Consider the following 60,948-nt stretch of genomic DNA (forward strand, 5'->3'; position numbering starts at 1 on the left):
GAGCAAGACTCTGTCTCCAAAAAAATTAAATAAATAAGTAAAACATGTTGCACACCAGGTGTGGTGGCTCATGCCTGTAATCCCAGTGCTTTGTGAGGCTGAGGTAGGAGGACTGGTTAGGCCCAGGAGGTTGAGGCTGCAGTAAACCATTATTGTGCCATTGCACTCCAGCCTTGGTGACAGAGTGAGACCCTGTTTCAAAAAAAAAAAAAGGAAGAAGAGAAGAAATAACCTGAGTAGCCATATATCTCAGGAATGAAACGGTGGTTTAACATTTTAAATCTATCTATGTTATTCACCTCATTAACCAACTAAAAAACAAAGCAAAACTTATGATCATCTCAATAAGTACAGAAAAAAGCATTTGAGAAAATTCAACATTGATTCATGGTAAAAATTCTCAGCAAAGTAGGAAGAGAAGGAAACTTCTTTAGCCTGATAAAAAGTATTTAGAATAATACAGATAACATCATACTTAATGATGAAAGATTGAATGCGTTCCTCCTAATATCAAGAAGGTAAGGATGTTTTGTTTAATGTTGTACTAGCAATTCTAGCTAGTGCAATAAGGCAAGAAAAAGAAATAAAAGGCATATAGATTTGAAAGGAATAGGTACAACTATATTTATTTGCAAAGAACAAGATTATCTTGGCCGGGTACAGTGGCTCATGCCTGTAATCCCAGCACTTTGGGAGGCCAAGGCGGGTGGATCACCTGAGGTCAGGAGTTCGAGACCAGCCTGATCAATATAGTGAAACCCCAAACCCCATCTGTACCAAAATTACAAAAATTAGGGGGCATGGTGGCACGTGCCTGTAGTCCCAGCTACTCTAGAGCTGAGGCAGGAGAATCGCTTGAACCCGGGAGGCGGCGGTTGCAGTGAGCCAAGATTGTGTCACTGCACTCCAGCCTGGGCGACAGAGCAAGACTCCATCTCAAAAAAGAAAAAAAAAGATTATCTCTGTAGAAAATGCTAAGGAATCTAAAAATAGCTATTAAAACTAAGTAAGTTGGCCAGACATGGTGGCTCATGCCTGTAATCCCAGCACTTTGAGAGGCCAAGGTAGGTGGATCACTGGAGGTCAGGAGTTCAAGACCAGCCTGGCCAACATGGTGAAAATCCTGTCTCTACTAAAAATACAAAAATTAGTCAGGTGTGGTGGCACACACCTGTAATCCCAGCTACTCAGGAGGCTGAGGCAGGAGAATCACTTGAACCCAGGAGGCAGAGGTTGTGGTGAGCTGAGATGGTGCCACTGTTCTCCAGACAGGAAGACTCCATCTCAAAAAAAAAAAAAAAAAAAAATCAATTATAATCCTATACACTAGCAACACAAAATTGGAAACTAAAATTTTTTAAAAAAATAATGCCATTGACAATATTATATTTAAAATATCAAATACTTCAGGACAAATTTAACAAAAGATATATAAATGCTGTACACTAAAGTCTATAAATTGCTGAGAAAAATTAAATAAAATCTAAATAGATATTTCATGAATTGGAAGATTCAATATTGTTAAGATGTAAATTCTCCTCAAGTTAAGCAATAGATCCTGTGCAATCCTATTAGGAAACTTTGCAGATCTTTAAAATTTCCAGGCTAGGCCGGGCATGGTGGCTCATGCCTGTAATCCCAGCACTTTGGGAGGCCAAGGCGGGTGGATCACAAGGTCAGGAGATCGAGACTGTCTTGGCTAACACAGTGAACCCCATCTTTCCTAAAAATACAAAAAATTAGCTGGGCATGGTGGCAGGTGCCTGTAGTCCCAGCTACTTGGGAGGCTGAGGCAGGAGAATGGCATGAACCCAGGAGGCGGAGCTTGCAGTGAGCCAAGATTGTGCCACTGCACTCCAGCCTGGGCTACAGAGCGAGACTCCCTCTAAAAAAAAAAAAAATTCCAGACTAACCATCACCTGGGTCTTAAATTACAGAGATGGTAAAGTAGTAAGGATTAGGAGCAGGAAGTTCCAGGTGAGTCTGACCTGGATTTAATCCCAGCTCTGTCTCTTACTACCTGTGTCCTTGAGTAAGTTATTTAACCTCTCCTCTTGTAGATTTCTCATCTTTTTTTTTTCTTTTCGAGACTCAGTCGCCCAGGCTGGAGTGCAGTGGCATGATCATAGTTCACTGTGGCCTCTACCTCCCAGGCCTAAGCAATCCTCTCATCTCAGCTTCCCAAGTAACTAGGACCACAGGCATGTGACACCATGCCCAGCTAACTAAAAAAGTTTTTCCTTGTAGCAACAAAGTCTCACTATGATGCCCAGGCTGGTCTCAAACTCCTGGGCTCGAGTGATCCTCCCATCTTGACCTCCCAAATTGCTGAGATTGCAGGCATGAACCACCATGTGCGGCCAACAACACAACTTTTTATTTTTATTTATTTATTGTATTCTTATTATTATTTGAGACAGAGTCTTGCTCTGTCACCCAGGCTGGGGTGCAGTAGCGTGATCTTGGCTCACTGCAACCTTCACCTCCCAGGTTCAAGCAATTCTTCTGTGTCAGCCTTTCAAGTAACTGGGATTGCAGGCACCTGTCACTACGCCTGGCTAATTTTTCTATTTTTAGTAGAGATGGGGTTTCACCATGTTGGCCAGGCTGGTCTCAAACTCCTGACCACAGGTAGTCCACCCTCCTCGGCCTCCCAAAGTGCTGGAATTACAGGTGTGAGCCACCATGCCCAGCCAACACAATTTTTTTGTTTTGTTTTGTTTTTTGAGATGGAGTTTCGCTCTTTTTGCCCAGGCTGGAGTGCAATGGCTCGATCTTGGCTCACTGCAACTGCCACCTCCCAGGTTCAAGTGATTCTCCTGCCTCAGCCTCCCAAATAGCTGGGATTACAGGTGTGTGCCACCACACCTGGCTAATTTTGTATTTTTTTTTTTTAGTAGAGACTGGGTTTCACCATGTTGGCCAGGCTGGTCTTGAACTCCTGACTGCAGGTGATCTGTCCGCCTTGGCCTCCCAAAGTGCTGGGATTACAGGCGTGAGCCACTGGGCCTGGCCCCAACACAATTTTTTAAATGGCTCAAAAGTTTTGAATAGATGAAAGCGTATACAGGAATAGTCAACAAGCACATCAAAAGATGCTTAATGTCATAGTCATTAGAGATATGCAAATGAATCCTCAAAGCTAAATCACTTCATACCCACTTGAATGACTAAAGTTAATATCACAGGGTGTGGCGGGGCGTGGTGGCTCACGCCTGTAATCCCAGCACTTTGGGAGGCCAAGGCGGGCAGATCACAAGGTCAGGAGTTTGAGACCAGCTTGGCTAATATGGTGAAACCCCATCTCTACTCAAAATACAAAAATTAGCTGGGCACGGTGGTGCATGCCTGTAATCCCAGCTGCTTGGGAGGCTGAGGCGGAAGAATCACTTGAACCTGGGAGGTGGAGGTTGCAGTGAGCCAAGATCGTGCCACTGCACTTCAGCCTGGGTGACAGAGCAAGACTCCATCTTAAAAAAAAAAAAAAATCACTGGCATGGTGGCTCACACCTGTAATCCCAGCACTTTGGGAGGCCGAGGCAGGTGGATCACCTGAGTTCAGGAGTTCAAGACCAGCCTGGCCAACATGGAGAAACCCTGTCTTTACTGAAAATACAAAACAATTGGCAGGGTGTGGTGGTGCACACCTGTAATCCCAGCTACTCAGGAGGCTGGGGCAGGAGATTTGCTTGACCCTGAGAGGCGGAGTTGCAGTGAGCCGAGATCACGCCACTGCACTGCAGCCTGAGCAACAAGATCAAAAGCTCTGTCTCAAAAAAAAAAAAAAAAAAAAAAAAGATTAATAATACCAAAGGCTGGCAAGGGTATGAAGCAACAGGAACTGTAATACAGTGTTCCTGTATTAAAATGGCACAACTGTTTTGGAAAACAATTTAGTAATTTTTTTTTTTTCTTTTTGAGACGGGTCTCACTCTGTCAGCCAGGCTGGAGTGCAGTGGTGTGATCATGGCTCACTGCAGTCTTGACCTGCTGGGCTCAAGCAATTCTCCCACCTCAGCCCCCTGAGTAGTAGGGACTAGAGAGGTTCGTCACCATGCCTGGCTAATTTTTTTTTTTTGATAGAAATGGGGTTTTACCATGTTGCCAAGGCTTGTCTCAACTCCTGAGCTCAAGCAATCCATCCACCTTGGCCTCCCAAAGTGCTGGGATTATAGGGGTGAGCCACCACACCCAGCCTAGTAACTTTTTATATAATTAAACATTCACCTATCCTGTGACACAGCAATACCACTTCTATTTACCCAAGAGAAATATAAACGTGTGTCCACACAAAGATTCGTACATAAATGTTTATATTAGCCAAAAACAAGGGGATAAAAAGAATGTCCATCAACAGATGAATGAATTAAACTATGGCATTTTCATTCAATAGAATACCACTTCAGCAACAACAGAGAATGAGCTACTGACATACAGCAAGATTGGTGAATCTTGACGGATGCTATGTTGAATGGGAAAAGTCAGACACAAAAAGTATACACTGGACGATTCAATTTTTATTGAGTTCTAGAACAGGCAAAACTAACTTATGGTGACAAAAATCAGAACAGTGATTGCCTCTGGCTCTGAAGGAATTGAGAGGGGACGCAGGGAATGCTCTGTGTAATGAAAACGTTCTATACCTTGAGAGTGGTGTGGGTTTCATAGGTGTATCAGTTTGTCCAAACTCATTCAATTGTACATTTAAAATCTATGCATTTTATTATTGTTATTATTTTTTATTTTTTAATTTACTTATTTATTATTATTATTTTTTCAGACAGAGTTTTGCTCTTGTTGCCCAGGCTGGAGTGCAATGGCACAATCTTGGCTCACCACAATGTCCACTTCCAGGTTCAAGCGATTCTCCTGCCTCAGCCTCCTAAGTAGCTGGGATTACAGGCATGTGCCACCACGCCTGGCTAATTTTGTATTTTCAGTAGAGATGGGGTTTCTGAGGCTGGTCTAGAACTCCCGACCTCAGGTGATCTGCCCACCTCGGCCTCCCAAAGTGCTGGGATTACAGGCTTAAGCCACCATGCCTGGCCTATCTATGCTTTTTATTGTATGTAAATTAAACCTCAGTATTGTTGATATAAATACACACGTGGAGCTCCCTCATGGTCTGTCAGCCTGCAGTCAGCAAGATAACCCCTTCTCCCTGAATCATGGGTGATTAACAACCCCAGTCAATCTACAGGCAGCTCATCAGCACCCCCAGGAGGTGAGCTGGTAGCTCACACTCATCTCCCTGGCAGAGGCCCTCATTGTGACCCCAACCAATGACCATTCCCAGGCCTTATAGAATGCTGATCTTGTTGGTCTCAGCCAACAGAAGGAACTTGACCCCTGAGCAGGCTCCTTTATCAAGACACAAAGTGGCCAACTTTGCAGTCAGAGACTTGGGGGTCCAATTCCAGCATCAGGCTTCCTTCAGCACTGTGTGACCTTGGCTAAATCGATTAACCTCTCTGAAATTCAATGCTCCAGAAAGTCAAGAAGCCAATTGCTCTCATTTTAGTATCTTCCGTGTCTGGAACATAAGTTTTTAATTTTTGTGTTTTTTAAATTAAATTAAAAAAAATTTTTTTAATGCCTAGTCTCTCTCTGTCACCCAGGCTGAAGTACAGTGGCACAATCACAGCTCACTGCAGCGTCAACTTCCCTGGCTCCAGGGATCCTCCCACCTCAGCTTTTCTCAGCTTTTCAAATAGCTAGGACCACAGTCACACCCCACCATGCCTGACTAATATGTTTGTATTTTTGGTATAGAGGGGGTTTCACCATGTTGCCCAGGCTGGTCTCAAACTCCTGGGCTCAAGCAATCCACCCGCCTCGGCCTTCCAAAGTGTTGGGGTTACAGGTGTGAGCCACCGTGCCCAGCCTGGAACGTTAAGTCTACTGAAAGAACTATCGCACAGTGCTGTGGCAGTACTGCTGTTCTACATGCTTGAAAAGTAAAAGTGTTAGTTATCTGCTCCCCTGGATAAAATGTTTCTTAACATCTAGGAGATCTTGAATTCCTTTGAGAATCTGATGACAAACCCTGTACCCTCTCCTCCCAGGAAGATATACAGGTCATTTTACATATATCCCCATGCCTGGGATGCCATGGGCCCTGAATTAAGATCCCTTGGTTCTGGAGCATCTCACTTAGGCCTGAAGGTTCTATCAAGCATTCTTGCAATTCAGCCATCATTTGTTCTGGATCGGATTCCTGCCAGAGCCTTTATTCTCATTGTTTCTTTTTATCTCCTCCATAACTCTCTGATGATGGTCTGCAGATGAGGGAAATAAGACTTAGGCCAAGTGACTTGCCCAAGATCACATAGTTAGTGATGGCTGCTGTTGAGATTTGACCTCATTTGTGTCTTCTGATTCCAACCCCCACTCACAGAAGCCCACAAAGGACCCAGTAGCTGAAAAGTTTCCTAACGTCTGCAGGAATGACTTTGCCCAAGTCCAGGTCTGGAAAGAAGATTCTGCAACGGATGAGTGACCCCAGGCCCATCCTAAGTGCAGGCCTCATGCCCAGCTCCAACATGTGTCATCACCCCTCGGTTTCTCAACTCAGCCCACAGCGGGCGGGGGTGGTGGGGAGCAGCAGAAGGGAAGAGAAACAGAGGAAATTATAAAAAGAAGTCTCAGACTGAGTCATAAACATGAGTTATAACTCAGAGAGAGGTTCTGGAAAGAGAGTAAAGGTCATAATGAAAGGGCTCCCTCTTTTCATGGGGCAAGGATGCTTAAATGAGCTGACCTGTCCAGGTTTTGGATATGATTCCTTCTACTTAAACCGGCGAGAAGGCCAGGCGTATTGGCTCAGACCTGTAATCGCAAGGTTTTGGGAGGCTGAGGCAGGAGGATCAGTTGAACCCAGGAGTTCAAGACCAGTCCAGGCAACATGGTGAGAACCCAGCTCTACAAAAAAATAAAATAATAAAATATAAAATAAAAATTAGCCAGGCATGTTGGTCCATGCCTGTGGTCTAAGCTACTGAGGAGGCTGAAGTGGGAGGATTGCTTGAACCTGGGAGGTCGAGGTTTCAGTGAGCCATGATCATACCACTGCACTCCAGCCTGGGTGACAAGGCAGAGTAAGACTCTGTCTCTAAAAAATAAATAAATGAATCATATGAGTAAATCAAGGTAGAGAGATTAAATGGCTTGCCCAAGATCCACAAGCAAGTGGTCAAAGTTGGATTGTAAGCCAGGGTTGTTTGTCCCTCAAGAAAAAAAGTTTAATAAAACCAGGACAGCTTAATCCCAGGTCTGCACTTAACCACACTACTCTAGCCTGCTTCCCACGTTCTCATGTTGTTTGCTTATAACTGAGCAGCTCCGTACACACTTCACACGCTCTCTCCTCTTTATTTTATTATTTATTTATTTATTTATTTTTTCTGAGACAGAGTTTCACTCTTGTTGCCCAGACTGGAGTGCAGTGGTGCAATCTTGGCTCACTGCAACCTCTGCCTCCCAGGTTCAAGCGATTCTCCCGCCTCAGCCTCCCAAGAAACTGGGATTACAGGCATGCGCCACCATGCCCAGCTAACTTTGTATTTTTAGTAGAGATGGGGTTTCGCCATGTTGGCCAGGCTGGTTTCGAACCCCTGACCACAGGTGATCCGCCCGCCTCAGCCTCCCAAAGTGCTGGGATTACAGGCGCGAGCCACCGTGCCCGGCTATTATTTTATTATTTTATTTTGAGACAGAGTCTCACTCTGTCACCCAGGCTAGAGTGCAGTGGCGCAATCTCGGCTCACTGCCGTCTCTGCCTCTCAGGTTCAAGTGATTCTCGTGTCTCAGCCTCCCAAGTAGGTGGAATACAGGCACTTGCCACCACGCCTGGCTAATTATTTATTTATTTTTTGTATTTTTAGAATAGATGGGGTTTCGCCATGTTGGCCAGGCTGGTCTCAAACTCCTGGCCTCAAATGATCCGCCAGCCTCAGCCTCCCAAAGTACTGGGAATACAGGTATGAGCCACCGTGCCCGGCCAACACTCTCTCCTTTAATGCTCACTATCACTCTGTTTGACAGTTGTAATGTCAGAATGGTGAAGCAACTTGCCCAAGATCACATGGCAGGTCAGCATTAGGGCTGGGATATGATCTCGGGTCTGTCTAGCTCTGCCTGTTCCCATTACCCACTGCTGCCTTCACAGATGAGTGGGGCAGGAGCTGAGGCGGGAGGGAAAAGGTGGGGACCACTGCAAAGGCCCTGGGGAATGATGGCCCACGAGGGCCTCCTGCTCACTTCTCTGGGTCTTTCCCTCTCCTTGGAGTAGCCTTAGTACCACTCCTTTGCCTGCCACCTGCAGCTACCTCCACTGGGGGTGGGGTGCTCATGTAGATCTCTCTCCTGCTTCTGTTGAATCATTTCTCCCTTGGGTCCCCAGGAGTTAGTGGGAACCCCCCACAAGAAGTGGAAGCTACTCAGAAGCCCTCAGTTCAAAGTGGAGGAACTTTCCAACTGTGTGGGGGATTGCCTTGTGATGTGGTGGATTCTCCATCACTGGTGGTATTCGAACAGAAATTGGAAACCATCTGTGGGAGATTCCTATAGTGGGTGGAGGTTGAGTCAAGGCCTTTAGAGCCCTTCTGACTGTGAGATTTTTTGAGTCACTGTGGGAAGATATTTAGCCTGTGCACCAGGGTTGGTTGAATAGTAGGACACACATGAGCTTGGAGCCAGATAGGCCTGGGTTCAAAACCTGGCTGAACCACTTCCTTGCTTGGAGATTGTGGGCAAGTGTCCTCCCTTAGCCTCAGTTTCCTTGTTATAAAATGGAAATTGTAGGCCAAGTGCAGTGGCTCACGCCTGTAATCCCAGCACTTTGGGAGGCTGAGGCGGGTGGATCACAAGGTCAGGAGTTCAAGACCAGCCTGGCCAACATAGTGAAACCCCATCTCTACTAAAAATACAAAAATTAGCCGGGCGTGGTGGTGTGCACCTGTAGTCCCAGCTACTCGGGAGGCTGAGGCAGGAGAATCATTTGAACCTGGGAGGTGGAGGTTGCAGTGACCCAAGACTGTCCCATTGCACTCCAGCCTGAGTGACCAAGCGAGACTCCATCTCAAAAAATAAATAAATAAATAAATAAATAAATAAATAAATAAATACATAATGGAAATTGTAATGCCTCCCTCCTTAGATTGCTTTTCATATTAGGGATGATGTGTATACTCTGCCTGGTTAAAGAAGGAACTCAAGACCTTGTGCCTACCACGGCCAATGAACAAATGACCAATCATGGGTCGGCGTGTTCTTTGTGGCCTTTCATTACGGGGTGAGTGAGTGAATTAAATCCATGTGTTAACCAAGGTGCTAACTGGTTGAATTATTTAACATATGTAGGAAACCAGTCTTTTCTCTGTGGGGGCCTGTCTCTGAAATAATCATGGAAACATGATACATAAGTGGGTAAAATGCAAAAAATGCTCAGGGATTTTGATGTCTGCATCAACAACTGAGAATCTGAGTCTCTGACCCAAAGGGGACATGTGAGATCATCTAAACTGTCCCCTATGGGAAGAGGAATCTCCTCTAAGACCTCAACACGTCATTAGTGCGCTGTGTATGCAGCACAGGGGATGGGAATGCTCTACCTTCTGAGAATGTCTGCAGGAAACTCCCCAAATTCCCCATCTTGTTTTTTACAGCTTGCCAGCTGGGAAATAGAACTTTCCTACTGTGTCCTCCAGTTGACACCAGATCCCAATGTTATGGGACCTTTATGATCACCTGGCTGGCTGAGGGGAAGGGTGGTCACCAGACAGATCTGTGGAACGTGTGACTAGGTCTTGGGCATTTTCAGAAGCAGAGAGGCTGGACAGCACACTGGTGAAGTGTGAGTTTCAGAAACATAGAGATCTCGATTTGAGTCCTGCTCTGCCTCTTAGCTGGGTCCTCGGGCAAGTCATTTAATTTCCAATCCTCAATTTTCTTGTGTGTGAAATTATCACATCTCCCTCATAATGAGGATCAAATGAAATAAAGTAAGGGAAGCACTTGGTGCCCAGCACTCCCGTCACGAGCATTTGATTGATAGATGGGAGCCACTATTTTATGGGAGGGGACATTCTGCAGGGTGAGTGCTCAGGGGTTGTTATCTGGGCATTAAAGGGAAGAGTGGCCAGCCTGGGCAACATAGCAAGAACCCGTTTCTACAAAATAAAATAAAATAAATTAGCCAGCTATGGTGGTGCACACCTGTAGTCCCAGCTTGTTAGGCTGAGGTGGGAGGATCACTTGAGCCTGTAAAGCAGAGGTTGCAGCAAGCTTGGGTGACAGAACAAGACTCTCAAAAAAAAGGAAGAGTGACTGTGGAACTTGGGGACATGAGGATTGATCATTTGTTGTCCCAAGCTGGGTTATTGCTATTCGTGTTTTTTTTTTTTTTTTACTTATTTAAAATATTTCCTGGGAGCATAGATTCAAGTTGCCTTGAATATACACTCTCATTAGTGGGTTTAAAAACATTTTTACTTTTTTTTTCTTTAAATAGAAACGGGTCTTGGGTCTCACTACATTGCCCAGGATGGTCACAAACTCCTGGCCTCAAACGACCCTCCTGCTTTGGCCTCCCAAAGTGCTGGGACTATAAGCGTGATCCACCATGCCCAGCCTATTAATGGGTTTTGTCCAGGCAGTCAGCACTCAGAGAGGAAAGTTCCTACTGGAGGTGCTGGTGGCTGGGAACTGCGTTTCTGGAGTCCAGTGAGTCCCTGGGGGGCTGTCCCGACCTGTGAAAACTATAATAAGCCTAATTGCAAAGCTTTTTACCTTCCTAAACACATTCATATTCACACACTCATTTGATCTTCAGGTGATGCTGTGAGGTGGGCAAGAATTATCCCCATTTAGCAAGTGCGGAAACTGAAGCCCACAGAGGTGAAGTATTAGGGTTTTGGGGTTTGGCTGCTGAGAAACCTATGGACTCCCACCCCACCCACCCATCCACCATTTCCTGGTTCTTGGATCTTCCTTCTGGTGCCTGGGGCAAGACACTAACAGCTCAATGCCTCAGAGCACCAGCTTCCCTTCCACCCCAGATGCCTTTCCAGGCTCCAGCTCTATGCTTCCCCCAGCACCATCAAGTCTGCTCTCTCGTTCACTCACCCATTCAACAAACACTAGCTGAGGACCAAAAAACTGTGTGCCAGGTGCACAGGATATGGAATGAACAAAGCACAGCCCACACCCTCAGGTTCACAGACTAGTGGGGAGAAAACACATCATCAGCTGTTTCCAAAAGTGTGGTATACACAGAAATGGGGCACAGAGCGGGGTCTGAGGACCCCAAAGGAAGGTCACCAAACAGTTTGAGGTGTCCTAGTTGGCTTCCTGGAGGTGTCATTTGAATTTTCCTAAAGGATGGGAAATTAGCAGGGCACATGTGGCAGCAGAATCCAGTGGAGGCAGAAGCACGGCAGGTTTGGGTCTTGTGAGCAGTTTGGGGACAAGTTACAGAGTTGACACTGGGATCTTGGTGGGGGCCAGATCACACAGGACACTGAATTCAAGCGAGGATGCCTCAGCAATATCTTGTAGACAGTGACGAGTCACTTCAGGGCAGATGCTGGGTCAGACTTGTGATTGTAAATGGAGGATGTTGGGGACACAAAAGTCTGGAGAGATTTAGTAGGCTACTGGAAGAACAAAAATATGAGAAGGGCAGGGAGGATGGAGAGGAGGGGATGGATCCTCCAAATATTTAGGAAACAGAATTGATGGTGGCAGGATGCAGAAGTGGGGGGAAGGAGGCAGGGTGATGCTCAGGATTCCAGCTGGGTGATGGGGTCCAGGGGACACAACCCTGGATGATGGGTGGGACAGGAAATGTTGGTTCCAAGATGGGGAAACCAAGTCTCCAAGAAGTGAAACACACAGGACATGCGTTGGGGCTAAGTACCACATAAGTGTCACTGGTTGCAAAGGAGGGCTTCCTAGCCCATGGGGCCCCAACAGCACCCTCCTTGCTCCTGTGGGGAGGCTGCCGGGCTTAGAATCTGTACACTTAGGCCAGCCCCAAAACTTAGCTGCTGTTATCAGAATCTCCTTCCATCATAACAGGACTTATTCACTTCTAAGGCCCTAGCTTTCTAAAATCTGTAAAGTGGGGAGGCCGAGACATAATGGAAACCAAGGCCTGGTTCATAAGGCTTGGAATCTTGCCAGACTGGGGGTGGGGGGGTCCTCTGGCTGTCATCCCTGAGTGTCCCTTGCTGGTGCTCCAGGGCTCAGCACAGGCATCCCCCCACCCCCTCATCTTTGCTCAGGCCCTAGAACAGCACTTCTCAAACTTTAATATGCACAGAAATCACATGTAGATCTTGTTATAAGATAGATTCCTATTAACCAGGTCTGGGGACAGGCCTGAGATTCAGCACTTCTACCCAGCTCCCAGATGATGCTGATGCTACTGGTATGTGGACCACACTCTCAGAAGCCCCGTCTCTTGGCTTTGCAAACTTTCTCCAAGCTAATGACTTCCAAATTTATCTTTCCAGTCCAGATCTCTCCCTAGAACTTCAACTTCTAATTACAACTCTTATTTGACATCTCCATTTGGATATTTTTATTTTTATTTATTTATTTATTTTTTGAGATGGAGTCTCGCTCTGTCACCCAGGCTGGAGTGCAGTGGCACGATCTCGGCTCACTGTGAGCTCCATCTTCTGGGTTCATGCCATTCTCCTGCCTCAGCCTCCTGAGTAGCTGGGACTACAGGTGCCCGCCACTAGGCCCGGCTAATTTTTTGTATTTTTAGTAGAGATGGGGTCTCACCATGTTAGCCAGGATTGTCTCGATCTCCTGACCTCCTGATCCGCCCGCCTCGGCCTCCCAAAGTGCTGGGATTACAGGCGTGAGCCACCATGCCCAGCCATTTGGATACTTAAAAGTTACCTCCCACAGAGCTCTAAAAATTTTCCTCAAACCTATTTCTCTCCAATGCTTCCCCCAAAACTCTTTCCCCAAAAATCTAGAAGATATCCTTGAATCTTCTGTTTCCCTTATCCTCTGCATGCAAACTGCCAGCAAGTGCTGTCTACTTTACCTCCAAAGCATATCCTGACCCCATCCACTCCATCCCACCACCCTAGTCCAAGCCACCTCATCTCTTGCCTGGGCTACTGCAGTAGCCACCAACCTGGTCACCTTGCTTCCCTCCTGCCTCCCCACCTCACTGCCCAAATTCTCTACAGAGCAGTCGGAGTGATCTTTTATTTTTTTGAGACAGTCTCGCTCTGTCGCCTGGGCTGGAGTGCAGTGGTGCGATCGCGGCTCACTGCAACCTCTGCCTCCCAGGTTCAAGCAATTCTCATGCCTCAGCCTTGCGAGCTGATGGGTGGGAGCATGCGCCATCACACCCAGCTAATTTTTGTATTTCTAATAGAGAGAGTTTCGCCATGTTGGCCAGGCTGGTCTTGAACTCCTGACCTCAAGTGATCTGCCTGCCTCGGCCTCCCAAAGTGGTGGGATAACAGGCGTGAACCACTGTACCTGGCCCAGAGTGATCTTTTAAAAATGTGAATCAAATCATGATCAAATCATGTCACTTTCCTGCTCAAATTATTTTAGGAGCTTGCGCCTCACTCAGAATTAAATGCACGCCTAATCCTGGCTTACAGTGCCTAGCATAACTGGCCTCTGCCTCCTTTCCAGCCTCATCTTGGGCAAACGCCTGGCTCTGGGGTCACAGCTACATCAGCCTCCTCTCATCCCTGAGCACACCAAGCTTGTTTCCCCCTCATGGCCTTTGTCCTGACTGCCCTCTGCCTACCAGTCTTGGCTGACCCCTTCTCACCATTCAGATCTCAGCTCCTGGGTTACCTCCCCAGAATGGCCTTCCCTGATTACCCAATATCTCACCCCAGTTTAATTCTGTATGTGTCTTATCAGTAGCTGACCATGGCTTGTTAAGTGTCCGTTTCCCCTACTGGGAAGTAAGACCCCTGGACACAATGACCTTGTTCTTTACCTGGTTCACCAGCATCCAGAACAGGGCCAGAATGAGTGCTCAGAAAATACTGCATGAGAAAATGTCATTCCCCAACTTGAGCCTGTTTCCCCATCTATAAAACAGGGATAATACAGAGCATCTACCTCACAGGGTTAAGATTAAATGAGATATTCATGTGAGGCCCAGGCATAGTGCCTGGCACTTGGTCACCATTGGCTAATAATACTGTTATCAACACCATAATGGAATCCCCTGGCAGGAACACGTGGGCCAGGCCAGCGGGATTCCCACACACTCCCCAGATGACCTGGTTCCAAGCAGCTGGGCTAACTGGTCCTGGCCCATTTTCTGTCACTGCCAATGTCTTCAACATCCGATAGCAGAGAGAGGGTAAATTCAGGGATGAAGAGTGGAGGAGAGCGTGCTTCAACTCAACAGTTTATTAGAAAGGCCATGGACAGATGAACCCTGAGTAACCAGCTGAGGAAGAAATGAAAAAAGACCCTGTCCCTCATGGCCCGCCCACTGGCCTCCTGTGAACTCTGTCCTGTTGCCAACCCCAAATGAAGTCAGCCAAAAAGTGCTTTCCACATCCTCTCTCTGGGGCTGCCCAGCCTGACCGCAGGGGATCCACTGGCAGAGCCAAGGTGGATGCTGGTGCCTGAAGCTGGAAGCCAGCAGGACTTGAGTCCCCTCCTGTAGCAGGAAGTGGTTCTAGAACTCCCAGCAGAACAGAACGGAAAAGGAGCTGATTGGGGATAGAATGAGTTCTGCTAAACAGCCAGATGCTCTGAGAGAGGTGACACTGGACTGTCTCGGAGGTGTGTGCAGATGGCTACAGATGGCCAATCGTGGGGGTCCCCAGGGTGGGATCCCAAAGCTGCTCTAAAGAGTCTCAGAGAGCCCCAGCGTGACTCAGTTCCCCTCCTGGGGCCGCAATGGCTGTTTCTGCTCCCAGAAAGGCAAATGGATCTTGTAAAAATCCATGGTGGTTGATGCCATTTTTTTCATAAAAAAAAGTTTATACAGTGAATCGCTTTCCACCAGCAGAGCCTGAGCTGAGAAGAGTCCATCCTGGGGAAGGAGAAGGCACTTCTCACACCCTCATTAGGGGTGTTCTGGGCTGGCAGCTTCCCCGGCCCCTCGGGTTCCAGCTCCCTCTGGCCCTGTGGTTCCGGCCTGCTCCCTCTGGGAAGCATGCTGACTCTGTCAAGCTAGCACCGCCCTGTGGCCTGAATGCCCTGGTGCCTCACAGGGTGGTGGATGGCAACTTCCTCACTCGCCGCTGGGCCAGGATGGATGACTCGATGGGCTTCAGCTGGGGGGTGGGCTTGGAGCTGTTGAGTGCAGAGTACGTGGCAGCCATGGCTCCCTGAAAGAGAAGTGGGGAAGTCAGGTCACAATGGTGGGAGATGTAGTGGGGAGGGGATCCATGCCCCAAGGGTAGGCCAGCCCCTCTCAGTGTTCCACAGACCACTTTTTTTGGTTTTGTTTTCGTTTTTTTTTTTTGTTTTTTTTTTGAGATACACTCTCACTCTGTCACCCAGGCTGGAACGCAATGGCACAATCTTGGCTTACTGCAACCTCCGCCCCCAGGGTTCAAGCGATTCTCCTGTCTCAGCCTCCCAAATGGCTGGGATTACAGGCGCTTGCCACCACGCCTGGCTAATTTTTGTATTTTTAGTAGAGATGGGGTTTCACCATCTTGGTCAGGCTGGTCTTGAACTCCTGACCTCGTGATCCACCCACCTCAGCCTCCCAAAGTGCTGGGATTACAGGTGTGAGCCACCGCGCCCAGCCTAGCCCACTGTTAATCCAGCCTCAGTGGTCCTTTATGGTCATGGGTCCTGCCTCCCCCATCAGACTGGAGGGTTCAGAGGTCAGCAGCTGTGTCTTCCAGAGGATTGGGGGCTGTGAGTGCACCATGACACTGTAGCATGTTAGGCTCCCTGACGGCAGGGCTGTGTCTTCTTCTCCTATGTTCCACCTCATGGTGCTTGGTACAGACATGGCATTGCCTGGCTCTTCCACAAGTCCCTGACCATGCCACCTTGGGCTGACCCCCCAGATGCCCAGCAGCCCAAGGGTGGCCATACCTTCACAAGCTGTAGGTCCTGGTGGGACAGCTGGCTTTGGGGAAGCTTGTCTTTCTGGGTGACCCATGGATGCTGCAGAACCTGCTTAGCTGTGAGGCGCTGGTGGGGATCCACGTGTAGCATCTTGGACACCAGGTCCTGGGGACACAGTGGGCAAGGGGGTTGTGGGAGGGCTGCAGGGGAGCAGGCCCCTGATGGGGCACAGGAGGGCAACCATCTCCTGCTAGCTCCCGCCTGAACCCTTGCAGCAGCCCCTGGGATCCATTCTCCACTCTGCTCCAGGGCTCCCCGCACACAGCCAAGGTTCCTGTCGCTGGGCCTTTGCTGCTCTAGGCCCTTCGTCCTGGAACACCCTTCCATTTCTCCTTTGCCTTCAAAAAGCCATGTGGGAAGGTGGGAAAAGCCTCAGGTTTGGGCTCAGACAGATTCAGGTTCAAAACCTGCCTTCTGCACTCATCAAATGAGTGCCCTGGGCAAGTTCCTTCAACTCTCTGAGCCTCAGTTTCCCTGCTGAGAAATAGGAATAACCACTCCCTGCCTCACAGGTTGATGTGAGGTGGCCGGCCGTACATAGAGGGTTCAACTCTGTCTGGCATACAGGTTCCCAGTGACCAAGAACTGTTGCTAATACTGAAAGCTCACATGCTACTTCCTCCGAGGAGGCTCTGCTTGGCATGGCCAGTTGCTCTGCTCTGTGTCTCCACGGTCCACACCCCTGGCCAAGAGCGTCCGCCTATCTGTGCCTCCAGGCATCTCTGCCCCTTGTGTGCAAACCTGTATCCCTCATTACACTACGTTTCCACAAAGCCGGGACTGTGATGATGCAGCCCTCAGTGCCCCACAGGGTCCAGAATGAGAAGGGTCAATGAATGATCACCAGGTTACCCCAACAAGGTGCGGAGGTGGTGGTGGTCTGCCTGGGAATCTTCCGCTTGGAGAAATACAGCAACAGGGATTTGTGGAACATCCGCTTGGAGAAATGAGGCTGTTCATGAACTGCTGAAAAGCCCTAGGATGGGACCCTGCCTCCCTCCTCCAAATAAGCCCACGCAGGCCGTACAGACTCACCTTGGCTGTCTCTGAAACTGTGTTCCAATTTCCCCCACTGAGGGTAAACTTCCCACTGCCGATCCGGGTTAGGATTTCCTCTGGTGTGTCACTGGGACCGTTGGCAAATGGAGTGTATCTGCAGAAAAGCCCGCACGGTCTGGGTACAGACTCTGGCCTCCATACTGGGGCTGGGGCTGCGGTGGGAGACTGTGTCTCCCCCTCAGATGGGGTACTCCCAAGGTAGAGCTCCTGGAGGCAGGAGCATGTCTCTGTTTCCAGACCATCCTGGGGCGGGGCTGGCTGAGCCATTCCTATCAGACAAGCACCACTCAGCCCAAGTGCTAGGGCTGCAGGAGTGGGGAAGGGTCCAGGCCAGGGGCACTCACCCTGCCAGCATGGTGTACAGCAGAATGCCCAGGCTCCAGATGTCGCAGCCTTCATCGTAGCCCTGGCGCTTCAGCACCTGGCAACAGGGCAGGGGAGGTGGTCAGTCTGGGGGGGCAGTAGAAAGTCGCCACAGATGTTTCCTGCTACTCCCCTCAAGGGCAGGACAAGGGTCCCAGGCTAGATCTTCCCTTGCCAGCTGGGCCAAGGTCACAGAGACTGGAGTCCCGGCTAATGTGGGGCCTCTGGGAGGGGGCACAAGGCCTCCAATTCCCCCTCACTCTTACAGCTGAGGAGGCTGGGCCACTCACCTCAGGCGCCACAAAGTTGGCTGTGTAGCAAGGTGTCATGAGGAGCCCATTCTCAGCCCGCAGCTGTTTGGCAAAACCAAAGTCACAGATGCGCAGGCACTCGGGATTCCCGGACTCGTCCACATACAGGATGTTGCTGGGCTTCAGGTCCCTGTGCACAACCTAGGGGCAGGGGGCTGGGGTCAGTTCTCAGTGTGGGGAGGCGGCTAGTGGCCCAGGTCAGCGGCCAGAGATTAGAAAGCTACACAGACAGGGTGCAGAGGGACGGGTGCATGGACCTGGCATCTGAGAGAAGGGGAAGGGGCTGAAATGATGGTCTTATTGCTGCTGCTACTGACTCTGTGTAGGTGTCTACAGGTAGCTCTAAGTTAACCTGTCAAAACTGAACTCTCAATTCTCCCCTAAAACCTACTCATCACATAATCTTACCTTGTGGCAACTCCATCCTTCTGTTACTTAGGTCAAAATCTTAAAAGTCTTTTTTTTTTTTTTTGAGATGGAGTCTTCCTCTGTCGCCCAGGCTGGAGTGCAGTGGCACGACCTCAGATCACTGCAGCCTCCGCCTCCCGGGTTCAAGCGATTCTCCTGCCTCAGCCTCCCAAGTAGCTGGGATTACAGGCACCCGCCGCCATGGCTGGCTGATTTTTGTATTTTTAGTAGAGATGGGGTTTCACCATGTTGGTCAGGCTGGTCTCAAACTCCTGACCTCAAGTGATCTGCCTGCCTCAGCCTCCCAAAGTGCTGGGATTACAGGCGTGAGCCACCACACCTGGCCCTATTTTCCTTATCTTTAAAATCAAAGAATACACTGCTTTACTTTTATCTGTAGCACTTCCCACTACTTAACATAATATTTAATTTGTTTTCTGAGTCTGCCCACCGGCATGTAAGCTCCCTGAGTGTTTTGCTCACTGCTGTATCCCAGCACTTAAACTAGCTCCTAGTACATGGCAGGTATTCAATAAATATCTGTTGAATGAATGGATGAATGACACTTACTGCTGAGGCCATAAGCAAACGGCTTTCCTCTGGGCCCTGTTTGCTCATCTGTAACTTGAGGGGGCTGAACCACCCCACATTTCATTCTTCTCCTCCCCACACTCTGTAAGGCTTTTTTGTTTTGTTTTGTTTTGAGACAGGGTCTGTGTTGCCCAGGCTGGAGTACAGCAGCATGATTCATGGCTCACTGCAGCCTCAATCTCTGAGCTCAAGTGATCCTCCCACCTCGACCTCGCAAGTAGCTGGGACTAGAGGCATGTGCCACCACACCCAGCTAATTTTTAAAACATTTTTTGCAGAGACAGGGTCTCGCTATGTTGCCCAGGCTGCTCTTGAACCGCTGGGCTCAAGTGATCCTCCTGCCTGGGCCTCTCAAAGTGCTGGGATTAAAGGTGTGAGTAACTGTGCCTGGCCTGTACAGTTCCATTCATAGTCAATCCTCTAACTATCAACTACCAATACCTCTCAGATCTCTAACCCTAGTCCAGAACTTTTCCTGAGTCTTGGCTCATAAATCCAACTGCCTACCACACGGCAACCACTGGATGTTCCACAGAGCCTCAAACTCAACACATCCCACACTAAACTCCTCATGTTCTCATCTTCCTGCTCCTCCTCCCCTAAGCTAATGGAACCTCCCTGGGCATTGTCAAAAAACCTTCAAAGGCTCCCTACCTGCAAGATAAAGCCCAAAGTCCCTACCCTAACATGGGAGGCACAGCCATCATCTGTTCCAGCCTCACTGTCCATTGCATCCCTCAGGTGCCCTGAGCTCAGGCCACCAGGGGCTCCTTCGGTAACGATCATAACCCTATGTCTGTGGAATGCCCGTTCACCTTCAGCACCCAGTGCAGGGCCTAGCACAGAGCAAATGCTAAGTGAACTTTGTGCAATGAATGAACAAATCACACCTCTGAAACACAGAGACAGATACCTTGCAGGTTAGATTAGTAGAGTTTTGCAGGTTAGTTGGTTTTATTCAGATAGTCTTTTCATAGTCTCAGTTGATCTCCAAGCCCTCCAGCAATGCCCGTGGAGCCCGTGGAGAAGGTAGACATGGCCCAGCACAGTCCACCTCCATAGGGAGAAGAGTGCCAGGTAGATGAGGGGGAAAGGGCCACACTGTTAGAGTGGCCCCAGCAACACACTGTATCCAAGCCTTGGAGAAAGTCCCGTGGGCTCTCTCCTTCAAACACAATCGTATGCCCACAGCACAAGGCCAGGCCCCCAGGAATGTGGACTCTACCTAGAGGTCAGGGATGCTCAGCTTGGCTGAGGACACCAACTACCCTGCACAAGTGAACTCCCAGTTTACAAAGAATGTTACCAGTCGTGATCTCACTGGAGCCACCCACTGCACCTCGGCGGGTGGACAGGAATTATTAGCTCCATTTTACAGAGGAGAAAACCAAAGCTCTGAGAGGACAATTTTCTTTTTTGTTTTGAGATGGAGTCTCGCCAGCAGCACAATCTTGGATCACTGCAACCTCTGTCTCCCAGGTTCAAGCAATTCTCATGTCTCAGCTTCCCAGTTAGCTGGAATTACAGGTGTGCACCACCATGCCTGGCTAATTTTTGTATTATAGAGACAGGGTTTCACCCTGTTGGCTAGGCTGGTTTTAAACTCTGGCCTCAAGTGATCTTCCCACCTTGGCCTCCCAAAAGTGCTGGGATTACAGGTGTGAGCCACTACGCCCAGCCTGAGAGGACAACTGACTTGCATGTAGGTTAGAGGCAGAGGCAAGACCAGAACCCAGTTCTGACCTGAATTCCATAGTCTTTCCAGTTTAGTGTGGCACACATGACACTACTGGGACACAGGGATATGGAAGTTGACCTTTTTTTTAAATTAATTTATTTTTTTGAGATGGAGTTTTGCTTTTGTTGCCCAGGCTGGAGTGCAATGGCGTGATCTCGGCTCAGTGCAACCTCTGCCTCCCAGGCTCAAGCAATTCTCCTGCCTCAGCCTCCCGAGGAGCTGGTATTACAGGCATCTGCTACCATGCCCAGCTAATTCTTTGTATTTTTAGTAGAGATGGGGTTTCATCATGTTGGCCAGGCTGGTCTCGAACTGCTGACCTCAGGCAATCCACCTGCCTCAGCCTCCCAAAGTGCTGGGATTACAGGCGTGAGCCACCACGCCCGGCTCAAGTTGTTGATCTTTTTTCCTACCCTAATACAACATAGAGAAACTACAAATTCCTATAGGAAACTGTCTCACCACTGCCAGTGGCAGAATAGTAGGGATGGTGAATGGGGGAGGGGAAGTACAGCTTTAAAAAGCCCCACAGGTGATTCTGATACCTGACCCTCAGGAGTGTATGTGGGGGGAGGAAAAGTATAGTCTCACATCTCACCGCATGGAAAATCACAACAGGCTGGGCAAGTAATGAGTGAAACCAGGCAGAGTGGGAACCTCCAAGCAGTCCACAGAGGACAGCAGCTACCTGGCTCCAGCTGACAGTCACTACATAGCAACTCGGACCCAGTGTTTTTAAAAGCAGCCAAATTACCAAACCTTACTAAACCATACCTCAAATCAAAAAACACCCCTTATCTTGCAGGCCAAACAAAATATATGTGTAGGCCAAATGCAGGCACTGGAGCAATAGGCCGTGACCTCCAGGAGAGTTGGGATTCCAGTCACAGGAAGGAGTCAGGCAGGCCAGGGTGTGAATCCTGGCTTTACTATCCACTCACAGCTGTGTGGTTTTGGGCACGACATTTAACATCTGTAGCCCTCAGTTTCCTCACTTGTAAAATGGGGCTGATAATAGTATTCAACCCCAGGCTTATAGAGAAGGACAGGAATATTTAGCAAAGGGCTTGGGAAATGATGGACATCACAGTAACCCCAGAACTGCCTTGGACTGAACCCCTCTATCATGCTGGATGTTAAGACACAGTGACTGCTTGGGAAGAAGCACTAGAGACCAGGCCAGGCATGGTGGCTCATGCCTGTAATCCCAGCACTTTGGGAGGCCAAGGCGGGCAGATCACAAGGTTGGGAGTTCAAGACCAGCCTGACCAACATGGAGAAACCCCATCTCTACTAAAAATACAAAAGTTAGCCGGGCGTGGTGGCGTGCATCTATAGTCCCAGCTACTCGGGAGGCTGAGGCAGGAGAATCTCCTAAACCTGGGAGGCGGAGGTTGCAGTGAGCCGAGACTGCGCCATTGTACTCCACCAGCCTGGGTGACAGAGCTAGACTCCGTCTCAAAAACAAACAAACAAACAACAACAACAAAAAACCCTAGAGACCAGATGCTGTCCAAAGCAGCACAGGCTCTGGGCTGGGTGCAGTGGCTCACACCTGTAAATCTCAGCAGTTTGGGAGGCTGAGGTGGGAGAATCGCTTGAGCCCAGGAGTTTGAGGCCAGCCTGGGCAACATGGTAAGACCCTGTCTCTACAAAAAAAAATTTTTAAACTAGCACGCCTGTAGTCCTAGCTATGTGGGGTGCAGGTTGCCGAGGAGGGAGGATCACTTGAGCCTGGGAGGTCAAGGCTGCAGTGAGCCATGATCATGCCACTGTACTCCAGCTGGGGTGACAGAGTGAGACCCTGTCTCAAAAAAAAAAAAAAAAAGAGTTAATATGTAAAGTGCACAGAACCCCGCCTGGCCTGTGGAAAGTGGCATATGGCATTAGCTGCCATTAGCAGCAGTGGCAGCAGCATCTTCAGGAGCAGCGTGAGAGGATGTGCATTTAGGCACCTGTGACCAGCCAAAAAAGAGGCGAAGTTGTTCTAAGTGAATCACCTGGTTAAAGGGAGAAGCCCTCTATTATAGAGTCCACAACTTTATAGAAACAACATAGAGGGAGCCTGGTGACTTAAGAAGACTCCACATATTAAATCATGAACTCCTGCCACATAGGATGCAAAGGAAAGGCAACCAATTTTTAAAAATGGACAAAAGACTTGAAGAGGCATTTCATAAAAGAGGCTGTCCAAATGGCAATAAACATATGAAGAGGTCCTCAACTTCATTAAACATCAGAAAAATGCAAATTAAAACTACAATGAGCCGGGCGCGGTGGTTCATGCCTGTAATCCCAGCACTTTGGAAGGCTGAGGTGGGCGGATCACCTGGGGTCAGGAGTTCGAGAACAGTTTGGCCAACATGGTGAAACCCTGTCTCTACTAAAAATACAAAAAAATTAGCTGGGTGTGGTGGGTGCACGCCTGTAATCCCAGCTCCTCAGGAGGCTGAGGTAGGAGAATCACTTGAACCCAGGAGGTAGAGGTTGCAGTGAGCCGAGATCGCACCACTGCACTCCAGCCTGGGCAACAGAGCGAGACTCTGTCTCAAAAAAAAAAAAAAAAAAAAAAGCTACAATGAGATACCACTCCACACCCACCAGAATGGCAATGATTGAAGAGATTAAAAATACCAACGTTGGCAAGTACCAGAACTCTCACACACTTCTGTTGGGAGTGTAAATTAGCAAAAGCACTCTGGAAAACTGTTTGGCAATATCTGCTAAAGACGAACACACAAACACTCTGACCCAGCAATTCCATTGCTAGGTGTACAATCAACAGATAGAATGTCACAACAGCATTATTTGTAACAGTCAAAAATCTAGTAACCATCTGGTGTCTATTAACAGGAGAATGGACAATTATACATACAGTAGAGTTGTACACAGCAATGAAATGAATGAACAGCAGCCACAAAACAATGTGGATGGATCTCAAAGACAACATTGAATGGCAGAAGCCAGATACAAAAGAGAAAGTTTGTATGAAATTCCAAAACGGGGCCGCGCCTGTAATCCCAGCACTTTGGGAGGCCGAGACCGGTGGATCACTTGAGGTCAGGAGTTCGAGACCAGCCTGGCCAACATGGTGAAATCCCGCCTCTACTAAAAATACAAAAATTAGCTGGATGTGGTGGCAGGTGCCTGTAATCCCAGCTACTTGGGAGGCTGAGGCAGGAGAATTGCTTGAACCTGGGAGGCAGAGGTTGCAGTGAGCCAAAGACCATGCCATTGCACTCCAGCCTGGGCAAGAAGAGCAAAACTCCATCTCAAAAAAAAAAAAGAAAAGAAAAGAAAAGAAAAAAATAAATTCAAAAACAGGCAAAATGAACCTACTAGAATTTAGCTTAGGATGGTTATTCTCAGGTTGGGGGGGGCTCCAGGAGAACTGGAAATGCTTTGTTTATTGAGCTGGGTACTGGTTACACAGGTGTATTCACTTTTTGAAAATTTATTGACCTGTCCGTTGTGATTTGTACACTTCTCGGTGTTCACGCAATCCTTCAATACAAAGATAATATTCAAACAAACAGGGGTCCCAGTGGACCCTGCTCCCTGGTCATCCCCTTCCCATCCCTCAGCTCCTGTGGGATTCCCAGCTTACAGACCACAGCTACTGCTGCCGACAAACCAACCCAGAGTATCCCCTCCAAATATCTCAATAAGAAGAGCTTCCCATTCCTCATCATCTGCCCCGGTATTAGCAAACAGCCAGAAACTTTGGAGACACAGACACTCCTAGCTTCAGGAAGGAGACGACTTCCTCCAACAACATCCTCACCAAATGGTTATCTATACTTGGAGCTTTGCACATCCCTAGTGGAAGGAGCTCACTGCCTCTGGAGGCAGCTCCCCTCTTCAGAAAGTTCCTCCTTACTTTTAGCTTCAGGTGACCCACGGGTACACTGGCTTGCTTGTCTTCTAAACCATTTTAAGTTTAACGAGTACTCACTTAAGAACAAAACAGAAAAAAGGAAACACATTTACTCTCTGACCTGACACGTTTAAATATTAGTCTATTGCGCTGGCATTTCAAAAACCAAAGCCACTTCAAACATGACAATTAAAAGCACAGGGGGTAACCAAACCGGAGCTTTGGTTAAGAGGTAAAGTTCTTTTTTACAGAATTTCCCCTAAAAAATTAGACATAATCAGGCATCGCCACTTTCACAACCCTAATGAAATACTCGACTCATACAAGATTCTGAAAGGATGAAACCATTAGATGAGGATCTTTATAATAAGGAGATCGGACGGTTACCACCTGCCATGGTTAAAGGTGGGCAGCGTGGCCGGGCGCGGTGGCTCACACTTGGTATCCCAGCTCTTTGGGAGGCCGAGGCGGGCGGATCACAAGGTCAGGTGATCGAAACCATCCTGGCTAACACGGTGAAACCCCGTCTCTACTAAAAATACAAAAAATTAGCTGGGTGTGGCGGTGTGCGCCTGTAGTCCCAGCTACTCGGGAGGCTGAGGCAGGAGAATGGCGTGAACCTGGGAGGCGGAGCTTGCAGTGAGCTGAGATCGTGCCACCGCACTCCAGCCTGGGCGACAGAGCGAGACTCCGTCTCAAAAATAAATAAGTAAATTAATTAATTAAATAAAATTAAATTTAAAAAGGTGGGCAGCATGACACTGTGCACTCGTGGATGTAATGCACTGTGAAGTGTACCTCCATAGATTGGATGACCTTGGCCTTCTTATTTTTATTTTTATTTTTTATTTGAGACAGGGTTTTGCTCTGTCATCCAGACTGGAGTGCAGTGGTGTGATTTCAGCTCATTGCAACCTCTGCCTCCCAGGTTCAAGTGATTCTTGTGCCTCAGCCACCAGAGTAGCTGGGATTACAGGCATGGGCCACCATGCCCAGCTAATTTTTGTATTTTTGGTAGAGATGGGGTTTCATCATATTGGCCTAGCTGGTCTTGAACTCCTGGCCTCAAGTGATCTGCCCACCTTGGCTTCCCAAAGTGCTGGGATTACAGGCATAAGCCACCATGCTCAGCCCAACCTTAGCCATCTGAACCTCATTCCCATCCCCCCAAAAAAACTGAAGCTAATAATGATGTTAGAGCAACTTGCAGTTTACAGGAAATATAGACAATGGAGAAATAATGTAAATGATCCAGGAGGCAGCCGACAGACAAATTCAGAATGTGAGACATTCCACAGAACTCATATACAATATGTCGGTGGCATAAAAAAGGGAGGTCTAAATGTGGAGGCGACATGGGTGTACACATTTAACAAAATTCATCAGAATGTACCCTTGAAATCTACTGTATGCAAATTTTCCTCCAGTTTTAAAAAAGAAGAAAAGAGGCTGGGTAAGGTGGCTTACACCTGTAATCCCAGCACTTTGGGAGGCCAAGGTGGGCAAATCACTTGAGCTCAAGAGTTCAAGACCAGCCTGGGCAACAAGCCAAAACCCCATCTCTACAAAAAATACAAAATTAGCCAGGTGTGGTGGTGCGTGCCTGTGGTCCCCGCTATTTGGGAGACTGAAGTGGGAGGATCATTTGAGCGCAAGGAGGTCAAGGCTGCAGTGAACTGCAATTGTGTCACTGCATTCCAGCCTGGGCAACAGAGTGAGACCCTGTCTCAAAAAAAAAGGGGAGAGATTTACCAACTGAATGAAATGTGTGGAACCCACAGGTATTCTAATTTCAATAAACCAGTCAAAAAAGACATTTTTGAAAGGACAATGGGGGCCGGGTGTGGTGGCTCACACCTGTAATCCCAGCACTTTGGGAGGCCGAGGCGGGCGGATCACCTGAGGTCAGGAGTTTGAGACCAGCCTGGCCAACATGGTGAAACCCCATCTCTACTAAAAATACAAAAAAATTAGCCAGGCGTGGTGACAGGCGCCTCTAATCCCAGCTACTTGGGAGGCTGAGGCAGGAGAGTCACTTGAACCCGGGAGGCAGAGGTTGCAGTGAGCCAAGATTGTGCCACTGCACTCCAGCCTGGGTGACAAGAGCGAGACTCTATCTCCAAAAAAAAAAAAAAAAAAAGGACAATAGGAGAAAAATGTGTCTATGGACTGGGTACTATGTGAAAACAAGTTAACAACCAACAACCTCATACACCAAGACCTGGACTCAGCCAGGTGGATTCATAGCCTGCATTCTTAACCCCCATGTTGTCTGATCAGATGCACCCTAAAACATTATCTCATGCAGAGAGAAGCTAATGCTACTGTTTTGGGCTTTAATCCACTGTAATGAACTTTCCTACCTCACCATCATCTAGTGCTCACCTGCCTTGTGCAGTAATAAAGGCCAGACCCTGCCATTTGGACCTATACCTCTTCTGCAGTCCCTGCTACGTTTCCAGCAGAATTTCCTCCTGCATCCATTTCCTCTGCCTTAGCAACTGAACCCAGTCAAATTCACCTCCCTGAAGCCTTGCAGCTCCCCCACGGTGACCCTGCCACTTCCTAACTCAAAAGCCACTCCCCACCTAAATTCTTCAGTCTGAAATTCTTCCATTCTTCCCGGGCTATGTGATATTGAGCAAATGAACTTTCATCTCTGAGCTCCGGTCTTCTTACCTGTGAAGTGGGGCCAGTAACAGCATCTATCTCAGAGTTGTTGTGAAAATCAATTGAGATAATGTAAATCTTATTTATGTATTTATTTATTAGATGGAGTTTCGCTCTGTTGCCCAGGCTGCAGTGCAATGGTGTGATCTTGGCTCACTGCAACCTCCGCCTCCCGGGTTCAAGCCATTCTCCTGCCTCAGCCTCCCAAGTAGCTGAGATTACAGATGCCCGCCACCACACCCGGCTAATTTTTTTGTATTTTAGTAGAGATGGGGTTTCACCATGTTGGCCAGGCTGGTGTCAAACTCCTGACCTCAAGTGATCCACCTGCCTTGCCCTCCCAAGTTGCTGGGATTACAGGCGTGAGCTACCATGCCTGGTCTGGAAACTTCATCTTATGCTAAACCTTACCATGGTGCCTGGCACACAGTAGATACTGAATAACTTTCCATACCTTCCCTTTCACAATTGGCCACATCTCTCCCTCCTTCCTTTGCACGCATCCACCCACCCAGCCCTAGTGTCCCCTCAGTTTGGCTAGCTGGAGGCTGCCATTCCTGGGCCAGCAGGTGGTTCATGTTCTCTGCTGATGATATGACCCTTGGCATCCCCCTACTGCCTCCCCGAATCCAGACTCACCCCCTGTGAGTGCAGATACTCCACAGTTTTGCCAATGGTGTGCAGGACAAAGCTGGCCTCCCGCTCTGAGAAGAACTTCTGCCGCAGGATCTTGTCCAGCAGCTCCCCACCCCGCATCAGCTCTGTCACCAGGTACACGTGTTTGCCATCATCATACACCTGCCGAAGACCTCACCATCAGGCTCTTCTCCCCAGTGTCAGGCCTGAGCCCCCTGGTCAGCAGCGCCCCAGAGCAGGGAAGAATGACATGAGCCTTGGGCAGGTGTTCTGTTTGCTCTTCAGTGGCCCTGCCTTCCCCAAAAGGAGGATGCTGACACTGGTCTCCTGATACGCAAGAAGGTCCTCAGAAAATGTCTGAGTCTGAAGGAGGGCCCTTGGGGTATGGGCAGACTGAAGGGACCAAGGGACCTCCTTCCCCTCCACATGACCACTGGAAAGAGGATGAGAAGTCAAAGGAATGGCAATCCTGAGACAAATCCTGAGAGTTGAGTTCCTGGTCCCCACCCCAGTCTTAAGGACCCCCACTCACATCTTTCAGAGTGATGATGTTGGGGTGCTGGCCGTACCGCAGAAGAATCTCAATCTCTTCTGAAGGATCCCGCTTGCTCTTATCAATGACCTGAAGAAAGGGGGTGCATGTGGCAGTGTCAGAGTGACAGGGTCCAGGGTCCTTTCTGGCCATGGAGCAGGCCAGGAGGTCTCGGCCACACACCTTTCATACATCTGCAGAGCTCAGGCACCACCCCTCCCCACCAGACGGGGACCTGCCCCCAACCCAGCAGCCTTGGCCGAGACGTGGTCAGGAGGCCCACCTTGACAGCATACTCCATGTTGGTGGCCTTGTGGACACAGCGCTTGCACTCAGAGTAGGAGCCCACACCAATTGTCTCCTTTACCACGTAGCCGTCACTAAAAACCAGGTTCTTCCCATGGAGTTGCTGTAGGAGACCAAAAATTGTGGCTGACCCCTGGCTCTAGAGTGCTAGGGGTCATCCCCCAGGACCCAAGGTCTTGGCTCAGTAGAGACAGCACCAGGGAAGGGCCAGGAGACTTGGGGTAGAGTGTTGGCCATGTGACCGCAGGTGACAGCCTGCCCCTCTCTGGGCCTCAGTTTTCTACTCTATATAATGGGCATACTCGCTGGCTCCCAGCCTGCCTGGACTGCAGCCTGTGGTCAGAGGGCAGTGTAGGGAGTGGGAAACAGGGTCACAACACACATGGAGAGGACTTTAGTTCTGAAAAGTCTGGGCAGGCCTGGGAGGGACGCAGGAGCCCTGAGCTGAGTTCCAGCTGTGCCACTAAGTACGGCTTTGAGTGACCTGCCTCCCTTTCTGGGGTGTCACAGCTCAACTCATGGGGTGTCTCAAGGTTCTGGGACATTAGCCGTAGCAATGCTGAATGGTGCTTAGTGTGTGCTGTGTGCCAGGCACTATTTTAAGCACTTTCATCAGGTGACTGCATGCCCCACGGCCAGCCCTGGCTTGCGCGTGCGGTCCTTGCATCCAGTCTGATTTAATATTTGTCCTGGACTAAGATGTCCCAGTTTGGAAAATAAATTACATAGTCACCTTAACTTTATTTTTTATTTTATTTATTTATTTTTTGAGACAGAGTCTTGCGCTGTTGCCCAGGCTGGAGTGCAGTGGTGCATTCTCAGCTCACTGCAACCTCTGCCTCCCAAGTAGCTGGGACTATAGGCACGCGCCAACACGCCCAGCTGATTTTTGTATTTTTAGAGACAGGGTTTCGCCATGTTGGCCAGATGGGTCTGTTTAAATTCCTGGCCTCAAGCAATCCACCCTTCTTGGCCTCCCAAAGTGCTGGGATTACAGGCATGAGCCACCGTGCCCAGCCCACATGAACTTTACGTGTATTAACTCTAATAATCCTCATAACAGCTCTATGGAGGAAGCTTCTATCATTTCCCCCATTTACAGATGAGGAAACTGAGGCACGAGGAAGGGAGTATCTCATCCAAAGTCCATTATCTGGTCAGGTGCTCATGTCTGTAATCTCAGCACCTTGGGAGGCTGAGGTGGGCGGATCACTTGAGGTCAGGAGTTTGACACCAGCCTAGCCAACATGGTAAAACCCTGTCTCTACTAAAAATACAAAAAAAAAAAAAAAAAAAAAAATTAGCTGGGTGTGGTGGTGTATATCTGTAGTCCCAGCTATTCGGGAGACTGAGGCAGGATAATTTTTTGAACCTGGGAGGTGGAGGCTGTAGTGAGCTGAGATTGTGCCACTGCACTCCAGCCTGGGCAACAGAGCAAGACTACGTCTCAAAAACAAACAAAAAACCCCAAAGTCCATTATCTTGTGAATCTGGAACCCATGCAATGAGCTCCACAGTCTACATTCTTGCCTCTCAACCTGAAACTTTCATTAGCAGTAGAAGTGTACAAATGGGGAACAAGTGTGATGAGATCCAAGTCCTTCGCTACCCTTATGCCGGAGACACGACAGTCACTCGGCACCACCACCCTGGGCACCTCCTGACATGTACCCAGACCCTGGCTCTGTGCTGGGAAATGTATACCCATATCATCATCCAATTATCAGGGCCACTGTGTGAGGTGGGCCTTACTGTCCCTGTTTTATGTTGGAGGCCCTACTGGTCCCACAGTGGCATGAGGGTATGAACCTGGTTCTGTCCAACTCAGAGCCTGTGTACTCAGCCATTCTTTAGAAAAGGATAATGGAGCAGCAGCCCCCTGCCCCCCTCACCTGTACCACCGAGTGCAGGGGTGCCTGCGGGGCACGAGGCTTGCCGTCGTCTTCCATCAGGCCGGTGGCCACGAAGCTGAAGCCCCGGAACAGCTGATGGGCCCCAGCGCTGGGGGGGATGCCTGGGGAATCTGTACGGATGGAAGGAGAATGTGAGGGTACCTGAGGAGGTCCCCTCAACCCTGAGGCAGCCCAGCAAAGGGGGAGCACAGGGCCTCCAGACCTGCCTCAGGGGCTGGCCGTGGCGGGAGCCTGCAGAGGGCCTGTCCATCACAGGCCTTGGCCCAACTGCTCATATGTGTTTATTAGACCAGTCCAGTCCTGTCGCATGAGGAACAAAAAAGACTCTCACATCCACCTCCATCCCAGGCCAAGACAGTTCATCCCTTCCTGGATGCTTCCTCCCCAGCTTCCCCATCTTACGTCAGCCCCTTCAGGTCCATCTCTGCACAGCAGCCAGAGGGAAGGTTCCAACCACAAATCTGCCACCCTGCCCACACCTTTCAAAGGTTCCCGTCTGCCTTCAGGAGTAAGTCCAGCTCCTGAGTCTGGCAATTGAGGGCCTTGTGATCCTCGCCTCCTCTCTCTCTGTACCACAGCTGAGCCATGTTGGACTTCTCAGATTCTTAGAGGGGTCTCTGAGCCCTTGCACACACTGTTCCCTTTAACTAGATAATCCACTCCTTGCCTATCCTTCAAGACTCAACTCGCACGCTCCCTCCTCTGAGAAGCCTTGCCTGATGCTGCTCCTCCGGCCCCTGACTCCTACGAAGCTGCACTTGTCACGTTGCCCAGCGGACTGCTTGGAGAAGTGCTGTCTCTGTCATCAGAGGCGTGCAAGTGCAGTGAGAAAAGCACCCCCTTGTGGATCACCTGAGGTCAGGAGTTCGAGACCAGCCTGGCCAACATGGTGAAACCCCGTCTCTACTAAAAATACAAAAATTAGCCAGGCGTGCTGAAACATGCCTGTAATCCCAGCTACTCGGGAGGCTGAGGCAGGAGAATCTCTTGAACCCAGGAGGTGGAGGTTGCAGTAAGCTGAGATCACGCCATTGCATTCCAGCCTGGGCAACAGAGCGAGACTCCATCTTGAAAAGAGGAGAGGAGAGGGAAGAGAAGGAGAGGGAAGGGGAGGGGAGGGGAGAGGAGGGGAGGAGAGGGGAGGGGAGGAGAGGAGAGAAGAAAAGCACCCCGTCTCCTAAAACATGCCCTTATAGGAGGTTTCCCAGAACATTCCACCCCACACCCACTGTCAATATCTGGCCAAAAAGTTAGGATTCACCAGGTTCCTTCCCAGAAGCTCCCTCACTGGCTTCTTGTAGCAACCCCAGGGAATGAGTGGGTTTGTGGCTGTGCCCTTGTTCCAGATAAGTACACGGAGGCCCGGCAGTCAGGGCAGCCAAAGCTGATTCCCATGCCTGTCCCTGACCTATGGGCACTGTCACCTCTGCTCAGCCACCACACAGTGTGGCTGGGTCAGATTCTTTCTCCCTGACGTGATGGTAAGCCTGATGTGTTTGGTCTTCCCAGTGGGCTGGAAGGTGCCCCGGGCAGGGGTCCTGGCTTTTCTACTGTGGCCTTCACCACCCACACATCCCCACTCCCACTCTCTCACCAGACACAAAGAGACCCACAGAGCCCCATAGTGAGAGAGTCGGGTGGAGTGAGACAGGGACAAAGTCAGTCCCACGGAGCCAGAAACTCACCCGCCTGCCCACCCGCATACCTCGGACTGTCAGTGTCCCTGACTATCTCTGCCCCCCAAGCTGCCACCGACTCCCGGCTTCCCTCCTGTACCAGCCCAAGACAGACAAAACAGATAAGGGACGCACCCTTGGGTGTGCGGGACGTGAACTCGGTGTCAAAGTAGAAGGTGTCATCAGGCTGAGCCACTGCTGGCTTGAAGGGTGGCTTGATCTCACGACGGTATAGCTTCTGCACAGTGGGGTGGGCACTCTGGTCACCACGGCATCCTCAACAGCCCACCAGGAGCCCCATGCAGGAGGAGGTGCTGGGCTTGGAACATAGGCCATATTGCCCAGCTCTCAGAATTGCTTGCCCTCAGGAGGCCAGCCCTTGTCTTCAAGGGCAGGCTGTGACCCTCTGCTCCTGCGTCTGGGGCCCTCGCTGGCAGAGGCTCCCCTCCCACCACCCTTCCTGTGGCCAAGATGACTGAGCCCTGGCCAGAGCCCTGGTGTGGGTGGACACACTCACATTCCAGTCAATGGTGGAGTAGAAGACATGCCGCTTGATTTCCTCTGCCCCATCAGGGCCGGAGCCTGAAAGAGCCCAAATGAAGGGTCTGTCCCTGGCTGGCACAAGTCCCAGATATTACCCTGCCCACCAAGCAGCCTCACAGGGCTCTGGGACCAGCTGCTGGAGCAGAGGGGAAAATGGGCTCACTCAGCCTCAAATCTACCCAGCCATCACCCTAAGGCCTGTCACCTATTCAGCATTTTCCACTTTCTGGAGCTTCTGATGAAGAAATTCCAGTGTACCAGTGGGAGGAGGAAGGCCCAGAGACTTTAGGCAACTTCTCCAAGGCCACACAGTTAGAACAGAAGCTGAGCTTGTTCTGAGACCTACAGAGAGCCCCACCTCATTCCAAGGCAAGCCTCATCTCTGTTCCTCTTATCCCATTGACCTTTTCAACCATAGGACAGGCTGTCACTCCATTCGACCCCAGGGGCCTTGACTGGACCTTACACAGCTGGTCATGGACCAGATGAACCCAGGAGCCAGGGAAGCCAGCACACACTGGACACCTACTACATGCCGGCATGTTCACACAACCTCATTTCATCAACAGAGCCCTGAAGCAAGCTTGGGATCATCATCTCCCATTGAGACGAGGAACCTGCGGTGCAGAGAGGTGAAGTCACCTGCCCAGGGTCACTTAGTTCATAAGTGGCCTCATTCGTTTAACAAATATTTATAGAGGGACTGTTTTGTGCCAGGCAGTGGGGACCTGACACAGAGCCGGGATTGGGACCTACGCCTTCTGACTCCTGAGCTCATGCTATTTCTCTTGTGCCAGCAGCCTTGGCGGAGAAGCTGTGTGGGGGCCTCTGTCCTTGTCCCCAGAGGGAGTAGGGATGACTCAGTTCCTGCCTTCCCCCTACACACAGGTCAACTCCCCCCTCCACAACACCACACATGGAGCCAGAAAGCAGGGTGGCCCGCGGCATTGTCTGCCCACACAAAGGACAACGGCCCCTTTCAGCCCAGATGTGGCCCTGTGGCCTAGGCTGCAGCTGTACCCGGCTCCCCATCGCCACATCCCCTCCCCTGAGCTGGGGCTGCTTACCGAGCCGGTTGGCAGGATTCCGCTTGAACAGGGCCCGCAAGAGGCTCTGGGCTTCAGTGCTCAGAAACTGGGGCATGCCTAGCTTCGCCCTGAAACAGCCCCCGGGACTCATCAAGGCTGAGCCCTGCCCCAGAGGCCCCATCTCCCCCGGCCCCTGTCCAGATCTAGTTCCCAGCTCAGTCTAGACAAGCCATCCACTAATTCACTTCCCAAAGGCTTCAGGGATCCTACCCACAGGCCCCCAGGGATGAAAGAGGGGCTCTGGAAGGTATAATGTTTAACCCAGAGGAGAGTCTCATTAGAGAGGGAATCTGAGGCAGGGACAGGGTAATAATATTCTGACCCCCAAACTGGGGCTGGGGCTTGGAGGAGTCCATTGTTATCAGGGCAGCGCTGGGGCTTACTTCAGAATCAGTGTCATGGTCTCCTTCCGGTCCTTCCCCTGGAAGGGCAGGGAGCCCGTCAGCATCTCAAACTGCAGAGGACAAGGGTCTATTCAGGCTCTGATCCCTGTCTCCGACACACCTCCCGCCTCCTCCCAGTCAGACCCCTCTGCCTCAGTCCCAGGATTCTTGCTGATACATCCAAGTCAGCCTGGAGCAAGAATTATGTCCGTCCCTCTTGCCTCTGCCAACCAGACCACCAGGAGCAGCGGTGGGGGCGCGAGGCTGGGGAGAAGGCCAGCACTGGGTTAGGCGCGTCCCAGGTGGGGTCAAGCCTGGGATCCTTCCAAGGAAGAAAACTGCAGGTGCATATAGGATGAGGCCAGCTTGGCTGTGAGAGGAGACGGGGAGAGCCCTAGAAATCATCAACCCCCTCACTGTACAGATGGGGAGACTGAGGCCAGAGGCTTGGGCTGGATCCTTTACCCCTGTCTGGGCACTCACCATCAACACCCCATAGGACCACCAGTCCGCACTATGGGAGTGGCCCTGGCGGTTGACGACCTCAGGGGCCATGTACTCCACTGTCCCGCAGAAAGAATAGGCCTTCTTCTCGTGGTCAATGGCCTCTTTGCTCAGGCCAAAGTCTACAGCAAGGAGGGCAGGAGGACACACCTTAGGACCCCTGCCTTCCTTGCTGCCACCCTTTGCACACCCAACCCCCATGCCCAGAGGCCAGAAGGCATCACCCCCATGACACTCAGGAGGAAGCTAAGGCCCAGAGAGGTCAGGTGACTTGCTCAACGTTACACAATGAGGGGCTGGGATTCCAACTGAGGGTGTTCCAAGTCTGAGGCCTGAGTTTTTGACCACTTCCAAGTAACTGGCACAGCTTCTCGGGAAGAATGAGCCCCCAGCACTCAGCCGAGAACTATCATGACCTTGTCCTGCCCTCCCCTGGGGCCCGAGGGGGCAGGCGCCCTCCACTCACCAGTGAGTTTGATGTGGCCCTCCTCATCCAGAAGGATGCTGTAATAGAGAAATAGTGGTCAGGGCCCCTCAGCTGTGGCCGTGTGGGTGATGGTGTTACCACAGGGCTGTGGGAGTTGGGTTCAGCCCAGAGGAGGTGCTCCACCCAATTCTCTCTGATGACTGGGCGGGTGTTGCAGGGTGGTAGCAGTGCCACGCAGGGGTGTTGCCTATCTTTTTTGCTAATCCTTGAAGCAACTGTGTGAGGCAAGTACTATTAGGGCCCCGTTTTGCTAATGGGAAAACTAAGGCTCAGGGCAGTTAAGTAGCTCTACAGTCATTGAGCTAGTAGGTCTAGCTAGTAGGTGGAGACAGGATTTGAATACAGGGCTGCCTAACACTAAAGCCAGATCTTATTCCAACTCACCACCTGCCCCTGGCTCCTTAGTTATCATTTGAGGGTAGTTAGATATTAGGGAAAATTCTATAGGGCTTTATCAAGGAAAGACCTCTAAAGGTGGCATCTCGAATGTCACACTAGATTAGCAAAAAAAGATGGGCAACATTACCTGCATGGAAAGTACCTGGCCCTTGGTAATGGTAGCATTAGTGACTGGGCAGCTGGCACTACCACCCCCCCACTCACCCATTCCTCAGATTGCCCAAGGAGGGAGACGTTTCTGGAGAAAGCCATGCCCACCCACCTCAGGATGGCCCTGTCCTAGAGGAGGCCTCCCCTGGGGAGGCTGGGGTGGGGCTGGAGGCTTCACTCACTTCTCAGGCTTGAGGTCTCTGTAAATGATACCCAGGCTGTGCAGGTGATCCAGGCCCAGAGCCAGCTCGGCCAGGTAAAACTTCACATCCTCCTCCGTGAACATCACCTGCAAAAGACAGGAGGGGCCTTCAGCAGGGACCTCCTCTTCCTTAAGAGCTGGGGCACTGGGCAATCAGCAGCTTCCTGGTCCTGAAGGGCCACCCTGGGAGGACCCTTGGAAACCCCAGGCCATATAGCCTTCTCATCATACAAAGGATTTGAAGTATGAAATGACTAATACGCAAGCCACTCATTGTGGCACCATTCAGAAATAGAAGGGGTGGGAAACAGGCCTAGGGTCCAAGAGTAGAAGGCTGGAATCAGCCCTCTCCCCTGCATAATGGAGTGCTTTGCAGCCATGAACTGGAACAAGGAGTTTCTCCGTGTTCTGACATGGAGTGAGCTCCAAGATACACTATCTTGAAAAAAGCAAGGTACAGAACAGTATACAGAATAGTACTTTTTACATAAGGAAATGGGGGTAGGAATGAACATATATCGGATTTGTTTGCAAAAGAAACATGGGAAAGTTAAACAAGAAACCAATAAAAATGTTTACCTATAGATGGGGATAGAGGGGGCTGGGGTGGGAGGAAGACTTCTTCAGGAATATTTTTCTTTTGAATCATGTATATTACCTATTCAAACATTCAAATCACAATTTAAGCCGGGCACGGTGGCTCACACCTATAATCCCAGCCAGCAGTTTGGGAGGCTGAGGCAGGTGGATCACCCGAGGTCAGGAGTTCAAGACCAGCCTGGCCAACATGGAGAAACCCTGTCTCTACCAAAAATACAAAAATTAACCAGGCGTGGTGGCGTGCACCTGTCATCCCAGCTACTCGGGAGGCTGAGGCAGGAGAATTGCTTGAACCCGGGAGGCGGAGGTTGCAGTGAGCTGAGACCCCACCAGTGCACTCCAGCCTGGGTGACAAGAGCAAAACTCCATCTGAAAAAAAAAAAAAAAAATTACAATTAAAAAAAAAAAAAAAAGCTAGATTCTCTTTAAAGTTTGAATTGTACGAATGGTCCCATTTTCTAGCTCAAATCCTTTTTTTTTTTTTTTTTTTTTTGAGACAGAGTCTCGCTCTGTTGCTAAGCTGGAGTGCAGTGGCGCGATCTTGGCTCACTGCAACCTCTGCCTCCTGGGTTCAAGCGATTCTTGTGCCTCCGCTTCCTGAGTAGCTGGGATTACAGGCACACTCCACCATACCCAGCTAATTTTTGTATTTTTAGTAGAGACGGGGTTTCACCTTGTTGGGCAGGATGGTCTTGATCTCCTGACCTCCTGATCTGCCCACCTCGGCCTCCCAAAGTGCTGGGATTACAGGCGTGAGCCGCTGCGCCCAGCCTCAAATCCTTTTATATTGGTTCAAAATCCTTTTGGATGACATATGCAAGATGACTGCTAAAGTCTCTGGCTCTCTGGGTGACTTTGGGCTTCTCCCCTATCTTCACACCTCTGCCCAGAGCAGCCCTGGAAGAAGGCAGGTGCAGAGGTGAGAGGAACCCTTAGCTCCCTGGAGTTTCCTTGGGAGAAACTCTCAGAGACCTTGCCAGCGTATGGCCTCCATTCCAGGGTGCGTGGTATTTCCTGGGCCAGGGGCTGCTAGGCAGGCCTGGGTGGTTCCAGGTTCAAGCCATACCAAACACATTCTGTACAGGGCCCTGGGATGGGAGGACTTGTCGTCCCCCAGCTCCATCCCGGGGCCCTCTGGCAGTAGATGTCAGCTCACCTCTTTTGAGAGCCGGGTGAAGAGGTCCCCACCACGCAGGAAGTCCAGAATGAGATAGAGCTTGCCCTCGGTCTGGAAGGCTGGGAAGAGGGAGAAAGGCAATGGTAGAGTCAGCGCGGCCTTATGATCTGCTTCTCCGGCCCTGGCTCCCTTGGCCTGCCAGGCAGGCGGTGGGACAGTGTACAGACCACAGGCAAGGGCGAAGGATGGGTGGGGTAGGAGCTCAGGCAGGGCCAGAAGCTTTACCATAGTGCAGCTTCACCACGAATGGGTGATTTACATCAGCCAGGATGTCTCTCTCCATCTTGGTCCGGACGCGGTCACGTACTGGCCAGACGAGAAAGGAAGTCACCAGTAGCCTAGACACTCAACACAGCCACTCCCAAGCCCCCGCTAAGGGATCTCTTTTCCACTTGTTCCTCCAGGCCTGAGCTCCCAAAGCCCCCTCACCCAGGGCTTTGGGGACACTCAATCCTCAGGTTTCTTCCTTGCCAGTCTGTTTCTGGCTCCTTGGCTGGCTCCTTGTCCCCACCCCTCACAGCAGTGCCCACAGCTGGGGCCTTGGCACCCTGCCCATCTCTCTGGTCCCTTTTCCCACCAGACCCCATCAAGACCTGTTAATCAGCCAGTCTGAGCAACCTGCTCCCCCAGGGTTCTCTGCTTTGTCAGATCCTCAGACTTTGCCTCTGCACCTCCCCCTGGCATGCCTTCACCAGTTCTGCTTTCCATCTGGCATAAAAATTCCCAAATTCTAGTCTAGGGGCTGGTAATAACGGCTACCTGGTGAGCTGGATCCCTGGGCCTAAAATCCCGATCTATGGGTCTGGGTGGGCACCCTTCATATTATTATTATTTTTTTAAAATAATACAAGTTATTGGGCAGTTCTGATTCTCAGCAGGTTCTTTGACTCAGCTTAGGCCTCACCTTCTCCAGGAAGCACTCCTTAATTTGCCAGCTGGGTTAGGGCCTTCTGGATTCCTACAGTGCTTGTGCTTCTCCTTTGGAGCACTTTTCTCTTTTTCAGGTTGCCTTTTAAATTTATTGAAGCCCACCAAGTATCATGTTTTATTGATTTCACTAGTCTGATTAGAACAGGCTTTTGGGCCGGGCACAGTGGCTCATGCCTGTAATCCCAGCACTTTGGGAGGCTGAGGCAGGAGGATCACTTGAGGTCAGGAGTTCGAGACTAGCCTGGCCAACATGGTGAAACCCTGTCTCTATTAAAAATACAAAAATTGGGACCAGGCGTGGTGGCTCACACCTCTAATCCCAGCACTTTGGGAGGCCGAGGCAGGCAGATCATGAGGTCAGGAGATCGAGACCATCCTGGCCAACATGGTGAAACCCCGTCTCTAGTAAAAAATACAAAAAATTAGCCAGCCTGGTGGCACGTGCCTGTAGTCCCAGCTACTCAGGAGGCTGAGGCAGGGGAATCGCTTGAACCCAGGAGGCGGAGGTTGCAGTGAGCCGAGATCACGCCACTGCACTCCAGCCTGGTGACAGAGTGAGACTCTGCCTCAAAAAAAAAAAAAAAAAAAAAATTGGCCAGGCGTGGTGGCTCATGCCTGTAATACTAGCACTTTGGGAGGCTGAGGAGGGCGGATCACCTGAAGTCAGGAGTTTGAGACCAGCCTGACCAACATGGAGAAACCCTGTCTCTACTAAAAATACAAAATTAGCTAGGCGTGGTGGCGTGGGCCTGTAATCCCAGTTACTCGTGAGGCCGAGGCAGGAGAATCACTTGAACCCGGGAGGCAGAGGTTGTGATGAGCCGAGATTGCACCGTTGCACTCCAGTCTGGGCAACGAGAGTGAAACTCCGTCTCAAAAAAGAAAAAAATATATATACAAAAATTAGCCAGGCGTGGTGGCATGTGCCTGTAATCCCAGCTACTCAGGAGGCTGAGGCAGGAGAATTGCCTGAACCTGCGGAGCGGAGGTTGCAGTGAGCCGAGATCACACCACTGCACTCCAGTCTGAGTGACAGAGTGAGACTCCATCTCGGGAAAGAAAAAAAAAGAACAGGCTTTTGGACTTGGCTGCCTAGGTTCATTTTGGGCACTGTGTTTCAACTAAGTTTATCACAATATTGATTACCCCTTGACTGAGACCTCTCATGTGTCCTTTGACTTTTTTTTTTAATGTGACAGGGTCTCACTCTGTCACCCAAGCTGGAGTGCAGTGGTGTGATCTTGGCTCACTGCAACCTTTGCCTCCCAGGTTCAAGCGATTCTAGCGCCTCAGCCTCCTGAGTAGCTGGGATTACAGACACACCAAACCTGGCTCATTTTTTTTGTATTTTTAGTAGAGACAGGGTTTCACCATGTTGGCCAGGCTGGTCTTGAGCTCCTGACCTCAAATGATCCACCCACCTTGGCCTCCCAAAGTGCTGGGATTACAGGCATGAGCCACCGCACCCAGCCTTGACTTTTATTAAAAGGAGACGTGGAAGGCTAGGGAGTGCTTACTAAGACCAGACAAAATGTCTGAGCAATACACACAATGCAAAACTGAAGGCTTTTTTGGTCCATGTACTGGATTGGCAGTTTCCTCTCCAGCCTCATAGTCCCAAAGCCTTCACTAGTCCATCCATCTAGTATTAATTCTATTCATTCGTCACTGCCATTCCAGAATTGATGCTCACAGCTGCTTATCTTAGGAGATCTGGCCAATGTACTCCTCCTGCACGTCTTTCCGGAGTCTTGTTCAGGACACAATCCTTGGCCCTTGCTACAAGTAGAAGCTGCAGCTGCCTTCCAACACACCTTCCATGTCAGCACACAGGGCTGCAGGAGCTGGTCCCCTTCTTCTATTTTAATTTTTGTGTTTTCCTCATTAGACATGACAAGGACCACACCGGAGTTAACTATTTTGGTCACCTTACATTTTCTTTTTTCTTTTTTTTTTTTTTTCTGAGATGGAGTTTCGCTCTCATCGCCCAGGCTGGAGTATGGTGGCGCGATCTCGGCTCACTGCAATCTCCACCTCCTGGGTTCAAGCAATTCTTGTGCCTCAACCTCCTAAGTAGCTGGGACTATAGGTGTGCATACCAGCATACCCAGATAATTTTTGTATTTTAGTAGAGATGGGGTTTTCCCATGTTGGCCAGGCTGGTCTTGAACTCTTGACCTCAAGTATTCCACTCGCCTCAGCTTTCCAAAGTGCTAGGATTACAGGTATGAGCCACAGCACCCAGCTTACCTTACATTTTCAAACCACCTCTACACTTTAGTTCAGGCAAACAGTTTCTCCTTCCCAGGGTCCCCTTCCTTGAACATTTTTGGTCTAGAGAAATCCACTCATCCTCCAAGGCTTCCTGCTCCTTAGGTGTCCCCTTGGCCTCTGGGCCCACCCTCTACAAGACTACACCACCACTCCCAGCTCCCCAGCGCGTCAGATATCCACGCACACCAGTCACAGCACCGGCTGCACCACACTGTCGGGTATGCTTAGCCTCTCCTGCCCAGCCTGTGAGCCCTTCACAGCAGGGACCCAGGCTTTTCATCTTTCTCCTCCCTCTGAAGCTGCCATGATACCTCCTGGGGGATGAGTCCCACACCCACCAGGCTGGCCTTAGGATACCAAAGCCACCCATAATGTCCTTAAGGCTGACGCCTCCTACTGCCCCCACTACCTCCCCAGCTAGGATTTGGCTCTGACTGGGATCAGAGGTGCACGCCACCACACCCAGCTCATTTCTTTGTATTTTTAGTAGAGACGGGGTTTCAACATGTTGGTCAGGTCTTGAACTCCTGACCTCAAATGACCCGCCCACCTCGGCCTCCCAAAGTGCTGGGATTACAGGTGTGAGCCACCGCGCCCGGCCTTGACTTATTTAAAGAGAGACTTGGTCGAGGAAGAGCACTTGGCTATGACTCTGCCGGGTCAGTGGTCACACTGGCTCCCAGGCCAAGTGGTCAGTATCCAACCCAAAGCCCACTACCAACCATCTTCACACCCTTTGTAAGTCCCCAGAACTCTAACCTTGGCTCGGGGCTCCCTTCTGAACCTCTCTGCCATCCAGCTCTGTGGCCCTGCCTGGACTCACCCTCTCTTGCCTGGCCCAGCTGCCTTCCTGGGCTCCCTGCCTCTTCACTCACGCCCTTCTCTCAGGCCCCTGAGTTAGGGGCCACAGAGGTCTCCCCCAGACTCTTCTAGCACCAACAGTCAGAATGCCTCTGCTTGACCAGCTTGGTAGTTGAGGGCCCCGCCCCCTGACAAACACATTGCATTTACCCTATTACCACCTTCCAGACCTTCACAGCCAGTCACTAGCACTTGGCTTAGGGGGAGGAGGATTGGCTGGCGAGGGATAGCTGAGAAATAGGCCTGTTTCTCCACCTTTGAACTAGGTGCTCCTGAAGACAGAGCTGTCTCCCTTGCCAGACCCAAGGCCCTTGAAGTCTGGGCTGCCTCCCTCAGCCAAGCCTGGGTTCTGCACAGGGAGGTGTCCCCACTCACCTTTCAGCGTTGCCTTCTTCAGCACCTTCATAGCATACAGGTGCCCACTGTCAGGCCGGGTGACTTTCCGCACCAGGAAGACCTGAGAAGGCAGAGCAGGAAGCAGGGCAGAAGATGGGAGAGGTCTGAGTCCAGGCTGACCTCTATCTTCTCTGAGCCCCAAGCTGACCTTTTTGCTCTCCCTGGGTACAAAGGTGACCTCTGATCCTTTGGGCCCCTAGGTGACCCTTGACCCCCACCTCTAACATGACGAGTGTTGCCTTCACAGCTATGGGCTCATGACTCACTTTGCCAAAGGATCCCTGGCCCAGAACCTTGAGGAGCTCGAAATGGGATGGATCAGCCTTCTCAGAGCCAGCCTTGACGTGGTGCGTGATGGAGATCTCCTTGAGGACGCCCTCATCCTGATGGAGGGACAGAGCTGGTGGGCATGGTGGGCCCCATCCAGGCAGCAGGAGGCTCCCCTGCCCAAGTCCATTCCCACCAGACCACAGCAGATGGAACCTAAAGGCCCAACAGACGACTTCCCTGAAGGGCTAGCCTCCAGGGTCATCGATTTCAAAAGAGCCTCAAAGTCTGGGGAGGTCAAACCAGAACAGGCACCGCTCCTATTGCTCACGATGCTCTGGCCTGGTTAGGCCCAAAGGGATGCCCAGGTATGGCCAGGCTGAGTCAACCCCAGGCTCTGGCTGAGACCCAGAGACCTGCCCCAGGTCCACCCGTGGGGCTTCCCTCCCCCTGTTGTTTTAGTGTTGCCACAATAGGAAGTAGGCTTGTTCTCATATGGGGAGGTAGAGCTGGGCCTTCGTTCCTGGTCAGGATGGGATGAGGGGATCCCTCTGGTCAGCAGGACAGGGCTGACGTGCACAAAGACCCAAGAGTCACCCAAACTCCCCCATCAACTAGGTAAGTGCTGGCCTGGGGCAGGTCAGAGTTAAGGCCAGAGACTGTATGGCTCAACTTCCCAAACTTCCCTCATACAAACCTACTGGAAGCCCCTTGCCAGGTCCTAGCCTTTCCAGGACTCTACCCTCCCTCCAATCTGCTGCCATTGCCTTGAAGCCCTGAAGTGCCTCCTCACTTCCCCAGGAAGCAAGTCTGGGCAGGGTCCAGTCACCCTGCAGGGCCAGGCCTGGGCCAGGACAGCCCAAAGCCAGCTTATGTTACGCTGGCTTCCCAGGCACCTGCTGCGAGGGACACAGCCAGGCCAGGACCAGACATTCGGGCACACTCACCGAGTCCCGCTGGGGGCCAGAGCCAGGGCCAGGGACAGGCAGAGAGGTCTGGCTGATCCTGGGCCGCTGCTTCCTGGGAAGCCAGGGGAGCAGGGCCCAGAGCCGCAGACGGGGCGGCTTGGGATCCTGCTCCATCCGCCCAGCAGGGCCACGGCACCATGGCAGGAGCAGGCAGAGTCCGGGGCTGCCGCAGTGGTGGCCGGGACCAAGGCGGATGTGCAGGGTAAGGGCGGGGGCTGGGCCTGGCCCAGGGCAGCCAATCACTCAGGGCCTGTGGTTTCCCAGCACCAGGCCTACACCCTCACCACGTTCCCTTCCTCTCTCTCCCCCTCTCCTCAGAGCCTGAGGGCTGCCCTCTGGCCGTTCCCCCATCCTCCCTGTGGGCCTACAAAGGGAAAGTCCCCTGCCAATGCAGCTGCTGAGCAGACTGGTACCCAACAGCAGAGAGGTACCCAATAGCAAACAGGTACCCAACAGACAAAGACAGGTGCCTGATATGTGGAGGCAGACGAAGAGAGACACCCAACAGGCAGAAGCAGGCACCCAACAGGTGGAAACAGATAAGAATGGCATCCATCATGCCTGTAATCCCAGCACTTTGGGAGGCTGAGGCGGGCGGATCACGAGGTCAGGAGATCGAGACGATCCTGGTTAACATGATGAAACCCTGTCTCTACTAAAAATACAAAAAAAAAAAAAAAAAAAAATTAGCCAGGCGTGGTGGCCAGCGCCTGAAGTCCCAGCTATTCGGGAGCTGAGGCAGGAGAATGGCGTGAACCTGGAAGGCGGAGCTTGCAGTGAGCCGAGATAGCGCCACTGCACTCCAGCCTGGGTGGCAGAGCAAGACTCCATCTCAAAAAAAAAAAAAAAAAAAGAAAAAGAAAGAATGGCATCCAACAGGCAGGGGCAGGAGAGAACACATACCCAACAGGCAGGGATGGAGGATAAGGACACGCACCCAACAGGCAGAGGCAGGAGGAATTCATATCCAATAGAAAACAGATGGAGACATGTACCCGACAAGGGGAAGCAGGAGGGGACTCATATCTAACAGACAGAGGTGGACAGAGACTCATCCCCAATGTGTGTAGGCAGATAGGGACACAAGCCCAACAGCCAGAGACAGATGGGGACATATACCCAATAGGTAAAGACAGATGGGGACATGTACCCAACAGGCAAAGGCAGGAGGAACACATCTCCAATAGGCAGAGACAGAAGAGAATACCAACCCAACAGGCAATGACAGAAGGGGACATAAACCCAACAGGCAGGCCGGGCGTGGTGGCTCATGTCTGTAATCCCAGCACTTTGGGAGGCCGAGGCAGGTGGATCACGAGGTTAGGAGATTGAGACCATCCTGGCTAACACGGTGAAACCCTGTCTCTACTAAAAATACAAAAAATTAGCTGGGCGTGGTGGTGGGCACCTGTAATCCCAGATACTTGGGAAGCTGAGGCAGGAGAATGGCTTGAACCTGGGAGGGGGAGGCTGCAGTGAGCCAAGATCGCACCACCGCACTCCAGCCTGGGCGACAAAGTGAGACTCCGTTTCAAAAAAAAAAACCAACAGGCAATGACAGAAGGGGACATGTATCCAAAAGGCAGAGACAGATGGTGACACAAACCCAACAGGCAAAGACAGAAGGGGACAGGTATCCAACAGGCAGAGACAGATGAAGACATAAACCCAACAGGCAGAGACAGAAGGGGACATGAACAGGCACCTAACATGTGACATGTACCCAAAAGGTGAAGTCAGGCACTTATCAAGTGGAGACAGAGATTGGAACCCAACCACAGACACAGGTAGGCAGCAAAGAGAGACAGCAGGAGAGTCAGCGAGCCCCAAGCAGACTGACAATACCTAGGGCAGATAGGTCTGACACCTGGCAGACACACGGGCAGGCAGCAGGGCAGGGATCCCCAGGAAGGGGTTAAGGGCAGAGCTGTGGGTTCTTGCTGCTGCACCTGGGGTGGGGAAAGAGATGAGGGGAGACAATCTGCAAACTCCCACCACTCAGGAGAGGACTCTCGTATTTCTTGCAGACCCACCTCTGAGATCTCCCATTTCCCTAGGATTTTCCTCCTATGCCAAGACCTGAGGGGGACCCAGACAGTAGCTGAGAGGACTGTCTCCTGAGTGCAATCTGATGTCTTTGACTCTGATCATATCCTAAAAACTGTTATCCTCATTCCAGGAATAGGAAACTGAGGCCCAGAAGACAGTGACTCACCAAGGCTCAAAGCAAACAGTGGCAGAGGTAGCTTGGACCCAGGCGCCTCCCTGCTTACTGCCTGGCCTGGGGTCAGCAGGCATCAAATGCCAGGAAAGTGTGGGCAGGTCAATCAGCCAGAGCCACGTCCTGCCCACCCACATCTGCCTAAAACCCCTTCTCCTTCAGTACTAGGGTCCGTCTGTGACCTCCCACTGTAGGTCCTGGCCCTCGGAGACACAATCTTATCTTCAGGGGAAGATACCTAACCCTTCCTGACAGATGGAGGAGTGGGTGGAACAGCCCCACAAAAACACCACAAAACTGCAGTCAAATCAGACCCCTGAGTGTAACCTCCTGGCGGGACAGGCAGAAAGCCTGGCTCAAAGAGGGACTAAGAGGGGGCCAAGCCCACACAGCAATACCTGCACACCCCACCCTGAGATCTGAACCTCCACCTCATCTGTCTGCCTCTGACTGAGAGCACTCCCTGGGGACAGAGGCAGGAAACCACCCAGAAATCCCAAGGGACAGAGCCACCCCCAAACCCATTCCTTGCCCAGTCATGGTGACAGACACCGCTGGAGGCAGGCGACTCTTCTGCTCACCTTTCTGGGACAGGGAACCAAGTCTCTCTCAACCCTGGGGAAATCTGCTGGGGTCTGCATGGTGGGGCTCAAGCCGGTGGCCAGAGGGCCCCGTTACTCTTCTTACTTCTGCTTTTTTTAGCCTTCCTGGCCCAGAAGGCAGGGTCTCTGGCCCCCCTCCTTCTCACTTCCCCCTCTGCAGGGAGGAGGGGCAGATGATGGGTCAGGCTCCTCTATAGAGGAAGGGACACTGCAGACCCCAAGCCCATGACCCCAGGGAAGGCCCAGGGGCACACCTCTCCCTATGTCCTCTGACTCTAAGGAGGAGAGACAAGAGCAGTGACAAAAGTCACAAGGCGATAACGCAGTGTCACAGTGGGCATATCAGCACCCGCAAACATCCACGTGAGGGGAGGACCTGAGAGAATGTGGGGCAAAAGTCAGCAAAGGCCACTGTCTGACTGTCCAGCCCAGAGCTTAGATACTGTGTCCCACCCCCTCCATAGCATCCTTCCCATGGCTATGCCCACCCACAATGGCAGCCCAGAAAGCAGGCACCAGTGGCCCCCCCTCCGGTCCTGCCCTGCTCAGCTGCCCCGAAGAAGGCTGCCAGTCCCAAGCCCCAGGATGGGTAAGGCGGGCAGAAAGCCTGACCAAGGACCTCACAGAGGTCTGAGAGGAGGAGCAGGCAGCTATGGGGCAGGGGTTGACCAGGCCCAGCCCCTTTCTACGTGGCCTCATTTCATCACTCATACCAGCACAGCACAGGAACTGACATGCACACACACACACTCAGGCCGATGATCGGAAACCCTGTCCGCAGACAACCCCTATACAGAAACACACGCCCCCACGCACACACGGACTTCCCCTTCCCTGTCCTTGCAGAGTCTCTGCGGGTGGATGGCTGCCGGGAGATTGTGAAAGATGCCTCCCTCAGCCAAGCCTCTCATTGCTCTCCAGCTTCCTCAGACAGGGGTTTGGAGGCTGGGGCAGCTCTCGGAAGCCCCAAAGCTCACCCTCCCTACCAACCCCTGGTCCCTCAGATGCAAAGAAGGTAGAGAGGTAGCTACTTTGTGGGAGGAGACTCTCCAGACACGGGCTGAGATAAACCAAGGGGCCTAGTCCACACGAGCCTCTGTGGCCAGCAGGGTACCAGAAGGGGCAACAGGAAGGAAACAGTCTCAGAACTGCCTTTGCTGAACGCTGTGTGGGCCCTGAGGCCTCTGGTGGCGGGCGGGGGGAGGACAGCCACCAGCCCACATCCCTTGGTCCCTGCCCCATCCCCCGCATAGGGACTTCCTCTTTATTTACTTCCTCCTACAGGGCAGCTGGAAGAGAAGCCCAGAGCCCCCAGGCCTGATCCGTGGTCTCTAGGGTTCCCACCCTGCCAGCTGTAGCCAAGCCCACCTGCCAATCCTGGCCCTAACGGACACCAAAAGCCCCTTCCCCAGCTGGCAGCATTTGCAGGGCCCTTCCAGGCGCTACCCCCTCCCTCAGGTGGGACAGATGTCCTCAGACACATCTCCCAGCGTGCCTCCAGGCAGGTGAGGAGGGGTCCACAGCTCCCTGGCAGCCTTGAGGGGGAGCTGGCCTCCAACACTAGGTCAGGACAGGCATGGAGAGATGATGGTAAGTGTGCCTCCTACTGATTGAGCAGTTGCTGCACGCACACAGCCCTTTTTTTCTTTGAGAGGGAGTCTCACTCTGCTGCCCAGGCTGGAGTGCAGTGGTGAGATCTCAGCTCACTGCAACCTCCGTCTCCTGGGCTTAAGTGATTCTCGTACCTCAGCCTCCCGAGTAGCTGGGACTACAGGCACACTCCACAATGCCTGGCTAATTTTTTGTATTTTAGTAGCGACAGGGTTTCATCATGTTGCCCAGGGTGGTCTCAAACTCCTGAGCTCAGGTGATCTGCCCGCCTCGGCCTCCCAAAGTGCTGGGATTACAGGCGTGAGGCACTGTGTCCGGCATTTTTTTTTTTTTTTGAGACAGAGTCTCACTCTGTTGCCCAGGCTGGAGTGCAGTGGCATAATCATGGTTCACTGCAGCCTCTTGGGCTCAAGAGATCCTCCCACCTCAGCCTATGGAGTAAGCTGGGAGGACAAGTGCGTACCACCACATCTGGCTAATTTTTAAAAATTTTTTTGTAGAGGGCTGGGCGCGGTGGCTCATGCCTGTAATCCCAGCACTTTGGGAGACCGAGGTTGGCGGATCACCTGAGGTCGGGAGTTCGAGACCAGCCTGACCAACATGGAGAAACCCCGTCTCTACTAAAAATACGAAATTAGCCGGGCATAGTGGCATATGCCTGCAATCCCAGCTACTATGGAGGCTGAGGCAGGAGAATCGCTTGAACCTAGGAGGCGGAGGTTGCGGTGAGCCAAGATCGTGCCATTGCACTCCAGCCTGGGCAACAAAAGTGAAACTCCATCTCAAAAAAAAATTTTGTTTTTTGTAGAGGATGGGTCTCCCTGTGTTGCCCAGGCTTGTGTTGAACTCCTGGCTGGGCATAGTGGCGTGCGCCTGTAGTCCCAGCTACTCTGGTAGCTGAGGTAGGAGGATCACTTGAGCCTAGGAGGTCAAGGCTACAGTGAGCTGTGTTTGTACCACTGCACTCCAGCCTGGGCAACAGAGGGAGGCCCTGCCTCAAAACAAAAACAAAACCAAAAAACCACAACTATCCTGAGACAGCCATAATCAAGGTGTTGTGGGTGCCCAGAGGTGGTGACTATTTGCCAGTGCATGAAGTCAAGAAAGACCTTCCAGAGAGGGGCAGCCCAGCTGGGTCCTGAGGATGAACAAATGTTGGCCAGGCAGAAAGGAGGAAAAAAAGACACTCCAGGTAGAGAAAGACCTGTGTGACCAAGGGGCTTAAGGCCAGGAGGGTAGAGTGGGAAGTCAGGAAGAGCTGGCCACTCACTAGCTGGGTGCTCCCGGGCAAATCTGTTTCCCTGTCTGAACCTCGGTTTCCTCCTCTGTAAAATGAAGGTTAGAACAATATGCTCCACTCTCAGATTGTTTCTAGAAGCAAAATGGGCCACAGAGACAAGGGGATGTTGGAAACAGAACTTCTCCCAGGTTTACTTAGTCTTACTGCTGTGGGGTCTCCCCTGGGCAGGCTGAAGGGACAGAGCCCAGCCACAGGGCCCCAGGTACTAGGAGGGTGGCTGGCCTTCTCTGACCAAGCCAAGGGAAGTTCCTCCCAACACCTGAGGCTGCCCAAGGCTCCCTGAAGTCCACAGTCACATCCTGCCTAAGCTCTGGCCAGGGGAGCATGAGGGATCCGGGAGGGATCAGGGTTTCATAAACAGGAAGAGAGGAGGGGAGGGGAAACGCTCAGCTCTCAAAATAGACCTGCAGGCGCTTCAAAGGGGTCCAGCTCCGGAGATAGCTGGGGGAGGGGGCCTGGGATGCCCAGTCCACTCCCAGGAAGGGAGGGAGGGCAAATGGAGCCCCGGTGTGCCTTAGGGTACCACATGCACCTAGGTGCTGAGGGGATCCAGAGAGTTCTCACCCTGGATGGCTATCCACACTATTGCTGCTAAAAGCCAAATCCCAAATCCCACTTTCTGCCTGAAATGAATAAAATAAACAAGGATTAAACAGCAACATTGTGCCACAAGCCCTGTTAGATACTTTAATTTATATGTACCACATTCTCTTTTCCAGGTAGCCCTGAGAAATAGGCTTTATTCTCCTTTCATTTTTCAGGAAAGAACCCGAGCCTCAGCAAGGCAAATGACTTGCCCAAGGTTACAAGGCAAATAAAAAATAGGTGCAGGATTCTGAACTCAGAATCCCTGACTCTCTTCCCTGCCTCTTTGCCACCTGGAAGGCCCAATTCTTTCTCCAGCTGCCCAAATCCTGCCTTTTGAGTCCCAGCCAAATGCCAGTTCCGCAGGGAACATGGCCTGTGCCCTAGAGCCCACCCCAACTCTTCTTCCTCGGCCATGTACGGCAATGACCATGTCTCTGGTCCACACTCAGCCCTGAACTCAGATGCCATCAGCTGGGTTCCCGGGGACGTGCTCATCTCGTCATGCTACAGAGAGAAATGTGGGCACCTGGAAGGTGGTGGTATACGTCTCTGCCCAACATGGGCCTAGCACAGAGCAGAGGTTCTATGTGCCCACAGCTGTGCTCTTGCCCCATCATAGCGCCTACCACACGGCTTTCCTGTCTCCACCCTCTGCCCAAAGATTGGAAGCTTCTGGAAGGTGGGGGATATTGACTTCATTTTAGGCCCTCCTGTGAACAACAGGGTGCACCGAATGTCTGATTAGGATAAAGTGGCCCATTGCCAGCTCATTCCACTGCACAAAGTGATGAGGTCCGGACCACAGGTTGAGCGCCCCCTGGTGTATTAAGCCCAGAAGTGGGCATTAGGGACACTGGTGGCTGGGACAACAGATGGATGAGCAGGTGCCCAGGACTGGTCCCACTTGGAATCACAGAAAGCCAGTGCTCCTCCTCTTCAGCACTCAGGGTTCTCTGGACTATGAGGAATGACCTTGAAGCCAAACAAGACTTGTCTTCATTGCCCACCAGCTATGTGATGTTGAACCTCAATTTTCTCATCTGTAAAATGGGGACAGTAACAATCTACCTCCAAGGATGTAGTTAGAACTAAATGCAAAGCACCTGGTATGATGCTAGGCATAGGTTAAGCTCTTTCTCTTCCTTAAGTGGCATTCGAGACTCCATGTCCCATCCATCTCCAGCCCTGTCTCTCTTCCTACCCCAGGATCTTCTGCTCTAGAGCAAGAGTCATAGGCTTGGGAGCAAAAGGTTACCTGCCTCGGCAAGCTCCTGCCATCTCCCAGTAAGCTCCTCCAGTTCTTGAGGTGAGAAGCTGTACTCAGCACAGGTCCCTAAATGCTGCAAGCTCCTCTGCAACCCCCAGAACCTCAGCCGTGAGATCTGAACACCGTGTTTCTTCACTGGGAACCTACAGTTCTTCATTTTGTTACTAGGCAACAAGAGGTAGCTACTTTGTGGGAGGAGATTCTGCAGACATGGGCTGAGCTAAACCAAGGGGCCCAGTCCACACTATTTACTGGCCTCTGCTGGTCCAAGGTTGCCACAGCAACCCACAGAGAAGCGGTGCGAGAATACTTCCCTCACCTGCCCTATCCTACCCAGCTCAGTCACCTCATCTTAGGAAGCTGAGTCAAGGTAAACATCAGGACTAATCCTGCATCCATCTCAAAGGTCAAGCTTATGGCAGGTCTGGTGTTCAAGCCAACCTAAGTCTGGAAGGTGGGGCCACTGGCAGGAAGCTGAGCTGAGCGATATACTAGGACATTTTCGGTGCTGGCACCGAAGCTGCCATGTGCCAGGCAGTTACTACCTCATCGTCCTTCACATTGATCCTGTGAGACAGACACTGTTTCCCCAACTTACAGCTCAGGAAACTGAGACTCAGAAGGGAGAAGAGCTTCTGGTTAAATGGTGGGGATGGAGCCAGGACTGGAACCCGGATTTGCTCTAACACCATGCTCTGTCCCTGCCTAAGCAGCTTCCAAAGACCCTCCATAGCCAGCATCTCCTGTGACCTCACAGCCACCCTGTGAAGGGGATGTGGTCTTTTCCAATATAGAGATGAGAAAGCCAAGGCCCAGAGTGTACAAGGAACCTCCCCAAGGTCACACCACTGTCACCTAGTCCTGGTGCTTTTGGCAAAACACAAAACCAGCAACAGGGGCTAGGGGGCTACAGGAAGGGGCCCAGGGGAAGCAGAGATAGCAGGGGTGAGGGAATGACCCTCACACTGGGAAGTGGAAGCCCTAAGAAATGCCATGAGTGCCACAAGCCAGGCAATGGGCCTGGTTAGCCTTGAGCGGCCACCAGCACCCCCTTTCCAGCTCACGTGCCCAGATGCTCACTTCCAGGCTCTTGGCAAGCGCAGCTCTACCAAAAGGAGCAGGACAGCTGGCCTGAGCCCCTCCCATCACTCCTTAGAGCCAGCCCAAATTCCATGAGTAAATAAACCGCAGGGGCATCCTGGCCTGGGTGACAGGTAACCAGAGCCCTGACCTGGATTCTGCTCCTGAACCTTTCTGGGCCACAGTCACCTCACCTACAAAACAGGAAGGTTGGAACAAGTGATTTCTATGCCCAGGGTTGCCACAAGGATTCGGTGGGCCCTGAGAAGGACGGCTGAGTTGGGCAAAGGGGCTAGAGGCTGGAGCCCTCAACCTCCTCCAAAGCCATGCAAACAGGACCCCCCACAGCCCCTCGCCCAGGGTGCTGGCCATGGTCCTCACCTTGGACGGCTGAAGTCCAGCTTCTTCCCCTGAGGTCTGTCCATTCTGGAAAAGAGAAAGGAGATTGGGGGAGCACTGTCAGAACTTACACGCTTGGGAGAAAGACTCTGTGGGGCACCCCCACCCTTAGCTGCTCCCAATAGCCATGGAGGCCATAGTGGTAGGGCAGGAGTCCTGGGTGGGTCCCTCCACCTCCACTTTCACGGTGTGGGCACAGGGACCAAGTATTCTGGCAATGGCGCCTGATGACTCAGGCAGAATATTCCCAGGGACCAGCATTCTGACCCTCATGCTGTCTGCCTGGCAAACACTTCATCTCTGAAGACTTAGTTCAAATGTCACTTCCTCCCAGGGAGAAGGGAAGGGTCATGTGTGGCTTCCAGCTCTACCAGATACAAACCTTGTACAAACTAGTCAACTGTGAGAGGACTCAGTTTCCCCATCTGTAACATGGGGTGGGGTAGTTACACTGACTTCCCAGAGTTGCTGCAAGGGTGGAAGGAGACAAAGTCTGGGAAAGTGTGCAACCCAGAGATGGTGGCTATCCTTGCCCTGCCCCACTCTGGGACCCCTCCCCTGACCTTGCCAGGCAGAATGACTGCTGCCTCCGCTTCAGCCTTCATTGTAGCACTTGTCACACTGCAGGGACTATTTACACACAGGCCTGCCCTTCCTAATAAACGGGGAGTCCCACGAGGGCAGAGATGAGGGCTTGGTGCTAACAGCTGCTCTCTTCCAAGCCTCTGCCACATGGCAGGCACTGGGCTCAGTGCCTCGCACCTGTGGCACCATTTTTTTTTTTCTTTTTTAGACAGAGTTTTGCTCTGTTGCTGAGGCTGGAGTGCAGTAGTGCAATCTCAGCTCACTGCAACCTCCGCCTCCCAGGTTCAAGCGATTCTCCTGCCTCAGCCTCCCAAGTAGCTGGGATTACAGGCATACACCACCATGCCCGGCTAATTTTTGTATTTTTTTTAGTAGACACGGGGTTTCACCACGTTGGCCAGGCTGGTCTCAAACTCCTGACCTCAGGTGATCCACCCGCCTCAGCCTCCCAAAGTGCTGGGATTACAGGTGTGAGCCACTGCGCCTGGCCCCTGTGGCACCATTTAATCCTCATGACAGCCCTGGGAGGTAGGCCCTGGCCCCATGTGGCAGAGAAGGAAACTGAGGCTCTGAGGGGACCTAGTGATGATGCCTATGGTCACACAACTGGTGAGTGGGGATTCAAAATCTGGTCCCAAATCCAGGAGGTGCTCAAAAAAGGTCAGCTGAAAAACAGCCCAGAGCCCAGAGCCCCCCTCTGGTCAGTCTTGCCTTTTCCAGCCCCCAGACTTCACTCTCAGGTGGTTATTAAATATGCTGGGGTGTGTCAAACCCAGCCCATCTGTTTCCTGTGTGATGTGAGGCAAGTAACCTACCCTATCTGGGCGTTTGGAAGCTGAAAGAAATTGCCCCACCCCTCCTAGAACAGGGAGAGTGTGGTGAGGCAGACAGGAGGTTCCCAACAGCCAGGAAGGCCTGCTCTAGAACAGGTCTGGATCTGGACTTTGGAGCCAGGAGCTGGGTCCATGGGGCAGCTGTAGCCCTGCTTGGCTACAGCTGGGTAGGCACAGCTGTGCTCTACCCATTACATAATCTCCCTGCCCCTGGAACAGCTCCCCATTGCCACTCCCAGGACATCCTGCCCCCTGAGCCCCTTTAATGCCCCTAATCTCTCCCCAGGGGCCAAATGTTCTACAGGCCCCTCCATGCACACATCCATACACACACTGTCATCTCTCAGCAGCCTGGGGAGAAGGGATGGGTTGGTCAGGGCCCAGGGGCTGGGCTGTGGTAGGGATGCTTTTGTAGACTGAGCTCCACTTCACCCAGCATTCTAGACTCTTGACATAATTCCTGCAGATGATCAGAACAGCCTACCCACCAGCTCCCTGCCCCACAGCCTTCCCCACTCCAAACCCTCATCATTCCTAAAATCAAGTGCAACTGCTGCACTCAACTCACTCAGTCAACATTTGCTGAGAACCTTCTGTGTACCAGGCCCCAACCCCTCTGTGGCCTCCACTGCCTGTAGAATCAAGTCCCAGCTCCTTAGCATAGAAATCAAGGCCATCATCTTCAACTGCCCAGCACAATAACTAGGAATGTAGGTTTTGCAACCCGACCTTGTGGGTTCAAATTCTGGCTTCTACCACCTGAGTGACCCCTAGAAGTTTAGTTCATTTACTGGGGCTTCAGTTTCCTCATCTGTGAAATGCGGATCAAAGTAACATACCTCAATGGTGGCGGCAAGAAGCAAATGAAATAATGCCTATAAATATATACACCTGACATGTAACTGGCCTACAAACAATAGCCATTCTTATCATTGGGCCCTATTTTTGAGCTAAACTGAACAACCACAGACCCTGAAAACAGTCTATTTTATATCCCCAGCATTTGTATGGTGGCTCCCTCTACCAAGAAAGCCTTTCCTGCCTTGTCACTTTGGCAAACTCCTGATCTTTTATCAGGACTGAATTCAAATGTCACCCCTGTCCACACAGCCTCATGTTCTTTCCTCCCTCCTCTCTACCCCCATAACCTAAGCATGCTGCAGGTTAACTCGGGAAGGGGCCATGTCTTGTCCATCATCAACTCCTTGGCACCCAGCCAGAGTCCAGCATGTGGTTTATCCAGTGAAAGTTCAACCCAGCAAAGACAGCAAGGAGGCCAGAGCAGGTTCTATTACTCCTATTTTTCAGATGAGGCTCAGAGAGTTAAGGGACTCACCGAGGTCCCTCAGCAGGCAGGTGGCAGACATGTGACCATAACCCAAAGTCACGTGGCTGCAGGCCTACTGAGGGTGGGGAGGAGGGGGTAGGTGTACCTAGAGGTGTGGGTTTCTTGAGCAGTGGCCTGGATGACTTAGGGACCCCCCCCCCCAAGGCAGTCTGGCTGCCTCTACTCCCTGGATCTCTGGCTTGGGTGTCATTCTTATGGAACGCCAGGCCTGTAAGAGTAAGGGAACAGGCAGCCCTGGAGAACAGACTGGTAGGGGGGTCAGGGGGGTTGTGGGGTGCTGGCTTCCCACTCAGAGCCTGGGTCCTGGGTCCTGGGTCCTGCGTCATCTGCCCCTCTGGCCTGACTGCTGCATAGCAATCCTTGAAAGAACACAGCTGTGCAGCCACAAAGATACAGCCACTAATCCTAGCTCTGCCAGCCACTTATTCTGCCCTTGGGTCTGTCATATCACTTTTTATTTTTATTTATTTTTCGAGACAGTTTCACTCTTTTGCCCAGGCTGGAGTGCAGCGGCGCAATCTCGGCTCACTGCAACCTCCGCCCCCACCGGGTTCAAGCAATTCTTCTGCCTCAGCCTCCCAAGTAGCTGGGAATATAGGCCGCACCACCACGCCTGGCTAATTTTTGTATTTTTAGTAGAGGCGGGGTTTCGCCATGTTGGCCCAGCTGGTCTCAAACTCCTGACCTCAGGTGATCCACCCGCCTCAGGCTCCCAAAGTGCTAGGATTACAGGCATGAGCCACCACGCGTGGCCTCATAGCACTTTTTAAAGTCTCAGTTTCGGCCAGGCGCAGTGGCTCATGCCTGTAATCCCAGCACTTTGGGAGGCTGAGGCGGGCGGATCACGAGGTCAAGAGATCGAGACCATCCTGGTCAACATGGTGAAAACCTGACTCTACTAAAAATACAAAAATTAGCTGGGCATGGTGACATGGGCCTGTAGTCCCAGCTACTCGGGAGGCTGAAGCAGGAGAATCACTTGAACCCGGGAGGTGGAGGTTGCAGTGAGCCGAGATCACACCACTGCACTCCAGCCTGGTGACAGAGCAAGACTATGTCTCAAAAAATAATAATAGTAGTAAAGTCTCAGTTTCCTCATCTGTATCACGAGGGCAGGTGTGTCTTGCTGACATCTGCACTTTGTTGTTTGAAATAGTACTTATCACCTAAGTGCTAAATAAATGACTGAATGGGGACAATGGTGCTGACCTTGCAGAGTACTGAATGAAGGACTTTGTCTTAGGAGTCCTTTGGCCTCTTAGAGGTTGAAGACGCACACTCCTCCCTCTTCCTCAGAGAGCACTGCTCATGAGGACAGATGCCCAGGGCCCCAGACCACTGCCCCCAGTTCTGAGATGTCAGAAATGGGTTCCAACTGGCATCATTCCTTCCCACCCAAGCAACTCTGTCTTAGAAAGAGGGGCCCAGGGCAGCGTCTGGAGAAGCTGGGCAGCAGATGGAGAAGGACAGCACGTGCCCCACAGGCAGGAAGCAGCCCCAGGAGCTGGGTTCTGAGCCCAGCATTGGCAGCCCTGCTCACTGCTGGAGGCTGGGGGCCAGGTGCCAGGGCTGGCTGGCACTGCCAGCCCTCGGCAAAGACTGGACAAGGGCCCTGCAGGATAAGGAGAGTCCGCCAACATCCGGAGCCTCTCTTGAAGCACCTTCCACCTGGGCTAGTGTGGCTCCAGCCCTTCCCCATCCCTGAGCCTCTCTCCCACTTGGTGGAAGAGAGAGATCTTGGTTCCAATCCTGGTTCTGATATTAACACATAAGCCTGAGTTTTCAGTTGTCCCATCTGAAAACAGGGGTAATAATCCCTATCTTGAGAAGCTGTTGTGAGAATTAAAGTGGGGTGACATTTGTAAGGCAGAATGGGTGGCACATAGTAAAGCTCTGTACGTGGCAGAACTGGGCCTGGGGACAAGGCTACTGCTTTCAACAGGGCTAAGCGAGGCCCAGGCAGAATCCTCACCCATGCTTCCCATAGATTACTCCACCTGGGCTGCACCCTGAGCCAGGCCCTGCCTCCCAGCGGCCCATTTTCAGCAGCATTAAGGGAGGGCAGGGCAGTCCAGATCCTAGGTCCCTGTGAAAAGTCCCCCACCAGCCCCTCACCTGCCTCCTTCCTGGCTAGGAGCTGCCAGCAGTGGTGGTGCCTGTACGTGCAGGTCAGGCGGCTGTATCGCTTACATGTTACCTGGGCTAAGAACAGCGAGGCCCTGTTCTCCAATGAGAACAGCCCAACCTGCACCGTGGCTGCCCTGTGGCTCCTGTTACCCAAACAATAACACCCAGTCGCCTGGCACCTCCAGGAGTGGGGGAGGGGGGACCAGACAACAGTACCCAGCGCTCTGCACCCTCTCAGGCCCAGGAAGTGGAGGCTAGAACCTAGCACTTGCCACTGGAGAAGCAGAGGCCCAGACAGGCTGAGGACTGACTGAGGATCACACAGTGTTTCTGGAGCGAAGCTCCTGAGGAAATCGCGTCCCCCTGCCCCACCAATCCCAGGAAGTCCGCTGGTCTTCGCCTCTCACGGACCTGAGATGTTACAGAACTCAAAACTGAGATGAGTTTCCCAGTTAAACCTGGCTCCCTGGTGAAGCTGGCCCCTGCCTCAGGATTCCCTAAAGAGAAGCAGGAAGTGGTGCCCCAGGATCGAGCTCCTGGGTGTCCACCCTCCCTATCAGCATAAAGTCTCTCCCCAGCCTCTCCCAGCCCTACCTTCCCCTTTGGAGGCCTGGTCCCAGGGGCGTGCCTGGGCAAAGGAATCCACCTCTGAGCACCACCCCCAGGACCTTGCGCCCCAGTCCTAGTAGGGGGGTGGCAGTACAGGGGCTGCAGAGGGCAGTGTTCCTCACCTCAGAGGGTGAGTCAGCGAGAGAACCTCTGAGCAGCCTAGCAGTGCCTGTAAAATCCCCATGGCAGGAATCCCAGAGCAATTTACTCCAAATTGCTCCTTCAGGTTGGTTACCTAATCCTGCCGCGCCCACCCTCCAATAGCCAGTGTCGGCCATCCCTTTAAAGGGGCAGCACACCCTGGGGGCTGGGGACCCTGGGTGCTCACCCTGATCTAAGCCTGTGGTCCTGAGAGGCAGGACACTTGGTGGCTGCCCTAGGTAAGAGAGGGCAGAGGAGGGGACTGAGACAGGGGCTCCAGGCCCAAGCTGGGAGAAAGTCATCTCAGCTCCTGGGCTCAAATGAGGTCTCCATTCCCTCCCTGCATACCCCCAACAACCACCTGGGAAGGAGAATATCACCTGCTTCCTTCCCAGCAAGAAGTTAAGGAGGAAGTTTTCCACCAGCTCATTCAGGGGCTTGACCTTGACCCTGGGGTCAAAAGGCACAGGAAGAGGTGGCCTTCTGCACGCTTAGGGACTGGAGCCACAGAGCCCTCAAGGGAGGTCAGGAGCTGCTTCTGAGAGAGAAGGAGCTGGGTTGTCTGGGGAGTCTGGGCTGGCAGAAGCCAAACTCCCCAAGGGCCCAGCCCTTCCTACCGGAAGGGGCATAAGAAGGGAGGCAGGCACAAAGGTCCCCCCACGCCCTGCCAGGAATCATCTTCACAAGGTCTAAGGGCTCTTCCCCACTCTCGTCTCCACAGCCTGGGGTAGGGGACACAGGTGTCCTCTGGCCCTAGCCTTAGGGCAAAGAAAACCAGGAGTTCCAGCCCCAGACTGGTGGTGCCATCCCACACTCCGCATCCGCCAGGGGTCAAGTGGAGCAATCCTTCTAGGCTCAGCAGCGGTGAAGCCAGAAGCAGGGAGCTCTTGGCGGAGGGCCCTGGGAGAAGTGGGGATCCCATAACCCCTGTCTCTGGTAGAATCCCAGACATCTGACCCTGAAGATCTCCCCGTCTGCATTAATGGAGGAAGCTCCGACAGCTCTGGACAGATGCCGGGACGGGTCCTAGGTGTGGGGTGAAGGCGACCAGATCTCAGCGCCCCATAGGATCCCCTCTCCTGGCTATGGCGGGGAGGTAGTCGGCGCTTGGCGGAACTGTCCCTCGCACACGCACACCCGGGCATAGGGGGGTGGAGCCGGACAGTGGGCAAGAGATCGGAGGGCACTCGCGCCCTCGCGGGCGCCCGCCGGACTGCAGCGACGCTTCGGGCCGCCCCGCCCCTGTGAGGATCCGGGCTCGCCGGCCGCGGGCGCCCGTCCCCCGCCCCGCTCACTCACCTCCGGGTCCAGCGGCACTAGCTCCATGAGCGGCCAGGGCTCCTTGAGCTGGGCGAGCGGCATCTCGCCGCCGCCGGGTGACCCGCGCTCCTCCGGCGGCCCCGGCTGCGCCGCCTCCCGGGTCCTGGGGTCCCTGGCTCTGCGACCCGAACCGCCGCGCCCCCCCCGAGCCCCTCGCGCTCCGGCTGGGCCGTCCGCCGCCGCCGCCGCGGCACTAGCACTTCGGCTCCCTCCGTCACCCGGCGCCGCCGCGCCCATTGGCTACCTGCGCGGGGGCGGAGCCGGAGAAGCCCCGCCCCAGCCCCCGCGGCGCGGCATTCCCAGCGCGGACCCCCGCCCCCGCCGCGCCCCGAGGGCCGGCCCCGCCCCTGCCGCGAGCCCCCAGCCCGCGCTCGGCTCCGCCCGAGAGGCCCTGCTGGCTCCTTCCCTTCCAGTGGTGTACCCCTGGACACACCACACCAGGGCCACCGTTCTCCCCCGCACAGCTCTTTTGGAATCCCAGCCCAGATGTTCCTTCTCCTTCCAACGTGAGAGAAGCACCCTATCCCCGCCCCCAGCACACACATTCACACTGGGTTCCTGGGCCTGATCTAGGCTGAGGCTTGGAAGGAGCCTGAGACCCACTCCCCTTAGGCCCTCAACTCACCAGGCCCTAGAGATCCCCTATCCTCTAATTTCTACCCCGCACTGAAGCTAACACTGTGATCTCCGGGCGATCTCAGTGCCCCAGGCCAAGATGGGCATCAGCAGTTGTTACCACCATCAGGACCCATAGTGCCACCACAGAGTGATTGATTGATCGATTGATTTTACATAATGTATATAAATATTACATATATAAATAAATATGTATAAATAAATATTATATATATGCACATATATGTATGTATGTGTGTATATAGTGAGAGAGAGAGAGACACGAAGTTTTGCTTTGTTACCTAGGCTGGTCTCTGACTCCCCGGCTCAAGTGATCCTCCTGCCTCGGCCTCCCAAAGTGCTGGGATTACAGGCATGAGCCACCGCGCCCGGCCAAGAGTGATTTCTTAATATGCGTTTTTGCAATCTGTGCTCTGCCCTATCACTTGAAGGGGGTCCTTTCAGGTCAGGTCTCCCTGGAGTCACCTGCAGCCCCAGCTCTGGACTAGTTTGGGTTTGCGACTCTCTGAGGAGGGACCAGGCTCCCAGGATGAACCGAGGCTTGGTGGGACTTGGAGTGAAAGGCCAGGGAGACTGGTTCCCCCAGAGAGATTCAGCCTCCACCTAAAGAGCCTTAGGGGTCCGGGTGTGCTGAGATGTATTCACATGTGAGGAGTGAGCTTGCTGGAGGGACAAGCTTGCTGGTTTCGCAGGAAGACTGGTCAGTTATTTGCAAAGCTGTTCTAAGGCAGGGGAATGGGAAGGAATGTTTATCAAAAGCTTCCTGCGAGCCATGTGATTTCCTTGAATGATTACCACCACCTAGTTTACAAATCCTGAAACAGGCTCGGAAAGATGAAGTGACTTACCCAAGGTCACACAAGAGGTTGAGAAC

The 60,948-nt window shown here is 51.9% G+C and overlaps 1 protein-coding gene across 7 annotated transcripts; it reads right to left on the reverse strand.

The window, feature by feature from the left end:
• Positions 1–14,394: 14,394 nt before the first annotated feature.
• RPS6KA1 (ribosomal protein S6 kinase A1) lies at positions 14,395–59,642 on the reverse strand. 7 transcript variants are annotated; one of them, XM_003307903.6, is made up of 22 exons: positions 59,418–59,642; positions 52,458–52,502; positions 42,439–42,555; positions 42,152–42,233; positions 37,937–38,017; positions 37,691–37,770; positions 35,915–36,021; positions 35,163–35,200; positions 34,676–34,818; positions 34,193–34,263; positions 33,789–33,877; positions 32,696–32,760; positions 32,314–32,416; positions 30,482–30,612; positions 28,567–28,692; positions 28,284–28,373; positions 27,755–27,913; positions 17,811–17,972; positions 17,502–17,578; positions 17,134–17,251; positions 16,066–16,203; positions 14,395–15,341 (listed from the first exon to the last, which is right to left on the reverse strand). In XM_003307903.6, the coding sequence occupies exons 1-22, from the start codon at positions 59,478–59,480 to the stop codon at positions 15,219–15,221; spliced, it is 2,208 nt and encodes a 735-aa protein (XP_003307951.1). In that variant the 5' UTR covers positions 59,481–59,642; the 3' UTR covers positions 14,395–15,218. The 7 variants fall into 7 exon arrangements, with proteins under 7 accessions (XP_003307951.1, XP_009449679.1, XP_009449672.1 ...); XM_009451404.4 differs by lacking the exon at positions 42,439–42,555 and having other exon boundaries at positions 59,418–59,627; XM_009451397.5 differs by lacking the exons at positions 52,458–52,502; positions 59,418–59,642 and adding an exon at positions 46,210–47,187.
• Positions 59,643–60,948: the final 1,306 nt, after the last annotated feature.

This window comes from Pan troglodytes, chromosome 1 (genome assembly GCF_028858775.2).
Source record: "Pan troglodytes isolate AG18354 chromosome 1, NHGRI_mPanTro3-v2.0_pri, whole genome shotgun sequence".
Classification (NCBI taxonomy): domain Eukaryota; kingdom Metazoa; phylum Chordata; class Mammalia; order Primates; family Hominidae; genus Pan; species Pan troglodytes.

Excerpts from the sequence above, each read along its gene's own strand:
- RPS6KA1 (XM_003307902.6), bottom strand. The coding sequence starts at position 43,521 with ATGGAGCAGGATCCCAAGCCGCCCCGTCTGCGGCTCTGGGCCCTGCTC. Across the intron at positions 28,374-28,566 it reads ACATGGAGTATGCTGTCAAG|GTCATTGATAAGAGCAAGCG; the intron begins GTGGGCCTCCTG and ends CCCTTTCTTCAG. Across the intron at positions 17,252-17,501 it reads CTGTACACCATGCTGGCAGG|ATACACTCCATTTGCCAACG; the intron begins GTGAGTGCCCCT and ends GCTTTTCTGCAG.